The sequence below is a fragment of the Antechinus flavipes genome, chromosome 3 (assembly GCF_016432865.1).
Source record: "Antechinus flavipes isolate AdamAnt ecotype Samford, QLD, Australia chromosome 3, AdamAnt_v2, whole genome shotgun sequence".
NCBI classification, from domain to species: Eukaryota; Metazoa; Chordata; class Mammalia; order Dasyuromorphia; family Dasyuridae; genus Antechinus; species Antechinus flavipes.
Window position 1 is genome coordinate 611169432 of NC_067400.1, and position 69791 is coordinate 611239222.

Below are 69791 nucleotides of genomic sequence, written 5' to 3' on the forward strand. Positions count from 1 at the left end.
CCAGCCTAAAACTATGTTATGAAGCGTTGGTCATCAAAACCATCTGATACCGGTTAAGAAAGTAGTTGATCAGTCATTAGGTTATCACTTGATAACCTAAGTGATAGGTTAGGTTCACAGGGCAAAATAGTCAATGATTACATAATCTAGTGTTTGACAAGAATTCACTGTTTGACAAAAACTCCTGGGAAAATTGGAAACTAGTATAGCAGAAATTAGGCATTGACCCACACCTAACACCGTATACCAAGATAAGGTCAAAATGGGTCCATGACCTAGGCATAAAGAACGAGATTATAAATAAATTGAAAGAGCAGAGGATCGTTTACCTCTCAGACCTGTGGGGGAGGAAGGAATTTGTGGCCAAGGAACTAAAGATCCTTGTTGATCACAAAATAGATCATTTTGATTATATCAAGTTTAAAAGTTTTTGCACAAACAAAACTAATGCAGACAAGATGAGAAGGGAAGCAATAAATTGGGGAAACATTTTTGCATTCAAGGGTTCTGATAAAGGCTTCATTTCTAAAATATATAGGGTTTATCCAAATTTATAAGAAATGAAGCCATTCTCCCATTGATAAATGGTCAAAGAATATGAAGAGACAATTTTCAGATGGAGAAATTGAAACCATCTCTAATCCTATGAAAAGATGCTCCAAATCATTATTGATCAGAGAAATGCAAATTAAGACAACTCTGAGATACCACTACACATCTCTCAGATTGGCTAAAATGACAGGGAAAGATAATGGCAAATGTTGGAGGGAATGTGGGAAAACAGGGACACTGATGTATTGTTGGTGGAACTGAATGAATCCAACTGTTCTGGAGAGCAATCGAACTGTGCTCAAAGAGCTATGAAAATGTGCATCCCTTCTAGAAGATCCAGCAGTGTTAGTACTGGGCTTATATCCCGAAGAGATCTTAAAGGAGGGAAAGGAACCTGGATGTGCAAGAATGTTTGTGGCAGCCCTATTTGTAGTGGCCAGAAGCTGGAAAATGAAAGGATGCCCATCTGTGGGGGAATGGCTGGGTAAATTGTAGTATATGAATGTTATGGAATATTATTGTTCTATAAGGAATGACCAGCAGGGTGAATATAGAGAGACTTGGAGAGACCTACATGAACTGATGCTGAGGGATGTGAGCAGAACCAGGAGATCATTGTACACAACAGCAAGATTATATGATGACCAATTCTCTGATGGACGTGGCCATCTTCAGCAATGAGATGATTCAGACCATTTCCAATGGTCTTGTCATCAAAAGTCATCTAAAGGAGCAGCTAGGGGGCGCAGTGGAGCACCAGCCCTAAAGTCAGGAGAACCTGAGTTCAAATGTGACCTCAGACACTGAACAAATCCTAGCTGTGTGACCCTGGGCAAGTCACTTAACCCCAATTGCCTCAGCAAAAAAAAAAAAAAAAAAGGAGCCACCTACACCCAGAGAGAGGACGGTAGAAACTGAGTGTGATTCACAACATAGCATTCTCTTATTATTTGCTTGCATTTTCTTTTCATCATTTTCTTTTCTAGTTTGATTTTCTTGTACAAGATAATTGTATAAATGTCTGCATATATTGGATTTAACGTATATTTCTACAATGTTTAACATATATTGGAGTACTTGCCATCTAGGGGAGGGGGGTGGGAGAAAGGGGGGGAGACTGGAACACAAGGTTTTGCAAGGGCTAAGATTGCAGAATTACCTATGCATGTTTTGAAAAATAAAAAGCTTTCATTAAAAAAAAAAAAAAGAGGGATTCAATACCCACATAATCTCTCTGAGTGTGACAGGAACCAACCCCACAGTGGCTGGTTACAGACTCATGAGGACGCATATGTGTTTTATAGCTGGGCCCTCAGTGTCTAGCCTGACTTAGCTGGAGCTGGAAGAGGGAGGAGGAAGACTTCTGGCCCTGCCCTTTCCCCCATAATCTCATGAGACACAAAAAACTCATTTTCAAGTTTTCCAACTTTATTTCATGGCGACTGACAAGACACACATAAAGTTAGTAATGGTTACATCATGCTGAGTGGGGGTGGGGAGGCCTGGTGGCCATTGCCCAATCAGACGAGAGCAGGGGCTAGGCCCACCTTGGTGTGGCATGGAGGGGTGCGGTGTGGCGTGGCGTGGTCCCGGCCCCTCTCCCTAACCCCCAACAACAGGCCTCCTGGTTTCTCTTACAAAGTGTCCACTAGTCCCAGTCTCGAGTCCTGGCTCCCAGGGGGACTGTGCCCGAGCTGGGGTGGCGATGGGAACGGGGAGAGGGCACAGGGAAACAAGGACACAAATGTTGCGTTTTAAGGCGTTTCCAATCCCACCACCCTTCTCCCCCCCAATCTCTGGGAAAGTTTCCTGGAGTCCAGTGTTTTTCCCAACATGTGGGATACCAAGACACTCTCGGGAAGAGAGCCGGAGAAAGCCATGGTCATTTCTTCTTACTTATAAGGTGCAGCCCCATTCCACCCTCCCCCATTCCAAAGCCTTTCTCCATCTTTCTCATGGAAGACTGCCCCACCCCACCCCACCCCACCCCTTCTGTTCCCCTCGGGACAGCAGTGCTAGGGAGGCCAAAATGTAGGGACACCAACTTTAAGATCGGGTGCCCAGGGACGAGGAATGGATTTGAGAACTGTTCCCCTCCCCCTGCCCCTCGCTCGACCACCCCAGTGGATAAATCATCCTCTCTGAAAGACAGCTTTAAGAGCCACTTACCCTCCCTCGGAAACTTCCACGCCCTCCCCAGCTCCCACCCTACCTCACCCCCACCCCAACTCCAGTACTGAAAACTGAGGGTGGGAAGGGGATGAAAATCCAGCTCCCTGATGTCCTTTCTTCCCAAAGTCACCGGAATTATTTCTGTAAAAGCCGCAGGCTACACCCATTTTCTTCAAGTTCAAAAAATGGGCCCCGGGGACCACTGCCTGAGGTGATAATGATGTGAGAGAAAGACCATGTCTGGAAGCCCAAGTGCAGAGAAACGATCAGGAAGCGCAGGCAGCTGGTGTGTGAAGAGCTGGGGACTTCACAAAGAGCTTCCCTTGGCTGGGAGCGAGGCCCACCCGACAGCTCCTGGTCCCTGGTCCCTCCGCCCATATTTGAATGCATTCAGGAGGGGTGTGGCTTAGTCCCCATCCCCGGGGAGCGTGGGGGATCCAGGCCAAGCTAGAAGTATGGGAAAAAAGCCTCAAAGGCTCCTGGAGTCCAACAAATAAGGTCGATTCTAAGTCACAGTATTGGCACTGAGCAGGCCTGAGGGGTCTGGGGCCCGAACCATGGCTGTCCCCGAAGGGAAGGGAGATGGGAGGCCTGGAAGAAGATGTAACAGAGAGGGCAAAGACCATCCTCCTCTGCCCCCACCCCACCCCGTCTCCCCCAAATAAAGCCTGAAATGAGACCTCCGAGCTCATTCGTGCCGGCTGGCTTGTGATGAGCAAAATCAGGCAAGGAGGGAATGGCAGCCTTGGGGAAGCGCGGTGCCCTGGGCACTGAGCTTCAGGCCTTTGGAGCAGAGGCAGCCTTCTCCCTAGGGAGTGCTAGCCTGCGTGTGTGTGTGTGTGTGTGTGTGTGTGTGTGTGTGTGTGTGTGTACACAAGAGACTGTCGGTAGAGGGGATAAGGTAGGGATGGCAAGAAGGATGACAGTGCATTAAAAAATAACAGATAAAGTCAGACTCTTACACACATAAATTACAAACACAAAAGACTGATGAAAGGGGCAGGAGGGTGGGGGGTATGGAGGCCAAGAACCCAGTTTAGCTCATGTCCTTCTGGCCTGGCCTCTCAGCCAGGGCTGGTCCATCTTCGTCCTCCTTGGGGGCAAAACCAGGAGGGAAAGAGGCAACTGAGGTCTGGCCGAAGCCCCCGGGAAAGAGCCTGCAGTCTTGTCCAGTCGGGCTCTTGTGCGGCTGCCCTTGGGGTGGGGTCCGCCAGCTGTCCAAAAAGAGGGCCGGGACCCTCCTCAAATCAGAGGCCAGTGGAAGGTAGATCTCAGTGGAGCAGGGCCGGGGCTAGAGGAAGGTCTGCATTTCCTCCATCCCCTGACAGGCGGGCAGGGGGAAATTATATATTAAAAAAAAGCCATGAGTTTACAAAAATAGAAAATAATTACAACAACTGGCAGGAGGCAGGGCTGAAGGTGGACAGGGGCATCACGGGGCCGAGCAATGCCGAAGGGCAGGCTTATGTAAGGCGTCCTCAACCAGGTGCAGCTCCTTCTGGCCGACCACCACTCCACGCAAACAGCCCACAAAGCCCGTGCTGTACGCCTTGGGCAGGCTGTGTGCCACGTTCAGCTTCTCCAGGCCCCCTGGGTGAGACAACGGGGTGAGAGGTGCAGGTCAGTCAAACTAGACAGGCGCTGTCTGCCTGTCAGGGGAACTCCTCCGTGCCCTGCCCCCTCCCCCACAACCTGTTCCCATTGCTCAGCCCATACACCCTCCCATTGTCAGGGGCTATAGGAGTGGCCAGAGCCTAGGGAAAGGGTGAGCGAAGCTAATCTGTATCAACATTAAAGAGAGAATCCTTCCTCCCTCTGAGAAAGTGAGGGAGGGAGCTAAGGGTGTGGACCACAGCATACACTGCCAGACTCAGCTGATGCATCAGTTGGTTTGCCGAACATTTCCCCCCTTTTGTTTTCCTTTTTGTTACAAGAGATGGCTGTATAGGAACGGGAGTGGAAAAGGGAAAGATAAATACAGATAGAGGTTTTTTCCTTTAGAAATGAAAGTGATCGATAAAAACTGTGAAATCTGAAGAAAACAAGGCTGTATACAGCCTGAGAGTGACTTCTGAGTATTTCAAGTCACGTGTGATTGATGGTGGAACAGTCCCATGATGCATTCCCAGGCCACAAATAATAACCCGTGTCTTGATGGGGCTTGAATATTAATAATTAAAAGTACTCGACAAAAAATTAGTCTTGAGACATGTTAAGGAATACATGTCCAACTCACAGATGAGGAAACTGAGGCTTAGACAGTAAATGTGGAACCCAGGGTTTCAGAATTCCCTAATCCAACAGAAAGGATTCTGGGATTTCTGTCCACTCTTGCTTTGTTCACTTGGTATACAGAGCAGAGAGCTGGACGTGAAATGCTATAGATATCACATGTCCCTGGAGAGACTGACCCCTGCCCCATCCAAAGTGGTGCTAAATCTTTCCAATGGTAGATGACCCATTACCCCATTACTCCCAAACTCCCTGGATAGGGAAGAAATGTCTGTTGATTGATTGAAGGAAACTCTAAAGTGCTATAATCATTATTATCTTTAGGGCAGAAGGACCTTTTAAAAAAATGACTTTCCCTTTTCTCTTAACCCACCTTCCACCCCCACCCCAACCCCACCCCTGTAGCAGCTCACCCAGCCATAGGGCTCCATCTGTGTCCAACTGCGTAGCTCCCAGTGGGGAGGATCCTGTCACCGGGGCTTCATTGCCAACCTGAAGGGAGCCTTCCCTTTGTACTCTGGAGAGTGAGAGAGAGAGCAGGAAGGCTGAATTATCTACTCGCACACTCTCACACACACACACACACACACAGACACAAGCCCTTCTTCCCACTTCACCTCCTCCAGGTAGCCCAGTGGGATTGCCACTGGCCTTGCCCTCTGGGCCCTGTCTGGCTTGAAGTAAAAATCTGCTTTCATGGATTCAATCCATCTCCTAAATGTTTCTGTGTGATTATATGTGTGTTGTACCACACGTGTCCAACAAATTTAACTGAGGGTGGATTACATGGTGGTCCTGACTCCCTCCTCGGGTGGTCTCCTCTCTCATCCCAGAGAAAGCTCATTCAGTGCCAGTGAGTGCCTCAGTCCCATCCATCAGGGTCCTGGGGGCCCATTCCCCCATTCCTCCTCAGTCTTTCACTCATCAGTAGCCTACGCCCTTTCCAGCGCTCCATCAGCCCCTGTCTGAACCTAACAGGGCACCCAAGGCCAGGATTCCTCCTTCTGCTGGGGGCCAGGCTGCTGTCTGGGCCTGCCCACCCTCCCACCTGCCTGCCCGCCTGCCCACTGGCTGAAGCATCTCAGCCACCCCCAACAGCTGTCCCCGGGCCTGGCCCACCCTGTGCCGTAAATAACCAAGCTGTGTCCCCGGGGCAGGCCTGGGCATTAAGCACTCCCAAGCCATCCCCACCCCCATCCTTGGGCCATTCCTAGAATCTGGGACAGGCAAGTCTGGGCACAGCCGGTACCCCCTGCCCCAGCTCTCACCTCTATTATTAGCTCCAGGGCCAGCGGGCCAAGCTGGGCCAAAGCCCGAGACAGCCAACCTTTGGCCTGAGCAGCTGTCCTCCTCCCCAGCCCCTCCTCCCCAGCTCCCGCTGACCTGGAGGCCTTGACGCGTAGCCAGCGGTTGGTGTTAACAGGCACCGTGGAGTACAGCACGACGGGCTGGGAGCCCAGGTCATAGGTCATCTGCAGACGGCCATTCACGATGGCCAGAGCGATGTAATCAGCTCGCTCGGTGCCCTTGCCGCTCCACAGCACCAATCCCTGCATGGCCTCCGTCCGCAGGCTCAGCTCGAAGTGGTTCTCCTGTAGGGCCTTCTCGCTGTGGGAGAGAGGAGGGGACAGGGGCCATCAGGGGCCATCGCGGACCTGCCGGGGAGGGGATGGACCGAGGGAGGAACAAGTCTAGACATGCACACACAGAATTGGACGGGAGGCAGAGACAAACTGGGAGGGGAAAGGGAGAGCCGAGACACTGATGGAGACTGACAAAGGAGCTCAGAGACCGAGAGATACAGACACTGAGGCTGGGAGAGGCAGGTGGGCGGGGAGGCCATGGGAGGGCAGGGCAGTGGGGCACACGCTCACCTGGAAAGGACCCCGGAGTCCAGAGCATCAGGACTTAGAAGCAAGAAGAGAGGGAGGGAAGCAGTAAGCAGGGAGTGAGGCAGCCTGAGGGGGGCAGAGGGTCCAGGGGAGGAGGAGGCTGGGGGAGCCCTAAGACTGAGAAAGCTGGGGAAATGATGGGGAAAGTGGGAAGCTGCTGACCAGCTGAACCCTGAGCTTCCCCCCATTCCTGCAGGTTTTAAGGGGCACCTTGGGTCCTTCCCTTTCAGGGGATTAGAAGGCTCTCGTTGAAGGGCTGGGTCCTCCAAAGGTTGCTCAGCCTTCTTTCTACCTTGGGGTAGACTACCCCATAAGAGGTGATTATTCCGGGAGTACCTGGGGGGCACTGGCATAGTTGGATTGGTTTTGGGTTCAAGGAAAGTATTGCAAGGCCTTCCCTTCCCCCTCTCCAGGATCTTGGGAGAAACCCCATAGAAGAAGACCTGCCAACTCTCCCCAAATTAGAAAACAGGGAGAATCTCAATAATGGGGATAGACAGAACACAGCACGGAGAGGATTACAGAGCCTCCTGTGGTGAAGAGCACGTAGTCATGCAGCCAGCGGCCCCAAAACCAGCCCAGGGCCCGATAGAACCCACTTCTTAGCTCTCAAGGGAAAAGGAGGGATGGGATGAAGCAGGACGGGAGGTCCAGGGAAGGCCATGTAAGGGAAACACAGCATACCAAGTATGCTAACACACATGTGCACTACAGAAACAAACATGTACCCAGTCACGGATGTACACATACAACGTCATTGGGAGTCCCTCGGCCCTGAAACAATAGTGGCAATATCTCTCTGAAAGGAAAACTAACCTGGCCCTGCCTGACTCACTCGGGTCTGAGGACTGGAACCAGTCTCCTAGCCTCACACATGAGAAAGACAAGGAACCCGAAGCTCCAGAGAGACACTTTCCTAATAGGCGGGGAAGTTTTTCCTGAGATCTAACCCAATTCTATGGCTCTAGCCCCCAGCTCTGAACCTCAGGCTCTGCCATCTCCGTGACTCTCTTCCCGATAAGAGGCCTGGGGAGAAGTAGTCTTTTGGGGTAGGGGATGGATGGAAGGATGGATGGATTGATGGCATATGAAGGAGGAGGGGTCTAGAGTATTATTCATGGTCAGCACATGAGGTTTAATGGGTGATCTGCAACTAGGGAAAGAGGCTTGGAGGTTGGCCAGTGGGCACATAAAGATGGGGAGCCCTGAAAGGTAAATGGTCTGGGAAGAGTGAGGGCAGGGCTTTGACCTATGGGATCCCTGGGGATAAGGAGTCTGAGAATCAATGTTCAGTCCCTAAAGCTGGCTGACCTATGATGTCAGGAGCCAGAGGGTGGCTGCATGATGATCAATGAGGATGGCAGGTGTCCAATGAGGAGGATAGGGCTACTGTGCTACTTACGCTGGGATCTCATTGGTCAGTTCGCTTGGAAACAGAGAAACACGGACAGTGAGAAGGCAGGCCACAGACAGGCAATTGGGGATAGAAGGCAGACAGATAACAAAGACACACAGCGAGTGCAGAGGACCAGGACAGTATGGAGGGAGATGGGCACACGGGCAAATAGGAGGACCGACAGGAGAGAAAAAGACACTGCTCTCCACCCCAAGCTAGGAGGACCAGGACAGTACGGAAGGAGATGGGCACACAGGCAAATAGGAGGAACGACAGGAGAGAAAATCCACTGCTCTCCACCCCAAGCTAGGAGGACAGGACAGTACGGAGGGAGATGGGGCACATGGGCAAACAGGAGGAGTGACAGGAGAGAAAATCCACTGCTCTCCACCCCAAGCTAGGAGGACCAGGACAGTACGGAGGGAGATGGGCACATGGGCAAACAGGAGGAGCGACAGGAGAGAAAAAGACACTGCTCTCCACCCCAAGCTAGGAGTGGGGGAGGCATCTGTTCAAGGATATTGACAGTGGATCTCCGCTGGCATTTCCCTCCCAATCTTCTTAGGAGCTGCTGGAAGTCCTGGAGGCAGCTGGTGAGGGGCCCGGTAGGTAGCTAGGGGAGATTGGGAAACAGGTAGCCAGGGAAGCATTACCTGGTGGTCACTGCATTGTGATACTCAATGAATGTGCGTCCATCAAAGGCAATGGCGTCCAGGTCAGCAGCCGACTTCTCAATCAGCCCTGGGGATGGTGGGATGAGGGAGGAGTTAGAGTTGGCACTTTAGAGATGGGAGGGACTTTAGGAGCCCCCTGTCTTAACTCCCTCCTTTTTCCTAGGAGAAATTGTCCCCAGAAACATGAAATTCTTGCTCAAGGCCTCATGGGGCGGAAGCAGCTGGTTTGCTTCCTCTCCTACTAATCCTCAGTTCCCATGGGTAGCAGCTTTTTTCTGAGTCTAACCTGAATCTTTCTAACTATGGTGGAAGCAAGTCAATGTGGTACAGTTCTGTCCTGCCAGACTTCTCTCCCCAACCACCCCCTAACGGAGGCCCGGCCTCACCCTTCTCGCAGTGGGCCCCTGAGAAGCCTCCTGGGCACAGGCACTCATAGGTGTCCTGCTGGGGAGAGCAGGAGCCCCCATTGAGGCAGGGCTGGCCCGAGGCCCGGGTACAGGGATGGTCAGGGAAAGAGGAGATCTCCACAGCATCCAAAACATTCTCTCTTGTCAGCAGCTGGCGGCCCTTCAGGGAGACCTAGAAGCAGGGGAAAGAAGGGAGTGTGTGGGTTCTATCTGGGAGCCATGCCCCACCCCTGGCTCCCCTGCCCAGAGCTCTGGGAGGGAAGAGGCCCTGGTACTTAGGGTTCTATTTTTTAATTAAAGCTTTTTAATTTTCAAAACATATGCAAGGCAAGATAACTATATAAATATGTATACATATATTGGATTTAGCATATATTTTAACATATTTAACATGCATTGGATTACCTGCCCTCTAGGGAGAGGGTTAGAGGAAGGGAGGGAAATTTGCAACACAAAGTTTTGCAAGGGTAATGTTGAAAAATATGTTTTGAAAATAAAAAGCTTTAATTTTTAAAAAAAAAGGAAATATTTCCATAATACTTAAAACTATTTGAAAATGGAAAAAAATGCAAGGATAATTTTTCAACATTCACCCTTGCAAAATCTTGTGCTCCAATGTTTCTCTCCCTTCCCCCTATCACCTCCCCTAGATAGCAAGCAATCCAAAATATGTTAAACATGGCGAATAGATATGTTAAATCCAATATATGCATACATATTTATAAAATTACCTTTTTGCACAAGAAAAATCAAATCAAAAAATAAAAAAAAAGAGAAAGAAAATAAAATGCAAGCAAACAACAACAAAAAGAGTGAAAACGTAATGTCATCCAGTCAGTTCCCACAGTCTTCTCTCTGGGTGCAAACGGCTCTCTTCATCACAAGAGCATTGGAACTGATCTGAATCATCCTATTACTGAAAAGAGTCACGTCCATCAGAAGAGATCATCATATAATCTTGTTGTTGCCGTGTACAATGATCTCCTGGTTCAATTCACTTCATTTAGCATCAGTTCATGTAAGTCTCTAAAAATCATCCTATTGCTCTTTTCTTACAAAACAATAATATTCCACAACTGTGCTACTTACGCTGGGATCTCATCGGTCAGTTCACTTGGAAACAGAGAAACATCATAGACCATAACTGGTTCAGCCATTCCCAACTGACGGGCATCCACTCAGTTTCCAGTTTCTTGCCACTACAAAAAGGGCCGCTACAAACACTTGTGCACATGTGGGTCTTAGGGTAGCTCTTACCATTTGAATGGCCCCATCAAAGCCTCCAGAGACGGCAGCTGCACGGGCGAGTTTGCTGAAATCAGGAGCACCCCCAACATAGAGTGGTTCCTTCAAGTTGAGGACAGTGTGTGGCATCTGAGGAGGGTAGGGGGAGGGGAGGGAACCATGAGAATCAGAAAGGGGATCTTACATTGCACCTCATGTGCCTTCTCTTGAGTCTGAGAGACTAGGAGGCAAAACTTAAAATACCCCCCAACCACAGCATCGCCATCCCTAACCCCGAAGACAATGGCTCTACCCAGGATTCATTAGAACACACAGAAGTGGTTGATGATGGGATATCACTAGATGAAGGGCAGGAAGTCAAAAACGGGAGAGGAAGGACATGGAGACAGCTACTCTACACGCTGGATCTGAGTGAAGATGCAGGTGAGTAAAGGGAAACAACAAGGGACAGGAGGAAGGTCACTAAATGAACAGTTCAATTCACAGAGTACAGATTTAGAGCTGGAAGGGACCTCAGAGGTCAAACAATCTAATCCCCTCATTTTACAAAGGAGAGAATTGAGGCCCAGAAGTCAAACCACCAAGTAGTGACAAAGCACCTACTATGTGCCAGCCACTATTCTAGGCAAGAGGAACCCAAAAAACAAAAGGAAAAGAATTCTAGCTCTCAAGGAGCTTGCAAATAATAAAGAAGGAACAAAATGATTTGAATCTGGGCTCTGTCCCCAAATCCATCATATAATTCAGTTTTATCAGGCAACCAGGATCCAGTCTAAATGGCACCTGTGCTCACAACCCCAAGTTAGAACGGGGAGGTTTTCTTGCTTTGATTTCATCGGTTTGGGAAATCTCCTCACTGATGGAGATCGCAATCCCTCCAACCACTTGGTAGATGGTCTTCTCAAGTTGCTGAGGCCAAAAAATTCACCAGCCACGACCAAACTTAGCCCAGCTGGGCCTCAGACCGGACTAGCCTCACCAATTTGGGTCTGCTGGCATAGCCTTAAGGCCACAGTCGTTTTCATGCCAAGATGAAGCACCCAAGGGTGACTTCAGCAGAAGCAATGATCTATCCCTGCCCTCCAGGAGCTTACAGGGTAGTGAAGGTTTGGCGGGGAGAAGGGTTGAGGAAGGGACATGTCCACAGATAACTAACTACAGGTCAGGTTAGAATGATGTCAGTTTACAGGAGAGGGCAAACAGAAGCAATACTTATCTGTACCTTTCGGGATTTCTGAAATCCGGAGGGGGGCAGTGCAGAGAGAGAGAGAGAAAAGGGGAAGCAAGCAGGGAAAAGAACAAAGACAAAGACAGACAGACAGAGACGGGGATAGACAGACAGGGAGAGAGAGAAAACAGATCAGTAGGATAATGCCAGGGCGTCCCAAGGGGCAAGGGTGGCCAGCAGTGGGGAGGGAGGAGAGGGATCCCACAGGCCCTCCCCTACAGTTAGAGATCTAAGCAGAAGAGGGACACAGCATTGGAGGGGGGGGGCAGGAGAAGTATAAGAACTTTTCAGGATTACTATGGGGGGTCGGCATCAGGACTGCAGGAGAAGGGGGGATCCCCTCCCTCCCAGGTACTCCTGGGCTTGGGGCTCCAGGGTCCCAATATCCCTTTCCTCAAACCATTCTTCTACATGTCCTCCACCTCCACCCCTTAGCTAGAGTCTAGGGGAGGGGGTCTGGTCCATCTACCTGTTATAGTCAGGGCCCCCATTTGAAGCTTCCCACAGCACACTCCAGGACTCCCACCAGCTCACTCACCGGCGACTCCCCTAGCACTCGTTCACCATCGTTGATCCACATGGCCCCCTTCCTTCCATTCCGCTCCAGAGAGACCCGGATCCATTTGTTCAGGGTGATGGGCTCCTTGCTCCTGGAAGATGAGAGATAAGGCAGCATAAGGACAGACAGCCCTGGCCCAGACTTCAGTCTCCTCCCCTGCCTGGCCCAGGTGCAATCCCCACCCTCTCCAGTCACCTGATGACTGCAGCTCCTTTGCCCAGGTCATAGCGATATTCCAGATGCCCACCATGCAGAGCCAGTGACACAAAGTCCCCTTTGCCATCCGTCTTCTGCCCATTGTAGAAAAGTACGCCGCTGGGGCTCCGGGCCAGGAACACTACTTCCATGGCCATCTTCTCCCTGTGGTGATCGGGGTGTCATCCCGGCCATCCCCCAGTCTTGGGGCCCTCACCACACTGGCCTGCGGGGAAAGCCCAAGCCAGAGCCGAAAGGGCCTCCCCATTCCCCACGTGGGCTTCAGATCCGCCGGCGCCAGGCCTGACTCCCCATCCCAGCCCCTCTCACCCGCGGACATCCCCAAAGGTGTGCAGGCCTTTCAGCTCCAGGTAGGAAAAGCCGCTGAAGGTGGGAAGGAAGGGTCTGGATGGGTCTTGCTCTGTGACTGGGGAATGAGGAGAGGGAAGTCAGGAGGCTTAGAGTGGACGGGCAGAGTGCCATGCTTGTCTGACACAGGACCTGGCTTCCCTCTCCCTTCATCAGGAAGTGAGGAGCCCGGCCTCAGAGAGCCTCCTGGCTCCAGATCCAAGAACCCCAGAGGATCTGTGGCTTTGCCACAAACATGGGCCTCAATTCCCTTATTTGTAAAAATGAGATGCTTGGAGAAGACAACTTTAATGCAAGGATCGTCTTCCAAGCCTCCATCCTGGGCCATAACTAGGGTGGGACACCTATGCCTTTGCCCCAGGATACTGACACAGAATCAGTACTCATTAAGCGCCTACTATGTGCTGACACCATGCCGGGTCTACGAATGCGAATGCGAATAATCCTTCCTCACAAGGAAGCCTGTTGGTGCCATAGTCAGCAAGCGTCCCAGACAAGCCTCCATATCTGCTTCCTTCTCCTTCCTCTCATGCTGGCCACAGGACTCGCACCCCTCACCTGACTCCGCCCTGTCTGACTCCACCTCTGCTCCCCCAGACCCCGCAGCCCAGCCTTACCCGTCTGGCAGAACTGGCCCCCTCGGCCCATGGGGCATTCACATTTGGCACCTCCCTCGGGCAGCACTCGGCAGGTAGCTGCCCCTTGGCAAGGATTGGGCTGGCAGGGATTCCTCTCATCAGCACAGGTGGGGCCTGGGGGGGGGGGGAGAAGGGGACTCAGGGACCTCAAACAACACTCCCAGAGCCTCATCCGCCCCATGCCCTCATCATCCCCTCTGCGGTCTCACCTTCCCGGCCCTTTGGACACTGACAGTGGAACATATCGGCCTCTCGAGCCTGGCAGGTGGCACCGTGGTGGCAGGGGTTGGGCAGACAGGGGTTGTTCCCACACTCGCCCACCCCGGAGCCATAGAGAACATCCGGGCCTTTCTCCCGAAGCCCGATCCTTTGGTTGTTCACGTCCAAGAGGCGGATGCAGCCCCTCAGACCCGCCCGGGCCGACGTGCGCTCAGACACTCTGCCAGGGGAAAGAGCCAGGGCGGGATCAGGCCTGGAGCCTGGCCAGCCCTGCCTCCGCACCCCCTCCCCTCTCCTGCCTCTGCCCCCACCCCCCAGCCCTGCCTCCGCACCCCTGCCCCCCCACCTCATTCCCCACCCTGCCCCTGACCTCACTCACACTGTGGCCTGGTCCTCAGGGACGCCGCCCACAAACAGGTCTGTGTCCAGGTTGAGCCCGTCAGTGCCACTGGGACTCTCGCCAGTCACATGGGGCTCCCCATCCACAGAGAGCACCCCTTGACGCCGGTTCCTCGTCACCACCAGGTGGTGCCACCGGCCACGCTCCACAGGCACCTTGCTGGTGACGATGCCCATGCCCGAGCCCGTGTCAAACCTGGTGGGGGCATGAGGCGTTGTGGGGTCCATAGGCCCCCCCTTCCCCTGCCACACCCAGGGGACAACATCCCACGGCTCAGAGACCCAGGGGAGGCCTGGAGCCATTCCACAGATTCAGAAACTGAGGCCTGGAAATGAACCCAGGGAATTAGGAGACACCCAGGAAGAACCGGGCTAAGGAGGGATCGGAACTGGGACTTAAGCCATGAAACCTTTCCCCATCTCACCAAGACAAGCCCAGAGCCCAACTACGAGATACAAGCCCCCCGAGGAGAGCCGGTGTCTCGCACACTCACCCCGTCTCCTGTACATGGCGGCTCTCAGAGCCCCGTGACCCACGTCACCCGGACGCAGCGTCTCCCCCACAAGCTCCGACCCCTTGCCTGCACTCTCCATCCTTCCCTCCATCCACAAGCCCCCGGGCCGTCCGAGGGTCCAGCGCCGCGACCTCCTGCCCATACCTGAGTTCCACGAAGCCGTTGACCAGCGTGAGTGCGATGAAGTCCTTTCCGGAGCTCTGACCATTGTACAGCAGAAGCCCGTGGGGCTCGGACACGCGGAACTCCATGGCCACCCGCAGGGTGTGGTAGGCTCGGAGTGTGGGGAAGGCCAGGTAGGACCTGCCCCCAAAGGCGGGCACGAAGTACTGCACAGCTAGGGGGGGCACAGAGGGTGTGCTGGGGGGGGGGGCTTCCCCGGCCTCCATGCCCACCCTGGCCTCCATGCCCACCCCCCCGAAGGGCCCAGGTGGCCCAAAGGAAGAGGAGTGGCTGGAGGAACCTGGGCCTGGACCCTTCTGCCCCGCCGTGCTCCTGCCGGCCCCCCTGCCCGCCGGCCCCCTCACCTTTCTCACAGACGGCCCCGCCTCTGCCAGCTGGGCAGCTGCAGCTGAATTCCTTCCCGTTATCCTCGCAGGTGCCCCCGTGGAGGCAGGGGTGGGAGTCGCAGGGCCGAGGGGGCCGGTGGGTGACGGGGGGCATGGCGGGGGGCAGGGCCACAGTGGTGGGTGGTCTGTGAGTCGCCGGTGGGGCCGGCCTGCTGTGGGGCCGGCCCAGGTGACCGGGGTACAGAGTGTGGGGGGTCACGGCAGAGGTGTGGCGGCTGCCCGGGGTCACGGCCTCCGCCGTGGCTGCAGTGGTGGTGGTGGTGGCTGTGGTGAACAGCATAGGGAGCCAGTCTGCAGGGGGAGAAGAGAGCTCATCGGTTCCCCAGGCATAGCAGAGGGAACAGTCAGGAGGAGGGGTCCGCCCTCGCCTCTGGACTCTAGGCAGAGTGGGCCACGCCAGAAGAGGTGGCTGTTAACCGAGGGCACTGGCCCAGCGGGGCACAAGGGCCCCCTCCCCCCTGGCTCCCATGCCCCCCCCCAGCAGGGGCAGCCAGCCAGCCTGGCGCCTCCTCCCCCATCTGGTCAGAAGGCCAGGCTGGCACTCACCAAAGTCCATGAACTTCACGTGGTCGGCCAGGGGCTGCTTGACCACGAGGACCCTCTTCTTGGACGCTCGGATCTGCTTCAGCAGGGCCCGGCCCACATCAGGCGCTGTGAAGGATGTGGCTGGGGGGAGGAAAGGGACATGGGGGCGGCTGCTCAAAAGCCCTGACCCCGACCGCCCCCGCCGCCTCCCGAACGGGATCCCAAACAAGGGGGCCGTTGTCAGCTGCTCCCACACAGGCCCTTTTGTCCCTGAGGCCCCTCCCCCGCCGCCCCCACCCCCCGCCTGGGGGACCTCACTCACAGGGGTCGAAGTGGGCATCCACAATGGCGCGCACAGAGCCGCCCGGTCCCAGGTCCCGCATCCGGACACTCCGGAAGTCCTTCTTGACGTCTGAATTCCGGAACAGGCCCTCCAGCTGTGGGGAGGCGGGGTCAGGGAGGCAGGGAGACCCTCCCCCATCTCTAGGGTTGCCCTAACACAGACTAGCCTGGTGTATGACCTTGGAGGGGGAGGGAGGCCCCGGGAGATCCTGGAGGCCTCTGAATTACATTCTGTGTCCTCTGCGGGCAAAGGGGGGTGGGGGGGAGAACTGGCAAAATGAGAGAAACTAGAGAGCGGCGAAGGTCGTTCAATCCATCCCCCTGCCTCGGGACTAGCCGTACTGAAGTCATGTGGTAGTTCACGTCCTTGGAGAGGGCAGGGGAAGGAGGTCTGTGGCTTCCCCTTTCTGGGGTCCCCCAACTCCTGCTACTAGGGAACAGCAGGCCTGAAGTCCAGGAGTTCAAATCCAGCCTCAATCTACATGACTGGGCAAATCACTTTACTTATGCTTCAGTTTCCTCATCTGCAAAATGGGGAACCTCCCAGAGTGCTTGTGAGGATAAAGTGAGGTCCTAGTCGTAAGCCTGGCATTCAGCAGGCGCTTAATAAATGCCGACAGCTTAGGCCCCGGTGCTCCGCCGGTGAGCGCCCTGCGTGGGTGCCTGTGGAGGGGGAGACCCCAGGGCAAGGGCAGGGGGCGTACCACGCTCTCGATGCTTCGGGCCGTCTCGCCGAAGAGCTCCGACTTGGGATCGGCCATCTCTGGGGTGTAGAAGAGCTCCTGACCCTCGACCTCTTCCAGCACCAGCACCCCCTGGAACACCTTGGTGGCTGTGGGGGGGGGGGTGGAGAGGAGACAGTGAGCCCCCGTGCCCAGCACAGCTGGCGAGGGGTCCGGGCCCCGGGATAGCAGCGAGCAGGGCGGGGGGCGGTTAGTGAGATGGGGCTATGAGGTTAATGGGAGCTGGCGGGGGCGGCCAGAGTTACCACGAGGCCTCGTCTGGGCGGCGGCCCCAGCGGCAGGTGCCCCCAGGGCTGCCTAGGCAACAAGAGAGAGACATTAGCCAGAGGGTGGCGGGCTCGCGCGCCCCCACGCGAACACCGAGTCAGGAAGGAAATCCTCCCGCAGACCCTCCCCCAGGCTGCCCGTGTGGGCGGGGCCCCGGAGGCCCTTTCACGGGGTAGTGACCTCCTGCCCCCAGACTCGCTGCCCATTTTGAGGTGCCAGGCACCGAGGATACAAAGGGAGGCAAACCCGTGTCTGCCCCCAGGGAGCGTCCGTTCCCTGGCCGGTCCGTACGTACGGGGGGAGGTTCACTCCCGGGGGCTGGGGGCACAGAGTCAGGGGAGGAGGGGAACAGCCTGCTCGGACGCAGCCCCACCCTCCAGCCCCCGCCCCAGGGCCCTCGGGAGGCCACAGACCTGGGCAGTTGGTGCCCTCGGCGTCCAGGGCGGGCGTCTCTCCGTCCGAGCAGCAGCCCAGGGGCAAGTTGTAGCAGGAAGCCCTCTCAATGGCGGGCGTGGGGACCGACACACCTCCCTCTTCCAAGAGCTCCATCCCTGCAGGCAGAAGGGATGTGGGTGGGCAAGAAGCCTGGGGGGCTCGAGCCAGGCTCAGGCTGGCAGCGGCTCCGAGGGCAGTCCCGAGTCACCCGGGCTCCCCAGGGGGCCGAGGTCTGGGGTTCCTTGGCATCGGTCTATTAATTCCTTCCTCCCTTCACCCACTCACTCACTGAACCGGCACACTTAGGGGCTGACCTCAGACACAGAGCGAGACCCCTCTGCCCAAGGGAGAGCCATCCCTCGCCCCGGTGCAAAGACCCTCCCCGGGAGGAAGCGACAAAGGCGTGAGAGCGGACTGCCGGGCCGAGGCTCACCTGCGGATCCCGCCCCGCTGGCCTCCAGGTCGCCGCTGAGCTCCTCGTCGCCGCTGGCGCTGCCGGACTCGAGGTAGGTCAGGGTGGGAATGGCCGCGGGGGCTATCGGGGCGGTCAGGATGGGCCGCGCCGTGCTCCGGTGCACGCCTGCCGTGGTCCAGCTAGGGGGGGACGGCCGGACCGTCGCCCTGTGGATGCCAGGCGTGGTCCGGGCGGGAGCAGCAAGCCGCGGCGTGGTCCGGCGGACGCCTGCCGTGGTCCAGGCCTGCACGGGCGGTCGGGTGGTGGAGCGGCTGCGGGGGGTGAGCTGGGGGCCCCGACCCAGCCAGGTTGTCGTCACGGTGGTCTCCGGGGCCGGGCTGGTGAACCTCAGGAGGGAGGGCAGGAAGGTTTCCGAGGTCACCACAGATGGGGCGGTGGGAGGCTGGGCAGGGGGCGTCCCGTGAGTGACGGACTCTGAAAGGAAAAGCAGGGGAGGGCTCCATAACGGGGCTGCCAGAGGGCCCAGGGCCGGGGTCTCCCCGCCGGGGAGCTGGGGCCGAAGAGGAACCAGAGACTAGCTTGGGTTGGGCCTGTGGACAAGCTCTGGACACGAGCAAGGAAGGCGTCTGGGGTCTCTGCTTTGGGGGCTGCTCCCCCGGCCTAGGAGGGCCTCCGCCTGAGGCAGAGGATGGACAACGCGTCCCCAGGCTCCTCACCGTGGCACTGCCCAAAATGCCGCACAGTAATCGTCCGGCCCTGGCGGCAGGCGATGGTCCTCAGCTGACAGGGGTCTCCGTAGGTCACCCCATCCGAGCCACAGACCTGGGGAGGGGGCGGGAGAAAAGACTCAGCCGTGCTGGAGGACACAGGGAAGAAAGGGGGAGAGGGGAGGGGGTGGGAATGAAGCAGGTATGGGGGGGGGAAGGGCCCAGCAACACCCTCACCCACCTTGACCATGTTGTCCTCTGGACACACGGGGGCCGGGCACTCACAGTGGGCAGAGTCACCCGTCTCCACGCAGGACGCCCCAAACTCGCAGCTCAGCTCAGCGCACGACTTGGGAGCCGAGGGGTCTGGGGGTGAAGACATTGTGAGCTTCCAGCTCTCTGCCCATCCTCGGGCGGCAGGAGGAGCAACATTAGGGAATCCCAGAGCTTGAGAGTGGGCGGGCCTTGGAGGCCGTCCCCACAACTGGCCCCAGCCTGCCCGCAGCAGGCATTTAATAAGGGCGTGTTCGGTGCAATGAACGGGACAGTGGGCAAGTAACCTCACTTTAGACCTCAGTTTACTCCTCTGTAAAACAGGAATAATGATGCCCACAAGAGCTGTCTCACAGGGTGACCCAAGGAGATGTTCAAAGGGTGCTTTGGGAATCTCACCTACATGGCCCTGGGACACACTGAGAGAAGTCTCACAGTACCTTGTCACAGAGGAGATTCTCATTTAGAAAATGGGTACAAGAGTGTGCTGGAGACAGTCAACCCAGCTCTCGAGAGCTGGTTGTTAAATGTGCGGTGTGATCATTTATAACCTGGGCAGCTGGTTGTTAAACATTTACCCTGGCCAGACAGAGGTGGGAGGGAAAGGTCATTGCCCTTTCCCTCGTCATCCCGCCTCCAGCAGACTGTCTCGTCCATCCCACCGACCCCCTCACCCCCCAGAGCATTAAAGCCTGCCTTGGGGGGCTTGGGACTCACCGTTCTCACAGCCTGAGGGGCCCAGGATGCTGCCGGGGGGACACTGGCTGCATTTCATCCCTGTGATGCCTTCCTTGCAGGAGCACAGTCCAGTCATCTGCTCACAGTCATCTCTTACGGAGCCTCCAGGGTCACAGTTACAGGCTGGAAGGGCGGGAGGTGGAGCCATGGGCCTTAGCCGGCCTGGGGCTCCAGGACAGGGCCGCCGGGGACCTCTGGTGGCGGTCAGGGGATGGAGAGGGACCCAGACTGACCTAGGCCTTGGCTCTGGCCTCTGCCCTTAGCTTGACCCTCCTGGCTACTCGGCAGGGGCTGCAAAGTCATGTTTCACGGGCCTTCCACGAACCCCACGAAGGGAGGGGGTGCAGATACCCCCAAAGGGGATAATCCTTCAATTTCAACCTTTGCCACGTAGGTAGTTTTCTTTAGTAGAAATCCCAGCTGGCTCGAGCTGACAGTGGCGGCTGGCCGGGAGTTTGCCACGGGCCAAGGAGAATCCCCAAGTGGCTAACTGACCCCAGAAGGAACGTGGAGTCAAACGTTTTATGGTGCGTGTGTGCGTGAGTGTGTGCGTGAGTGTGTGTGTGTGCGTGAGTGTATGTGTGTGTGCGTGTGAGTGTGTGTGTGCGCGTGAGTGCGTGTGTGTGCATGTGTGCGTGTGTGCATGTGTATGCATGTGTGCGTGTGTATGTGTGTGTACATGTGTATGTGTGTGAGTGTGTGTATGCATGTGTATGTGTGTGCGTGTGAGTGTGTGTGCGCACGTGCGTGTGTATGTGTGTGTGAGTGTGTGCGTGTGTGTGTGCATGTGTGTGTGCGTGTGTGAGTGTGTGCATCAGTGTATGTGTGTGTGCGCATGAGTGCGTGTGTGTGCATGTGAGTGTGTGTGCATGAGTGCATGTGTGTGAGCACGTGTGCGTGAGTGCATGTGTGTGTGCATGTGAGTGTGTGCGTGCATGTGTGTGTGCACGTGTGTGAGTGTGTGCATCAGTGTATGTGTGCGCATGTGAGTGTGTGCATGAGTGCATGTGTGTGAGCACGTGTGTGCGTGAGTGCATGTGTGTATGCACAAACACACATGACTGTGAGGTGTTGAGGCTAGAAAAACTACTCTGTCATGCCCGTGCCCCTGGGGACCCATCACCTCCTCTCACCCCAGCTCGGGGACTGGAGCCATCATGGCGTCTCCCATCCAGTCCGACCCCGGACCCCCTTTATCTGCCCTCACTGACAGCCAGGAAGCGTGAGGGACTAGCCTAGTCCCACGGACAGGGATGGGGGGGGGCCCCATGCTGCCACATGGGGAGAGAAGGAGTTTAGGGACCGCCAACAGCACCCCCCGCCCCCGCTCAGGCACTCACGGGTGCAGCCGCTCCGGCCGTCAGTCACGATGCCACGGAAGTTCCAGAAGCCCGGCTCACATCGATCGCACTTGAGGCCCCCCACGCCCGGGCGGCAGGAGCACTGGCCGGAGATGGGGTCACAGCCGCCCCCATAGGAGCCATATGGGTTACACTGACAGGTGCCTGCGATCCACAGCCAGAAGTCACCCTGGGGCCCCCCTACAGGCAGAGGAGCCCCCAAATCTGGGGCTCTGGGCTCCCAAAATCACCCTTTTCCCCTTGACCCCTATTCAGCTCTGCCTGGGAATTTCAGGGGAAAGTCAGTGACCAGCACCTCGAGGTGGGGATGGGCCTGTCTGGGCTCGTCCGTGTCCTCAAAGCCCTTGTCCCCTCCGCGTTACAGGTCCCTATCTCTAAACAGAGGACACTATATCCCCCCTCAAAAAAATCCTGCCCCTGGGCTAGGGAAACCACACACACACTCACTTGGACAGCCAGCCAAGCCAACACCCTGGGCCCTGGTGACATTGTCCAGACAGCAGCCGTAGGGGGTCTGAGAGCAGTGTAAGACAGGCGGGGGCGGGACCATCGTCGGCGTGGCTAAGAGAGTGAGACAGGTACATGGCACAGGCTTGAGCCCGACGAGCGCAGGCAGCCCCGGATCACCCAGCCCCCCATCTGGACAGCCCCGCCCCCCCAGCCCCCTACCTCGGCAGGCACCCTGGGCTGTGACATACAGCTCCTGGCGACTCTCACACCTTGCTTTTTTCAACTCACACTCGTTACCATAGGTGACCCCATCAGAACCACACACCTGGCAGAGGGTGCAGAAAGAAAGGAGGGAAGGTGGGTCTTGGTGAGGCGAGGGGCTGGGAAACAGCCCTTCCCTCCCCAGGCAGGCCAGGCTGGGGACGCCGGGGTCCATGCAGGGAGGGGGGAGGTCAGGGCAAGGGCGCATCCTCACCGGGCTGCGTAACACCGTCTGGCAGCTGAAGTCACAGATGCACCGATCATCCTCCGCGTCCTCGTCCCACACGCCTCCCCGGCGCCGGCACCGCTCCTGCTCACACTCCCCGTCCTCACCCGAGCCGGAGCCCCCAGAGCCACATTCTGCAGGGAGGGCGGCACGGTGAGCAGCCGAATCCCAGCGCTTGCTTCCCCAAGGCTGCCCCTCCCGTCCCCGGGAGGAGTTCCAGAGACAGGAGATGAAAGTGGTCCTAACGGAGCTGGCGGAGGCTCAGTTAACTGGGCCAGCCATCACGCCACCTCAGGAGAGCCCACCCACGAGGCTAGAGGACAATGCCAAGCTGGGGTGGAAAGACAGACCGCACTCTCCCTTCCTACCCTATCCCCGCCAACCCCACTCAGAGCCCACCACGTTAGAACACCCCATGGGCAGTCTCTAGGCAAAGCTGTGATCCATCAGGCCCAGAAGCGCCATCAGCTCCTGGGAGAGGACAATAAATCTGGAGTTATGGAAACCTAGAAATCTTGGTGCCTGGGCCAGCAGCATAAGACACAGAATGGCCCTCAAATCCATCTAATGGTCCAGGAGGACTCACCAACCTCTCTAAAGGACTTGGGTTGGGTGTGTGTGTTTGTTTTTTATCAGGGAGAGTGTGAGAGAGAAACAATAAATGACTCTCAATGGAAAAACAAATAGCTAAGAAGATGTTTGTCCTTCATTCTCAAGGATGAGCTGGACATCAGGGAGCTGATGCCATGACTTGCAAGTCAAATGAACTTAAGTGAGGGAGGGCTGTGCAAAGTCACCAACCTCACTTTCTCCTCCAGAGCCACCTAAGAACAATGACAAGATGTGGATCAGGCTAATTGGAGACGGCCTTGGACACAGGGGGAGACCTAGGCCTTTTTAACGAAGGTCTTTCCCCAATCTCAGTCTGACTGAGGCAGTGATTAAGGCTAGATAAGAAATCAGGCAAAGAATGGCCTTTTTTATACGGTCAAAAAATATATACACTCCTGTATTATATATGTGTTATATACACACACATATTCTATGTTACATATGCATATTACCAATGTATACATGCATGCCTGCATACGTATAAATCTGGGAAGGGAAGATTTCTGGCCAAAACAAAATAATTGCAAAATGAACCAATCATGGCCCGAACAATGACCAAGTGGAGCTCGGCCTGGGACCATCAGTGAGAGACAGAGTGATGTGGATTTAAGACATGGTGCTTAAGAAAGAAATCTAGCCTCTAAACCCCAAGGTATCTTGTGAGGTTTCAATGATCAAGATTTACGTTCCTTTGGACATAACATCCGCAGGAAAGGGTTTGGATGATATTCTCTGCGGACTGAGGGAAGGGAAAGAAGAAAACAAAACAAAAGAAAGAATATGAAGAATTCGGAGTATCATAAGAAGATTTCTATGAGCTGAGGAAAGCTGAAGCAAGCAGAATATAGAATGATGATGATAAATATAAATACTTTATTAAATATTATTAATTAAGCATTCCATTATTAGTACTAATTAATTGTATTACTTTTTTATTTTGTGCAATAGAGCATTTATAAATAAGAAATTAATTGATGTCAAAAAAGAAATATCAAAAATAAATATAATAAAAATTAAAGATATTATGATAATAAAAATGAATAAATATAAAAATAAAATATCATAAATATAATAATCTGAATGCCATCTAATCCTAAAAATCAAATTTGTCCCTCACAAGGAAATGAGAAAATACCTTTCCATCTCTTCTTTTCAGAAGTAGGGACTTATAGGTAGAAAGCATCCCATCTGCTGCCTCACCTACTTGATGGTTTACCCTGTTTTGCTGAATCTTTTTAAAATTCTCTTCTTCAACATGCTTCCTTAGAAGGAAATGCTCCCTGTCTAGGGGAGGCAGGGAGAATAGACTAATAATAATAATAATAACAATAATTAGTTTTTCAAGTGATTTAGTTTTTGGAAACCACTTGATGTTATTTAAAAATATAAATTATGTGTAAACTAATAAGAGCAATAAAAAATTTTATAACTAAAATGGCCATACCTACTGACCCAGAGATTCAACTTCCTGGTACATAGCCCATAAAAAGAAAAGGTCCTATCTTTACCGAAATATTTATAGCAGAATTTTTAATTTTTTTTTTTTGCTAACAAAGAACTGAAAACAAAACTATCCACTGATCTGAGGAAGGGCTAAACAGCTTGGTGTCCATGAGTATGTTGGAATAATGCTGTGATTGGAGAAATGATGACTACAGAGAATTATGGGAAGACTTACATGAACAGATACAGAGGGAAGCTAAATGCAGCCAAGAAAACAACATGCACAATGGCTGTCCCAGGCAGGACAGTAATGGAAATGAAAGGAATGACCATCACAAGCCAATCAAATGAAGATTGAAAAATTATTTAAAAGAAAAAAAGTTTGATCCCCAAAGAAGAGATAAGACAACGAGGCTCTCTCAGTCCTTAACAGAGTGGGGCTCCAAGGACGTGGAACATTAGATTTTCTGATTAGTTTTGTTGAATTTTTAGAGATTCTTTATGATAAGGGATAAAGGATGATTTGCTAAAAAGAAAGGGAAAGGAATTTGGCAACAAATCTAAATGATATCAAAATAAAAGGTGTCAATTAATATAAATATTTTAAAATAATTACAAATGTTAATTGTGAAAAGAAGCAGTAGCTTCTCTTCTATTAAAGATGTGCTTTTCAAGTCAATGAGCATTTATTAAGCACCTATTTAATAAAGCCAGTAATTAAAACTATTAAATTAATGTCTAGTCAATTACTTACCAAATTTAATAATGTCAGTAATTAAAATTAGTCCTGAAAATTAATTTGGTTTAGGGCTGCGGAAAGTAATGGCATCTTTTCTATTAAAGAAATATGTATTAGGTCAACAAGCATTTATTAAGCACCTATTAGATGCCAGGCACTGTACTATAAAGAGAAGGAATTAAGCATTTATTTAATAAAGCCAGTAATTAAAACTATTAAATTAATGCCTAGTCAATTACTTACTAAACTTAATAATGCCAGTAATTAAAATTAGTCATGAAAATTAATTCGGTTTGGGGCTGGGAAAAGCAATGGCTTCTTTTCTATTGAAAAGTATGTAGCAGGTCAACAAGCATTTATTAAGCACCTACTAGATGCCAGGCACCATACTATAAGGAGAAAGAATACAAAGAAAGTACAAAGACAATCCTTTCCCATCGGTCCAGCAGGGGCTAAGCGGGATGAGGTCCTGGGCTCTGGGGTCCACCTACCGTCCTCGCAGGGCCCAGCCCGGACCTCCTCAATCTTCTTCTGCTGCTGGCAGGAAGCCTCTCGGAGCTCACAGCTGCTGCCATAGGTGATCCCATCACTGCCACAGACCGGGCTGGGGGGTGGCCGCTCACACCGGGGGCACACGCACTGCCCGTTGGAGCACACGGCCCCAAAGGTACATACTGTGTCTCCACATGTCTCTGTAGAGAGAGGGAGAGAGCAGGACAGGTCACCCCCCCCCCACATCTGCCAGGCTGGCCCTGGGCCGCAAGAGAGAATGTATAACGAGGGGCATGGGGGAAGGGGGCCAGTGGCAAGTTGGGACCAGTGGCTTTGAGCAACCTCGACTTCCGGGACTCACTTTCCTTGTGTTAAGTGAGCCTGGGGGAGAATGGTGATGATATCGGGGGGGGGGGGGGGGGGACAAGGTTATAAGTGGGGAAGCACAGAGTTTCTATAATCAGAAGGGTAGGGGGTCAAGTCCCAGCTAGACCTAAACAAGAATCCCTCCACAAGAGGCCATCCAGTCTTGGTTTGAAGACCCTTCTGACCAAGGCCAGGGACAGGGACAGCCCCCGACTCCTGGAAGCCCAAGTCGGACTTATTGAAACCTCCCAGAGCCCTGTTGGAAACGCCTGCCCCCTAATTCTGACGGCCTCAGGGGGGACCAGGAAGGGGCCCAGACACTCACTGCAATGTCCTGGGGAGGCCACGCTGAGGTTAATCTGGCGAGTGCAAGCGTGGACATGCAGCTCACACTCACTGCCGTACGTGTTCCCGTCCGAGCCGCACACGGGCTGGGCCGAAGCCACGCACTCGGTGGGACACACGCAGCGGCCGGTCTCCGCCTCACACAGGGCCCCAAACTGGCACTTTCCACAGAGGCCTGGGGGAAGGGGAGAAAGGCAGAGCTCCCGTCACCATCCGGCTCCAGACACCCCAACAATCGCGTCCCTGGCGGTCACGCCGGCCCCTCCCTTGTCACCATCCCTTCAGGGCCCCGCGATCACTGGCCACAGGCCCCATAGTTCTTGTCTCTAACCACCCAGATGCTGCCCTTTAGTCTCTCAGGTTTACTGACTACAGACCTACCCCAGCCATTCCCCCAGAGCCCCTGGAATCTCTTATCAAGTCCCCCCAGTCACCCCCCGGCACCCCTAGAATCACTGACCATAGGGTCCCCAATCACCCCCCGGCACCCCAGAATCACTGACCACAGGCCCCCAGTCACCCCCCGCACCCCAGAATCACTGACCACAGGGCCCCCAATCACCCCCGGCACCCCAGAATCACTGACCATAGGGTCCCCAATCACCCCTAGAATCACTGACCACAGGGCCCCCAATCACCCCCAGCACCCCAGAATCACTGACCACAGGGTCCCTTGCGAGTGACCAGGATCTCCTTCCTGAGGACGCAGGCTGTGGCTTCCAGCTCACAGGGGCTTCCATAGGTGACCCCGTCATTGCCACACACGGGGTCGTAGAGGCCCGCACAGACCTGCTGACATTCACACACGGCCTCCCAGTTCCTCACCACACACGTGGCCCCAAAAGGACATTGGACCCCCAGGCAGGGGCTGGGGGTCGCCTGGTCTGAGGGAAGAGGAAGGAGGAGAGCCAATATTGGAATCATCCAGGGGCATCCCAGAGGCAGGGCTGGGGGGGAGGGGGGTTAGTGTGTGGCAGGGGCCAGTTTGGGGGAGAATAAGGGAAATAGGTCCCAGAAGCCGAAAGCTCACTCACACACACTCACTCACACACACACACACACTCACTCACACATGCACACACGCACACATGTGTGCACAGACACACACTCACACACACTCCTTCACTCACACGCGTGCACACTCACTCTCGCACGCACACTTACACACTCACACACGTGTACACACTCACTCACACATGTGTACACGCACACACTCACGTGTGCACACTCATTCTCACACGCACACTTACACACTCACACACGTGCGCGCACACACTCACACATGCACACACTCATGCACGCACACACTTACACACACTCCTTCACTCACACGTGCGCATACACATTCACACGCACACACACTCACGCGTGCACACATTCACAACACTCACACATGTGCACACACGCACACTCCTTCATTCATACACACTCACATGTGCGCACACACACACAAACACATTCACATGCACATGCACACACACTCACACACTCCTTCACTCACACACACTCACACTCTCTCTCTCTCTCACTTCCCATGGCTCTCCACACTAGGCAGGGGCCTCCAGCCCAAAACCTTCTGCCTTCTGAGACCATCCTGGGCCCTTCCCGAGCCTTCTGGCCTGACTCCTCCTGCCCATGCCCCGCATGCAGCTTGCAGCACTGACCCTCCAGGGGTCCCGGGGCCTGAGGAGCCCCCGTTCCTAGGGTGCCAGAAGGGCTTTGCTCAGGACCCCACTGGTGACCGCCCTCTGAAGGCGGCACTCCACTACCGTGTCACGTTGCTCCCCACCCTCCGTGAGCGGCCCCTCAGCCCCCCGGCCCTTAGTTGGGGAGGGGGTGGGATCAGAGAAGGAAAAGGGAAAGCGGAGGCAGCGACAACCAGAACACACAGGCATCCGCCGACAGACACCGGACACGGGACAAACACGAGAACACAGAACGTGAGGGGCCTTCACTGCCCTGGAGACCCCAAAGCCCATCTACAAGCCTGCCCCCGGCCGAGCTCAAGGGCAGGCCTCAGGCAAGCAGCAGAGGCGCCCGCTGGAGCCTGGTCCAGCCCTGGATCTCCGGGAGGGCCCCGCTGTCCCCAGGCCCTAAGGGAGAGCCCCTCACTCCGCCTCGCTCCTCATCCCAAAGCCTGGACGATGGGCCAGCCGAGGCTAGGACCCCACGAGCAAAGGGGGAGGGGCGGGGAGAGCAGGCCCCGAACCATACAACTGTGGGAGCTGGAAGGAGCCTCAGGTGACTCCTCAGACCCAGGTCCCCGACTGCAAGACCAGGGCCTTTGGGCCGTCACAGCCAGAGCCAGGAGAAGATGCAAGAGCCTGGGAAAGTGGGAAGGGGGCTGTCAGCATCCTTTGGGGGGCAGAGAGCTAAGGAAGCGGGGCACAGGGAGAGCGTCCCTTCCCACCCGGTGCCCCAGGGAAGCCGACCTCTGGTTGCCGGTGCTCCCGGTGGGGTGGGGGGGGATCCCCGGGGCGGCTCAGGGGCCTCCGTCCTCCCAACACGCAGGGCTGGAAGACACAAGACACAGCAGAGAGGAAAGGACCAGAGAAGAAAAGCGCCAGAGACAAGACAAGAGCATCCCAGACGGACGGAGGACGGACAGACGGACGGACGCACACGGAGGGAGCCCTCAGGCGGGCCTGCGGGAAGGAAGCTCGCGGTGTCCCCCAAGGACAGACGGACAGGCGGGCATCAGAGAGAGCCCTCAGGCGGGCCTGCAGGAAGGAAGCTCCCCGCGCCTCCCCCAGGACCCCAGTGACCCCCCTCCAGCCGGGAAGCCCCCAGTCTCCATCCTGGGCTCGGCTCCTGCACAGGGGGAGGCTCTGGGGAAGGGGGGGTGAGTGTGTGAGTGAATGTATAAGTGTGTGAGTGTGAATGTGTGATTGTGTGCATGTCCGCGTGCTGAGTGTGTACGTGTGAGTTAGTGTTTAAGCGTGTGTGACTGTGCGCGCATGCCCACTGGGGACCGGTCTGGGGGGAGGGAGGGGGCTGGAGGCTCACCATCTCCCCGGCGCAGGCCACGCCTCCCTGCCCCGCCCCAGCGCCCCCCCCCAGATTATTCTCTCTCCCTCTCTGCCCAGAGCCCTCAGGAGGAGAAAGAGCTGGGGGTGGGAGGGGCCAGGGCTCCGGGCCCCCCCTCCCTGTGGGACCCTGCGCTTTAGAAAAGCCCCCCGAGGTGCCCAGAGACTCCCAGAAGGCGCCCGGGAGCTTGCCGGTGTGGCCAGCCAGCCGGGGTGGGGGGGCTTCGAGCACACCCCCTGGCCAACTCTGCTCCCCTGGAAACAGACCCCGGCCCCGCCCCCTGGCGCCAGCCGGCTGGAAGGTCGCCTGCTACTTACGGAGCAGTCAGGAACACCCGCGGTCTCCCGGCAGCTTGTGGGGGTGGGGGGAGAAGGAGAAAGAAGAGGAGGGAAGAGCGGAGGCGGCCGGCAAAGGCCTGGACTCTGTGCCTCCAAAGCGTGACGGGTGGCTATGGATGGTGTGTGATGGGAGGGCTGAGGCAAGCTGGGCCCCGGGCCCCGCGGCAGACACGGAACCGAGAGCGGCGGGCGCGAGAGCAGGCGGGAGGGCCGCAGGCGGGGGCTGCCTTACCACAGGGGCCCTGGTGCTTGACGGGCAGCGCCCGCTGCTGGTTGCACTCGGCGCGCTGGCGCTCGCAGTCGCTGGCGTACGTGTGGCCCCCGTGCGCGCACACGGGCCGGTAGGCGCCGTCGCAGGTCACGCGGTCGCAGGAGCAGCGCGCCCGGCCGCGGCGGATCAGACACACGGCGTTGAACTTGCAGGGGGCCGGGCACTGGTCTGAGGAACAGAAGCGGGGAGGAGATACTCAGAGGACCAGAGTGGGGGGCGCCCCGGGGAAGAGGGACTTGGCTGGGGGGAGGCGACCCTCCATCCTTCCCGGCTGTCCTCCGGGCGGGGGGGTCGTAGGGGACGCTGTCCGGGGCGCAGTGAGGGGCTCACCCAGTCTCGGTGCCCCTGCGGGCACGACTGCCCCCTGGAGGAGGCAGGCCCCTGGAGGAGGCAGGCCCCTGGAGGGCGGGAGGAGTTTTAATTTTGCCGCCTGAGGTTGAATGTCCTCACAATGGGTGGGGGAGGGAGAATTCGGGACTCTACATTTTATAAAGCAAATGTTAAACAAACAAATGAGTAAATAAATAATTCCCAGGCCCAGGCTCGAGGAAGCCCCTCCTCCACCAGAAGCCCCTCCTCCACTGGGACACCCGGCCTCCGCCCCCTAGCGCACCTTGCGGCTGGCACTGCCCGGAGCGCAGCTTCTGGACGTCCAGGCCCCGGGTGGCGCTGGTGCGGCCCATGACGCAGTCGTTGGCGTAGGTGACGCCGTCGTCGCCGCACACGGGCTCCTGGCGGGGCGGGCAGCTCTCGGGGCGGAGCAGCATGTCAGGCTGGCGGGTGCGGGGGTTCACCCAGCACACGCGACTCAGGTCGCTGAGAACGCCTTTGCAGGGATCTGGACAGAGAGGAGCAAGTCAGACTCCTCCTATGACCCCAGGAGTCCCTCCCACACCCCCAGGAGTTTCTCCCACACCCCCTGGAGCCCCTCCCACATCCCCAGGAACCCCTCCCACACCCCAGGAGTTTCGCCCACATCCCCAGGAACCCCTACCACACCCCCAAGAGTTTCTCCCATACCCCCTGGAGCCCCTCCCACATCCCCAGGAGTCCCTCCCACAACTCCAGGAGTTTCTCCCACATCCCCAGGAACCCCTCCCACACCCCCAGGAGTCCCTCCCACACCCCCAGGAGTTTCTCCCATACCCCCCGGAGCCCCTCCCACATCCCCAGGAGCCCCTCCCACACCCCAGGAGTTTCGCCCACATCCCCAGGAACCCCTACCACACCCCCAGGAGTCCCTCCCATACCCCCTGGAGCCCCTCCCACATCCCCAGGAGCCCCTCCCACATCCCCAGGAGCCCCTCCCACACCCCAGGAGTTTCTCCCACACCCCCTGGAGCCCCTCCCACATCCCCAGGAGCCCCTCCCATACCCCAGGAATTTCGCCCACATCCCCAGGAACCCCTCCCACACCCCCAGGAGTCCCTCCCATACCCCAGGAGTTTCTCCCATATCCCCAGGAACCCCTCCCACACCCCCAGGAGTCCCTCCCACACCCCCAGGAGTTTCTCCCATACCCCCGGAGCCCCTCCCACATCCCCAGGAGCCCCTCCCACATCCCCAGGAGTCCCTCCCACATCCCCAGGAGACCCTCCCAAGTGGGGCCAGGAGGGGGCGCCCTCTCTCTTCCCCTGTGGCCTCCCAGGGGCCCAGTCCTGGGGACTTAGAGATAAGAGATAGAAATAGAGAGTTCCGGGCCAGGGACCGAAGCTGAAGGGCAGACTCGCACAAGGTCGGATTTGAATCCAGATCTTTAGTCCTCTGTCCATAATGCTTTCCACTCTCCCTCCTCAGTCCCCCTGCTGCCAGCACCCCCCTCCCCCTACAGAGCCTTCACATTCAACCCCGTTCCCTGGGGGCGGTCCTTCCCAGAATTCACAAGACCCGTATTTAAAGCTGGAAGAGACTTCGAAATTGAGAGCTGAACTCCCTCCCTCTGGGGGCCGTTCACTCATTGCTTATCCCGTCTGACCCTCGTCCTGACCCCACTGGGGCTTTTCTGGATACCTGAAGAGGTTTGCCATTGCCTGCTCCATCATTTTACCGATGGGGAAACTGAGGCAGACAGGGCAAGTGCCCAGGGTCACTAAGAGGCCGGATCCCTCTTACAGATGAGACCCAAAGGAGTCACCTTCCTGGGCTCGGCTCAAACCCTGTAGCCCGTAGATGTGCACAATGCTCGTGGATGCAGCGTGTGCACATACGTGTTGCGTGTTGTGTGCATTCATGTGTATTTCTGCATGTGTGCACTGTGTACAGAAATGCCTGCACTGCTTACAAACACGGATGCGTGCGCGTGTATGTGTGACCACATGTATTTTGCACACGGGTGGCTTGTGTTTATTGCGCGTGTGTTGTGTGCATACAGACCTGTGTGCAGTGTATCGTGTTGTGCACACGTGTTATACAGCTGTGCACACACTGCACATGTACATGTGTGTTGCTGTCTGTGTTGCACATGTGTGTTGTGTTGCTGTGCACATGGGGGCAGCCTGTGCACACTGGGGTGTCGCTGGCGTACGTGTGGCTGGAGGGACATTGTGTAGTACGTACACGCGTGTGTCTGTGTGCACCCCGGTGTGCATGTATGTGCACACGCACTATGTGTGCACAGCTGTGATACAGCACCACAAACACCATCAGCTCCCTTCGAGCAGGGACATTTTGCCTTTCTTTGGGTCCCCAGTTTCCCAGAGCCTGGTATACACTAGGCGCTCACTAAGTGCAAGGCCACACAGGGAGCAGGTCCTCTCCAAAGCTCCCCACCCCCACCCCCCACCCTCTGGCCCTTTTAACCCAATCTCCCCATGGATAGAGCTCCAAGACTGTGGCTCTCCGCGTGGCCAGGAGGGGGCGCCCTCTCTCTTCCCCTGTGGCCTCCCGGGGGCCCAGATGTCTCTGTGACTTAGAGATAACCCCTTGCACAGGAGGAAGCTGAAGGCCAGGCTCCCACAAGTGGGATTTGAACCCAGATCCTTAGCCCACCCCCCTCCTCAGTGCCCCTGCTGCCAGAGGAAGCCGGGATGGGGGCGAGGAAGGGCGAGGCCAGTCCCGTGCCCACCCTCGCCATCCGGCACCCGCCCCCGCCTCTCACCACAGGGGCCATCGAACTTCTTGACAATGTTCTCCTGCCGGGCACAGGCAAGGCGGTTCAGCTGGCACTCGCTGGGGTAGTCACGCCCGTCGCTGCCGCACACGATGCCCTCGGGGACGCCGCTGCACGAGGACGGGCAGATGCATTTGGCCGACTGCCCGTCTGCCGAGCGGGCGCAGGTGCTGCCAAAACTGCAGGTCACCCCCGAGCAGGGGTCCCGGGAGCCTGAGGAGAGGGGGAGGAGGCACTGAGGAGCGCTGGAAGTGGGGTGGGTGAGGTGGGCACTGGGGGCGGGGGGTCCCAGGGGGCGGGGGGCAGCCCAGGGGGTGGGGGGTCCCAGGGGGCGGGGGGGGGGTCCCAGGGGGCAGGGGGGTCCCAGGGGGCAGGGGGCAGCCCAGGGGGTGGGGGGTTCCAGGGGCCCCAGAAGCCCAGGGTGAGAAGGGCCACGGAGGGAGCACTCGGGAGCCGGGGGACAGTGGGCAGCGAGGGGAAGAGGGCTCACTCACCACAGGGCCCCCGGCTGACCACGCGGATGCGGCGTTGCTGGCTGCACTGGGCCCTCTGCAGCTCACACTCGTTGCTGTAGGTGGAGGCGTCGGACCCACACACGGGCGCCACCACGGTGGGACACGGGCCCTTCTTGCACACGCACGTGGCGCGGCCGGCGCTCTGCTCGCACACGGCCCCAAAGCCGCAGAGCATGCCCCGGCAGGCTGCGGGGGAGGAGGGAGAGAGTCACTCGGGCCCCTGCCCACTTCGTGCCACCAGAGGACCAAGGACCGAGCATCCCTGAGCCCTCCTGCCAACAGGGCAACCCCTGGTCCTCTGCTCCCGTCTAATGGAGCAATCGTGGGGACTGCTGGGGCGGCCCCCTCCGTCTCCCTCCCTCCCGGGACGGACAGGCTTGGAGCCGACGGCCCAGATCTCCCGAGGTCTATGGTGCCAGCCCGAGCCCGGGCCGTGCCAGCTGGTGGGAGCCGCAGGCCCGGAACCGCTCGGCTTGGTCAGTGACAGTGACCCCCAGCACTGGCAATGGCTGATTCCAAGACAGAGCCCGGGGGGGCAGCCCCGGAGAAGCTGCCCACGGAGACAAACACACACGAACCCGCGGGCACAGACACACACGGGGGCACACGCACTCTGGAGCTGCTCTGTCCTTCAGTGCCTTCCCCATCCTTCCCAGGCCTTTCCAGGCATGAGTGGGGAGTCCCCCAGCTGACAGGCAGCCAGTCCGGCCAGGGGGCTCTGGGAGGAGAAAGAATCCACAAAGGGAAGGGCTAGATGGAGAGTGCTCCCTAACACTCCACCCCAAGGGCCGGGAGAGGGAGTGCTCCCTGATGCTCTGCCCCGAGGGCCAGGAAGGGGGGTGCTCCCTGACGCTCCGCCCCGAGGACCGCATGGGGAGTGCTCCCTGACGCTCCACCCCGAGGACCAGCACGGGGAGTGCTCCCTAACGCTCTGCCCTTGGGAGACAGAGAACCCAGCTCCTAATTCTGCTCCTACCTGTATCACACTGGGCAAGCCACTTGGCCGCTTCCTCATCTATAAAATGATAGCTGACCGGAGTATTAGGGTCAAACTCAGAAACAGATACTTACACGGACGCAGAAAACCACAAATTCCCATTATCTGCATTGTACTGCGTTTGTCTTTATTCCATTAATTTCCCAATGACATTTCCACTTGATTCTGGCCACACTGGGGAGTCTTGCCAACCTCTGGACCGGAAGGTCCCTTTCCAGGTCCGGATCCACCATCCTCCCTGCACTACGGTCCAACCAGACAGAACTCCCGGCTCCCCTTTTACCTCTCAGCATCCCTGGCTTCCTCCAAGACTCGCTCCAAGCAGTCGCTTTTACAGGCGACCTTTCGGATCCCCCCGGGTACCAGGCTACCCCTCTGTACAGTTATGTTTACACGGTAAGTCTTTCCCCAGTAGAATGAAGATAAGGGCCTTCTTTGGTTATGTCTTTGAACCTCTGGCAATTGGTAAGAATGTAATAGTCACAAAGCATTTATTAAGTGCTTCCTGTATGCTGGGCCGTTGGGATACAAGAAATATAAAAGCCAGTCTCTGTTCTCAGGGGAAACACCATGCAAGGAAGGCTATCCTGGCTGAGTGGAGATGATCAGCAGAGGGAAGGCGTTAGGAGGAGGGGGGATTGGGAAGGGGACCCCAGGATTATGCGACGCCAGGCTCTGGTTGTGCCAGGCTTTAAGGGTCTGAAGAAAAAGCTAAGCCAGTGCCTGCCCCCCCCAAAGCTAACATTCTGCTGGGGAAGGGGATATGTACATAAGGAGATACAACAGGATATGTGACATTCACAGGAGATGGAGCTTTGATGGTTCAAAGGTTTGCTCAATTGAAATGATTGTTGATTTGGGGAGAGCAGATAGTTACCAGGGGGAGGAGGGGAGATCAAATGCAAATCTGCAGACAAGGCCTCATTCCCTACCTACCCACCCCCACCGGGAAGCAAAACCTAATTCCAGCCCCCCCACTAGTCCTTAAATCCCAGTCCAGCCCAGTTCCCAGCCTCAGACCAGCAGCCCCGAGGCACCAGGTAAAGGCTTGTCTGGGGCTTCCAGAAGGGAAAGGGGAGGCCCCGTTACGCAGTCCAGAGACCCCCGTCTCGCTGTAGGATGGCATGCAGGGCTCCTCCCACTTGAGAAAGAGGGAGAAAAACTCTGTGTCTAAAGGCCTGGCACAGTTGGCCACGAGCAGACTCCAGATGAGCCATCTGCTTCCCTCTCCCCTCATCCCCCAATGTGCCCCAGGGTCAGAGCTGATTGGGAAAACTAAAGGAAGAAGCATAAAAGTGTAAGAAGTGGCCCAGTAGGTGCTGTGGGTAGATTGAGAGGATACCGGCTACAGGGACTGAGAGGGTCTGTCCTTTGGACAGGGAAGCTTGGGTTTCTAGCAGCCCCTAGGACATCTTGCCGTCTTGCCCCTTGCCCCTCCCCCATGGTCTCTCTCCATCTGCCAAGATCTGCTTCATCCCTCAATAACCTAAATTATTTGCTGTCCAAAGGGCCATACAGGGAGACTGGGCTCTGCCCTTGCTGCCACTACCACCCTAAGCCTAAAGTGAGGGGACACAGAGAAAAGGGCTTGATCAATGTTCAAATGGATTAAAAAGAACAACTAACCTTTATGTCTCCTCCCACCCCTTCTCCTTAAAGTTCTATGGCTCCCTATTGCCTCCAGGAATAAGAATAAAATCCTGTTTGGTTTTCACTGTCTTTCCATGATCCATGATCCAGCCTCCTGGCCATTCTTCACACACAACATGCCCCTCATGTCTGGAGGGCCTGCACTCCCTCCTCACTTCCACCTCCTGGCATCCCTGAATTCCTTCAAGACTCGGCCCCAAACTCACTTGGTTAGGAAAACCCCCTTCATGCTGTGCCTTCTGGGAGAACTGTGGGGGTTTTTTGCCTTTCTTTATTCCCACAAAGCTTAGCACATGGCAAGCGTTACATAGTGCCTGGCATACAGTAGGCACTTAATAAATGCCTGCTGCCTGACTGAATATAATGCTTTATTCACAATAACCCTGTTAGGTGCTAGAGCTATCACCCCTACGTTATAGAGGTCGGAAGTAAATAAAGAGCCGTTCAAGGACTCGCCCAGGCTGATGCAACAAAAATCTGAGGTAAAGTTTGACTCCACATCTTCCTGTCTGAAAGTACAGCCCTTCCCCACACTACCCATGAGCCCCAGGGCCTTATACAGAGCCAGAGATTGAGAAGGTGCTTAAATTAATGCTTGTTGATCTGCTGATACTGTGCTGCACTGGATTGGGACTATGCAGGGAGATATATATAGAGACATAGACGTATATAAATATAGATATAGATATACACATATAGAGACTTAGAGGAGAGAAGCAACAATGTTAGAGACCGAGGGGAGTGGCTCATTTCCCACTAATCCCTCCCTTATCCCACCCCCCCACCTCAAGTTCAAGCCCGGAGGTTCTTCCATGGGACAAAGAGACAATGTTAAGAGGCTTGGAAGTCAGGACCATGGAGAGCTCAGCTATCTGCTCCCAGGTTGGGCCGGCACCTCACACACTCCCAGCCCCGCCAGCAGCACCAGGCTGTCAGAACCAGTTCCCTGGGTGGGGATGGGGGTGGGGGTGGGGGGCAACACGCAGGCAGGTCGTGAGAAGCGTGTGAAAAGCGTGTGAGGAGAAGGGAAGGAACAGCGAGAAACTGGGGCAGGAGCAGACGATGCTGGGTTCCAGCCGCAGCCCCAAAAAATGGGAGGAAAAAAATAGCAGCAGCCAAAGTGAGACCGAGCTGCTGCGTCTTTCTCGTCTCCTCCTCCGCCCTCATTCAATGCCCCATGTCCACTGAAGCAAGCAAAGGGAGGAGGCTGGCTGTGTCACCCCTGGAGTCCTAGCCCAGTGACTCTTAATCAGGAAAGAAGAAAGACAGCACGGCTCAGAGAAGGAGGGAGGGAGAGGAAGCTGGGAAGGAAGAAAGGGAGGGAGGGAGGGAAGAAGAAAGGAAAAGACAGAGGCAAAAAGCAATGGAGTATCTGCATCAATAACTCCTTTTCAGACACAGCATAAAGAAAGACGCTCCGCAGTCTTCCAATCGTTTGAGAGAGACAGAGACAGACAAAGATAGAGAGACCAGAGAGATAGGGAGGGGGGGGGGGGTAGGGGAGGAGAAAAGATAAGGAGGAAGGGAAAGAAAAGGGAGGGGAGAAGGGATTAAGATTTATCTCTATCAATGACTCCTTTTGTGTGGGTGGAGAGAGGGTCTCCCGATGTATAATCATTTTATAGAGGTAGAGAGAGAAGAAAGGAGGGTCCCTTAGTGCATAATCATTTTACAGAGGAAACGAGGGAAGGAAAAGGATTCGTTTCTACCCATGATTCCTTTTCAGGGGTAAACAGAGGATCCCCCAACCCATAATCACTTGAGAGAGGAAGCGAGGGAGGGAACAGGATTCATTTCTATCAATGACTTCTTTTGAGGGGATAGAAAGAGGGTCCCCCAATCCATAATCATTTTGCAAAGGAAGAAGGGGAGGGAGGGAGGGAAAGAGAGAAAAAAGGAAGCGTCACATTCATTTCTATCAATGATTCCTTTCCAGGGGGTAGACAGAGGGCCCCCCAATCCACAATCACTTGAGAGAGGGAGCGAGGGAGGGAACAGGATTCATGTCTAGCAATGACTCCTTGGGGTGTGGGGTACAGAGAGGGCTCCCTCCATCCAAGGTCAGGGGATAGAGAGAAGAGGCTGAGCTGGTAAGTCAAAGGAGAAGTCTGGCCTCCTGTGTCTGTCATAAGGATGAATGGTGGTGGAGGGGGGCAAGAGCTGTCAAGAGCCCTTCATTAAAATGTCATTAAGGCCTAGCAATGGGGCAATGCCTAGCTTCCTTCAGGGCTGAGCTCCCGTACCGGCTCCCAGCAGGAAGCTTTGTCTGATCCCCTTAGTTGTCACGCTCTCTTTCCCTCTTCTTCCTAATATAATTTATTACTATTATGACTCGGGGAGGTGGGAGCCAAACGGGTAATTTCAATGATGTGGAGAAATCCCCCTGGAGAAACTCTGTCTCTCCACAGGTCAGCCCTTGCTCTGCAATTTTAGCCTCCGAGAGACTTGTCGGGGGGCATTTACGTGATTGACTCATTGGCTACCCAACTGGTTTGTCAGAGGAAGCCCTTTCCTTGAAACCCGCTCTTCCTGAGCCCGAGGCCGGCTCTCGAGCACCGCCTCCCAAGCGATCACTGAAGAGGCTGCACCGTATGACAGAACGACACTCAAGATCGGGACACACGGGGCCGTATCCCACCACTAACAGGCGGCGTGACCCTGAGCAAGTCACTTACCCCAGCTTCGACTATAACTTGGAAAGAGAGAATGGTTAATAACAAATCCCATTAAAAAAAAAATTCCCATCTTTATAGCGTTCTAAGGTTTCCAGAGCATTTTACAAACAGAACTCCTCAGGGTAGGTGCTATTATCAACCCCAATTTACAGAAGAAATCAAGACTCAGAGATTAAGCCCCAGGTCAACACAGCTGATAAGTCCCCGTGTTAACTTATCTACTTCCAAATAAAATCTCAGCGGGAAGGAGAGGGAGAAGGCTCTGCGTTTGCCTCTGTCGTCCCTGCACACCGTAAGCGCTCGGTGACTGTTTCCTGACCTGGTTTGGCCGGACCACCGGCGGTGACGGGTCCCCGCCGAGGCTTCGGTCTGTCAGTCACGGTGCGGACCAGTGGGGCCCCCGGCTCCAGGCCCTTCCGAGTCACCCAGACAGGCGGAAGGACAGAAGGGAACGGAGAGAACCTCGACCAGTCAGCGGGGGAGCTGAGAGCTGTTCCCTCATTCCAGGGGACGGGGGGTTCGGTCCCAAGGAGGCCACTGGGACCCCGTCATCACGTCATTGGTCCTTCCCCTCGGAACGGGGAGCACAGGACAAGAAATCAGGGGTTGCATCCAGAGAGGGAAACTCTTACCCAAAGTCACAAAGGGCCAAGTATTAGTCACGAGTCATCATTGATCCTGTCAAGATCTTCCTGAGCTCCTACGTGTCCCTTACATTAACTATCTGCCCCCTTTTCAAACTGGGTGGCCTTCATGGCTGATAAACATGTCGTCCATCTTTTTATCAGGGTTACAGATAAAAACAGTAGCCACCCAGGAGCTAAGAACAGACTCCCAGAACCCTCCTCTCTAATCCTCCAAGTTGAATTCAGGCTATTAATGATTCTCCCTGGGTCCAGGCCATTCAGTAGTAGTAAATGCTTCTTTTACATCTGATAAAAACTCTAAACAATAGCTACCCACTGTTTCCACAAGGGAGAGGGAGACGCAGTAATGGGACATTTTCAGTGGAGGAGTGGAAAGAATGTGAGATTTAGAACCAGAGATCTGGGTTCAAATGCTGCCTCCACCTTTACAACCTTACTGAAGTAAGTTACTTCATCAACTTGGGCCTCAGTCTGCACATCTATAAAATGGGAGGTTTGGAGGAGATTCCCTTCAAGGTCCCTTATGGTCCTAGATAAATTGAGGAAATTGGACCAGATGCTTCGTGTTTCCACAACTCTTTGATTCTGTAGTAGGACTCGGACTCTGAGCCCCGTAATCTGGGTCATAAAGGTCAAAAGGGTCCTGGAAGTCACTGAGTCCAACTCCCTCATCTGACAGACAAACCGTGCCCAGGTTACACACCTGGGGAGTGTCTGAGCCGGCCTTTGAATTCAGGTCTTCCGCTTCCAGGCCGCCCGACGCTCTGTCCACTGCGCCACCGGCTGGGACGGCAGAACAAAGCGGGGGAGTGTCCAGGCTAATGGATAATTGGCAGACAGAGGCGGAGGGAGGCGGCCTCCTAACTGGGAGTCTCCCGAGCCCAGGTCCAAGCTGCTTCCTCCCAGGGGAGGCTCTGGAGACATCATCACTTAGAGCGGGAAGGAGGGGCCGGCCGGGACCACTCTCCCACCTGCTGCTCGGGTTCCCAGGCGGCCAAGGCCGGGGGAGGGGGCGCTCCATTAGGGGCCGCAGCTGTTTGGGGCCTTAATAAATGTTTCATTTTCGACAGCGATCATGAATAAGTAACGAACGGCGGCCACAACGGCCGTGAGAACTCCAGCCGCCGCGGCCGTGACGGCTCCCGGGCCCCCCCGGGTGATTGGGAGAATGCCTCCAGAAAGGCAGCAGGGAAACTGCGCTGCCCTCCCGCCCCCGGCCCTTTCGGGCTCTTAATGGGGAGAGGGGGAGAGAAAGGAGGGGGAAGCCTCTCAGAATGCAGACATGAGCCACTGAGGTTGCCATGGCAACTGGCCAGGTCCTGGATGCAGCTCAGAATCCTCAGGGCCCCCCAACACACACACACACACACACACACACACACACCACACACACACACACACACACAACACACACACACACACACTCTCAAAACACACACACACATACACACATTCACACACACACACACTCGCTCACACACTCTTGCTCACACTTACACACACACTCTCTGTCTCATACACACACACATACACACATTCACACACACACACACACTCACACTCTTGCTCACACTTACACACACACTCTCTGTCTCATACACACACACATACACACATTCACACACACTCACTCTCTCATACACACACACATACACACATTCACACACTCTCACACACACACTCTCTCTCATACACACACATACACATATTCACACACTCTCACACACACACTCTCTCTCATACACACACATACACACATTCACATACTCTCACACACACTCACACACTCATACACACATTCACTCACACTCACACTCTTGCTCACACTCACACACACACTCTCACACACACTCTTGCTCACACTCACACACACTCTCACACACACTCTTGCTCACACTTACACACACTCTCTCATACACACACATACACACATTCACACACTCTCTCACACACACTCACACACTCATACACACATTCACTCACACTCACACTCTTGCTCACACTCACACACACACTCTTGCTCACACTCACACACACTCTCACACACACTCTTGCTCACACTTACACACACTCTCTCATACACACACATACACACATTCACACACTCTCTCACACACACTCACACACTCATACACACATTCACTCACACTCACACTCTTGCTCACACACACTCTTGCTCACACTTACACACACTCTCTCTCATACACACACATACACACATTCACACACACTCTCTCACACACACTCACTCATACACACTCGCTCACACTCACACTCTTGCTCACACTCACACACTCTCACACACACTCGCTCACACACACACACTTATACACACATTCACTCACACTCACACTCTTGCTCACACACACTCTTGCTCACACTTACACACACTCTCTCACACACACATACACACATTCACACACACTCTCTCACACACACTCACTCATACACACTCGCTCACACTCACACTCTTGCTCACACTCACACACTCTCACACACACTCGCTCACACACTCTTGCTCACACTTACACACACACACGCTCTCATACACACACACACATACACATACACACACACACACACACACACACACACACTCACACGTCTGCATCCCAGTCTCAAACCATGTCCCAGCCCTGACCCAGAGACATGCAGCCACAATCCCTAAGTCTCCCAACTTCAGGGAAGAGTGAGGGAGCCAGGGCCCTGGTCTCTGAAGTCCTCCCCCCCTGAGGTTTTGGGGGCTTGGACAGCGGTCACTCCCACATCCTGATGTGACTCGGGGCTCAAGGAACAGTAAGCATGAATGACTACATTCCCAGGCAAGTCCCTGAGCCTCAGTTCCCTCATTTATAAAATAAGGGGATGAAGTCAGACCAGATGATCCCTAAGGTCCGTTCCAGTTCTTTGTCTAAGTTCCCTTGACTCAGGAACAGCGGGTGCCGTGTGACCTTGGGTGAGACCCTTTATGCCTCCAGGACTCAGTTTCTCCAACTACAAAATGGGATTTAATCACCTCTGGTGTGAGGAGAGCCACTGGCAAGCCTCAGACTGCTTGAACAACCCAAGTTGTATCATCCTCATCTCCAGCAGCAGCATCACCATAGGGCTGGGGGGAGGGGGGGAGGAAATGACCATCAGGTGCCCCGTGTCCTTATTTGGGGGTCACCACTTTTGTGAGGCTGGGGTCACTCTCAGGGACTTGGGTCCTCGCTGAGGAACATTCCACTCTTTTCTGACTCTCCATCTCACTATGTGGGGTTTTCTTGGCAGAGATACTAGAATAATTTGCCATTTCCTTCTCTGGTTCATTTTACAGATGAGGAAACTGAGGCACAGAGGGTTATGAGACTCCTGGGATGGCAGAGCTGGTAAATAGCTGAGGCCGGACTCGAAGTCACCGAGTTGAGTGTTCCGGACTCCGGGCTGGGCCGTCTACTCCCGCCACCCAGTTGCCCCGTCCTGGCCCAGATGGTCACTACCTAAGTGACCTTAGGTGAGTGGTCCTCATCCTCTGGACCTCGGTTTCCCCAGAAAGAAACGAGCAGGTTGAGCTGGATCTCCTCTGCGGCCCCTTCCAGCCCTCTGAGCTGCGATTCTCTGGCCTGTCCCCCGGAGCGACTCCGCGGCCCCCTCGCGCCCCCCCTCGCCCGCTTCCCACTCGCTTCTAATCTTCCTCAGCGCGCGCTCCCTCCCTCCATCATTCCCGGCGTCTGAAGCCTCCTTCGAGGTGCTGGAGGCGGTGTGGGCTGCTTTTTATAGCCTGGCCCTGAGAGTGTGATATTCCACTCCCCACCTTTTCTCATTATTTTCCTAAAGGAAAGGGTGGGGGAGGGAGCCACTCCGGGACTCAGTCACTGTCCAGCACGGGGAGGGGAGGGCAGGGGGAGAGGGGAGGGGAAGGGAAGGGGAAAGGGGATGAGGAGCTCAAGCCCCGCAGACAAAGCAGCAGCGAGTGTGTGTGAGAGAGAGCGTGTGTGAGTGTGTGTGAGTGTGTGTGAGTGTGTGAGTGTGTGTGAGAGAGCGTGTGAGAGAGAGAATGTGTGTGTGTGAGTGTGTGTGTGAGAGAGCGTGTGTGAGTGTGTGAGTGTGTGTGTGTGAGAGAGTGTGTGAGTGTGAGAGTGTGTGTGTGTGAGTGTGTGAGTGTGTGTGAGTGTGAGAGTGTGTGTGAGTGTGAGGATGTGAGAGAGAGCGTGTGTGTGTGTGAGTGAGAGTGTGTGTGAGAGCGTGTGTGAGTGTGTGTGAGAGTGTGAGTGTGAGTGTGTGAGTGTGTGTGTGAGTGTGTGTGAGAGAGAGCATGTGTGTGTGAGAGTGTGAGTGTGTGTGAGAGAGTGTGTGTGAGTGTGTGTGAGTGTGTGAGTGTGTGAGTGTGAGGGTGAGAGTGTGTGTGAGTGTGAGTGTGAGTGTGTGTGAGTGTGAGTGTGAGTGTGTGAGGGTGAGAGTGTGTGTGTGAGTGTGAGTGTGTGTGTGTGTGTGTGTGTGTGTGTGAGTGTGTGTGAGTGTGTGAGTGTGAGGGTGTGTGCGAGCACTGGGACGGTGGCTTGTGTGTCCGTGGACGGCCGGGTGCACCATCTGTGTGAGGAAGTGTGACACTCTGGAGCCTGCGGGTGGTGGGCGTGGGCGTCCGTGTGGCTGCATGGGCGTCCGCCTGAGTCGTGGCTGTGAGATCCTCCCCACGGGCGTCAGCGTGTCTAAGCGACGCCGCATTTGACCTCGTCCCTGTTTCCCTGGGTCTCTGTGTACCAGAATATCCTGTGGATATTTTTGGGCCAGTCCTCGTGTGGCGATCTGTCCTTTTGTGTGATTCGGACTGGGGGGTGGGGGGTGGAAGGACAGAGATTAGGGCCCTCAGTCAGGCTGTCCCCCGCCTTGGCCTCTGCCCCCAGCTGGAGGGGGAGCACGCTGTCAACTGTGGATCACAGCCTTTCCTTCCAGAAGGGGGGCACTAGGATCAGGGTCCCAGCCCTCCAGAAGGGGGGCACTGGGATCAGGGTCCCAGCCCTCCAGAAGGGGGGCACTGGGATCAGGGTCCCAGCCCTCCAGAAGGGGGGCACTGGGATCGAGGTCACAGCCTTTCCTTCCAGAGGGGGAGCACAAGGATCGGGGTCCCAGCCCTCCAGAAGGGGGGCACTGGGATCAGGGTCCCAGCCCTCCAGAAGGGGGGCACTGGGATCAGGGTCACAGCCTTTCCTTCCAGAAGGGGGGGCACTGGGATTGGGGTCACAGACTTTCCTTCCAGATGGGGGGCACTGGGATCGGGGTCACAGCCCTCCAGAAGGGGAGCACTGGGATCGGGGTCACAGACTTTCCTTCCAGAAGGGGGGCACTGGGATCGGGCATTCACATTAAGCTCAAATGTATGTCTGGCCTAGGTACGGCATGTGCTGTGTGCTCGTGTGTACGTCTGCGTGGCGCAGTCTGTGTGCATGTGTTTGTGCGTGTTACGCTGTGTGTGCATGTATACACATGCATGTGTGTGTCCAGTGCGTTGCGTGTGTGGGTGTACATGTGTGCGTGCCGTGTGTGTGTGTGTCACGCTTTGAGGACACAGATCTCTGCTCTCCTCTAACTGGCAGGTAGGTGCTATTTCCCTCCAAACAGAGAAGAAACCTGGGGTACGGAACCCGGCCCATAACCCCAGCCCAGAGCTTATCTCCAGGCCCAGCCTAGCTGGTCCCGCCCAGAAGGCAGCATTCCTCACTACTCCTCTTAGAAACCAGAAGGGGGGGGGGGGGCAGTCAGGGGCCTTTTCCAGAGAAGCTTCCTGGCCCTCCCTCCCGGGCCCTTCCCACCATACGCAAGCCCAACCGGGCCGATGGATGCTCCCAGAAGCACCTCCCTGGCCTCCCCTACAAGGGAGCCAGGAGAGACGGGGAATGGGGAGGGGCACGGCTGAGCTCACGAGTCGGAGATCTAGGGCTGGGGAAGGGCCCGCTGCCCGCCCCCCACCTTATACTGACGCCTAAGACTCCCTTGGACACAGAGGAAGGCGGCCGCTGGTTGGGACTGAGCCGAGGCGGGGCTTTTTCTCTCCCTGCCATCTATATGTGGGATAGCATCATGGATTAGGGATAAAAAGACCCAGATTCAAATGGAAATGGGACACATGACAATGGCCTGCTCACAGCCTCTCCCCAAAGCTCTCCCCTCCTCCCCCAGCCCAGGGTTGCCATGGGGACAACCCAGCGGTCAAAGGGGATGTAAGGAGGAATGGCATAAAGGGAGAATGCCTCCCCAGCTCAAGAAGCACCACTGGCTCCCTATTACTTAGCTTACCCCTGAAAACCCTTCACAGCCTACGGGACTCCAGCCTCCCTTTCCAGGCCGGCTTCGCATTATCCACCCGCCGCCCATATCCCCTCCATCTCAGCCAAACCAGCTCCCGCTGCCGTTCCCCACACTGCTCGGGTTCAGCCCCTCGGAGCCCGGCCGTCCTTCAGGGCTCAGCTGAAGCTTTTCTGAGGCTCCAGTTTTAAGGGCTCTTTCCCTCCTCAGATTGTCTCCCATATATTTAGCCATTTACATATTCCAGTAAAACTCAACGAACATTACGAAGCCGCAGCTGCGTGTCAGGCCCTGTGCTGGGGAAGGAAAGGCAGAAATGAGACAGCCTCCGGCCTCCCCTCCGAGAGCTTACGCTTTCCTGGCAGGGAGGACATCTAGGCAGAAAACGAAAGGAAAACATGTCTGAAGGAGAGGTTCCGGCAACCTGCCAGGTTGGAGGGTGAAATCAGGACGGGCTGCCCGGAGGAGGGAGCGTGTGAGCCGAGCTCAGAAGGAAGCTGACCCTGAGGTAAGAAAGCCCTCCCTGAAAGGCCTTACAGACCGGAGGTTCATGCGGAACACGAGGGTCATGAAATTACGATTTATCCTGAGTCGATGTTTGATTGGCTACGTGTTGTACATACCTGTAGGCGCAGGGTCACCTAGAAACTTTCTCAGGTGAAAAGGAATCATGGGTGGAAAGAGTTTAAGACGCCCAGACGATCAATGCTAAGGGACAGAGGGCAGGGACCAAAAGTCGTGTCCGCGGCCGGCCGGAGAGCCAGCTGGGAAGGAACATGAGGGAGAAGGGGGCCAGGCCACAAGGGGATTTAACTCTAAACAGCAAACTTTGTATTGGATCCAAGGGTCATCTACCAAGGAAGGGGTGACACGGTCACAAGTGTGCATCAGGAATAACATTGGAGGGCAGCTTGGTGGCGCAGTGGTTAGAGCACCAGCCCTGAAGTCAGGAGGACCAGAGTTCAAATCTGACCTCAGACACTTAACACCTCCTAGCTGTGTGACCCTGGGCAAGTCACTTAACTCTAATTGCCTCAGGAAGGGGAAAGGAATAACAATGGATTGATAAAGAGATACTTGAGGCCAGATTTTGCCATAATTCCTGTAGGAACAGGGCTTAAGAGGAAAGATGATAATGAGCTCTGTGAAAAGAGGAAAGGAGGTCCATGGGAAATACAAAGAATCGCCAAGCCTTGGCAAGGGACAGGGCCTGACAATGAGCATGAGGAAGAGGGGGAGAGCTTGTTAACTTGGGTGATGATGGCAGGACCCATAATAGAGATAGGAAGAAGAGGGCTTAAGAGGAAAGATGATAATTAACTCTGTTTGGGACCCGTGTTTGAGATGGGCTTTAGAGGAAGCTCTCTGCTTCTGACCCAACAGCAAGACCCCTGGCTTCCTCCCCCCGTCCCGGGGCAGAGAGAAAGAAGGGGAGGATGCCCGTCTATCATTTAGAAAGGCAACTGAGGCTGGAGAGAGAATGATCTGGGGGTCACAGGTGTAGCAGGGAGAAATCCCACGTGGCAGCCAACCAGATCACCCACACAAAATGAACAGAGATCAGTGGGCCTGATCCCCAGCTCACGCCCAAGGTCGGGTAGTGGAACAAGAATGAGAGTGATCTGGAAAAGGAGCCACCAGACAGACAGGAAGAGAACCAAGAGAAAGCAGGCCGCCGAAAGTTCAGGGAGAAGAAACCTGAAAGGGAACTTCCTTCCCCTGCTTCCACGGGCAAGCAGAGCAGCTGCTCTGCGGAAGTCAAGGATGACGAGCCCACCGGAAGGTCATGGGATCTGGTGATCAAGAGCTCACCGGGCTCTCCAGAAAGGTCGGTTCTCAGTGATAGGTGAAGTAAACGATCGGGGCTGAGAAGAGACAGGAAGGGGACACGGGGAGTGCAGAGCGCTTTTCCCAGGTGTCCGGCTGGGAAAAGGAGGAGAAATAGAGGGGCAGAAGAAGAGGGAAAGATGGCAGGCTCATGGGAAAGTTCGTAAGGGGGAAGAATAGAGGGAAGGAGCGAGAGCACAGAAAACTTAAAATCAGGGAGAGGAGAGGCTCAAAGGAGCAACTCCCAGCAGGCTCAGAAGGAGATCAAGAATTCACGCACCTGGAGGTAGGCAGGAGAGTTGGGGAACTTCCATGTCCAACATAAGTCCCAACAGCCCGTCTCTACTCCCCAGGGCCAAAGCCAGCCCTTCATACCCAGGCGGCACTTAATAAGTGCTTGTTGGATTGGATTGGATTGGGCAGAGTCACTTAGTTCAATCAAGACTCCATGCCCGAGGGCAAAGCTGGTACTAGTGATGGGCCTTTGGGGAATAATCAGAGAAACTCGGTTTCCTGATCCTGCCAGAGCGAGCCACCCACACAAGCCCCGTGGGACCCAGGAAGCCGAGGGAGTGCGGGGAGCGGGCCGAGCAGGACCGCAAGGAATCCTGGTATCGCTGGATCCTAGGTCTAGAGCCAAAAGGGACCTCAGAGCTAGTTGGACCTCGGCCACCTGGACCAAGCCCGTCATTCACAGGCAGGAAGCTGAGGCCGGGAAGTTAAGCGACGTGCCCATGGTCACACAGGCCCCGGATTTCAGTGCAGGCTCCCTGACTTCAAATCCAGAGCTGCCGAGTCTCAGACAAAGTCACTCCCAAATCTCCAAATCAGTCCCAGAAGCCTCTGAGAACACGGAGCCCCTCCACCCCCCCTCCCCGAGCAGCTTCCCCTCTGGCGTAGGGCCAAACTCCACACTCATGTTTCAGCTACAATCCTGCATTTTACAGATCAGCCACAGGGTCAAAGTCATAAAAACCAAGGTCGGAATCGGAACTCGGGCCCTCTGACCTCCAAGGCTCTTTCTCACTGTGTCACACAACCTCTCCCAAACCATCCTGAACTCTTCTTGGTGGCAACTCCCCAAGAGCAGGGTCTGTGCCCCACTTCTACCCTGGCCTTCTCCACAGAGTAGCAAAGCCCAGGCCCAGGTGGGGAGACTCTCCCCCCATGGGCCAGACAGCAATAGAAAGTGCTTCATCGGGTACCCACCCGGAGGCAACGGAGCTTTGTTGCTCGGCTGCCTTGGGTTATATCCCCCTCCTCGTGAGCCCAGCTGGGGTTTTCTTAGCTAGAGTGGGCCGCCATTTCCTTCTCCGGCTCATCTGACAGATCAGGAAACTGAGGCAAACCAGGTGAAGTGACTTGCCCAGAGTAAACAACTAGGGAGTCTCTGAGGCCAGATTTGAACTCAAGAAGTTCCTGAATCCCGCCCAGAACTCTGAGCTGTCCCGGAGGAAAGAAAGAATGACCGTGGGAAGCCAGAGAAGCGCAGGAAGATGTGTGTGAACAGATGCAAACTAAAGCAAGAAGGAAACAATTTCCATACAGCCTGCAACAATGTTGCGGGAGGAGGAGAACCGCAACAAAATGGAAACAGGAGCTAGAAACCACAAGCAGAGGCCTGTCTGACCACAGGGCCGCCCTGTTCTTTGCAGATGGGGAGCCCAGAGACGACGGCGGGCAGGGGTTCGGGGAGGAGAGGAGGGGATGGTTCCTCCCTCCCCCTTCCTTCTTCGTTGTCACATGGGATGACTGCCTGAGAGGAGGCGGGAAGAATATATTGGGAAATGAAGGTGATGTCGGGACAAAGGAGATATCAATAATCTTTTAGAAGACTGACAGGTTTAAAAGGAGAGAGGGAGGGAGGCAGTTCGAGGAGGGGGGAAGAAGAAAGAAAAAGAGGTTGGGGGAGGGAGCCCCCACCCACACCCCTGTCTGTCAAGGTTCCTCTCCAGGAACCCAGTCCCTGTTCTGGGGAGGGGAGGGGAGGAGAAGGGGAAACAGGTTGGGAAGCTCCAAGGGCGGCTCTTGGCTCAGCCCCCTCCGCCCTCTGTCCCACGATCCCGAAGACACACGTTGAAGCCGAGGCAGAGACTGCAGCGGTGACTCGGGCTACCTGGACCGGGCCGACCCTCGCTGCCTCAGAGCATCTCCCGTGACCCCCACTGGGTCCCAGAGGAGGATTTTTCCTCTCCCAATAGCATCTGCCAAGCCCTGGGTCCCTCTGACCCATTAAGACAGTGATTGAGAAGGGAGGGGGGGTGCCACAGGAGTGACATTAAGAACCTGAAAAATCAGCATGAAGGTCTTTGTGTCCGCGGGGGTGGGGAAGAGGAGAGAGGGGGGCTGGCAGAGGAAGATGAGGGCCTCCAAAAGGGGCCTTCCTTAAACAGAGCTACCGAGTGAAGGAAGGGCAGACTCACTCGGGGAGATGGGGATGTCACAGGGAAGCAGAGAGGAGCTCAGAAAAGAAAAAAGGGGCTCAGAAGGAGAAGCGGGGGCTTCTAAGGGAGGGACGAGGGCTGATCGGGGACAAATGAGGGCTCAATGAACGAGGCTCGGGGGTTAGAGAGGAGGGAACTAATTCATTCATTGGACAAGCATCTAGGTGCTTTCTCAGGCCAGTGATGTATCCATGGGAACTCTCCGTACAGTAGCGAGGAGGGGGACTGCCAGCAGTCATGCATCTGGGGGAGGCAGGATTACAGTCCAGTGCCCCAGCGAGGAGCCTCCCACCTGCCAGCCTCCCACACGAGCTCCCCGGCCTCGGGAATGATCAAATCAGAGCCCTGAGCTAACCCTCCCCGCTCCTTCCCCCCTCCCGATGTTCCTATCTATAGGTCACTTGGTCTGTGGAAACTACCCGGGCTAATTAAGTTAAGATCATTAATTAAGCAGTCAGTGGAGTCCCAGCTCTGTCCTCCAGAGCTGAGGAAGGGTGGGAGGAAAGATCAAGAAAGGGTCATGGGGGAAGACCTGAAACCGGCTTCAAAGGTAGCCCCAGAGGCCAGAGCCGGGGGGGGGGGGGGCAGACAGCAGCCGGGGGGCCCGGGGTGGCTCCGCCACAGGGAGCCCCCCCGGGATCACATACAGCACGGCTGCACTCACATGTGACAAACCAAGAAGAGCTACAACAGACAATGAGTCAGCCACATGGCCCACTGAGAGAATTTGGGTGGGGGGCCTGAGTTCAGACTCCCAGACCTCTAAAGGTCTTTGCTATCTCTGTGGGTCTTGCAGAGTCCCCGGCCCCCAAGGCAGGAAAAGGGGAGACTCCCACAGAGCCCAGCGTTTACGGCTCAGAGCCCCTTCCTCCAGGAAGCCAGGACAAGCCTTCTGGGAGATAGCCAGCTTTCCCGGGCAACTCCAGCACTTGCGCTCATGGCCGCCCTTAATGATATACTGTCTTCTCGCCTGTCACTCCCATGCTCCCTGTGGACGCATCCTGTCTCCCCAGACAGGCTTCCCATTCCCCTTGGGTAGGGCCTCTGTCTTCTTCTCCTTCTCTCCCTGAAGTCAGGGCTGGCCCCCCTTTCATTCAGGCCTGCTGAAGCAGTGGGGGGCAGTGGTTAGGGCACCGAATTTAGAGTCAGGGGAGCCTTGGTGTGAATAGTGCTAAATAGCAATGGCTCACATTTATAGAACACACAACAATCATGGGAAAGATGTGCTACTATTATCCCCACTTTACAGATGGGTAAACTGAGGCAGAAAGGACTTACTAGTAAATACTGGAGTCTGGATTTGAATTCAGGACTCCCTGATTCTGAGTCCAGGATAACCTAGCTCTGGCCAGCTTCTGACCCCCAAGCAAATCACTTAACTGCTCTTGGGCCTATTTCTTTAATCAATCAAAAAGCATTTATTAAGATCCCACTAAGGGCCACTGAACAGGTAGACAAAGAGCCTGGCTCTCATTTTTCTGAGTTTGAATCTGGTTTTAGACACTTCCCAGCTGTGTGATCCAAGGCATTGCTTGCCTCAGTTTCTCCACCTGCCGAACAACCTGGAGAAGGAAAGGCAAACCACTCCAGTGTCTCTGCCAAGAAAACCCCAAATGGGTCATGACTGAAGTGACTCAGCAATAACTATGGGTCACACATCTCATTAGGCCTGAGGGTCTAAATACAGACAACGAAAACAGTCCCTACTTGCTTATTATTGGAGGAGACGAACAACATATAATGTTTCTTCACCTATCTCCAAGAGAGCTTCCAACTCCCTATCTATGACCTCATGCTCCCTAGGTCACTTTACCTTTATGAGCCTCAGTTTCTCCATCTGTAAAATGGAAAGGTTGGACTAGAACTCTAGGGTCAGAGGCCAAGCTAAAGAGGAGCTGAGAAATCAGCTGGTACCAAACTCTCTCCCACCATTTTACCAGTGAAAGAACCAGAATGTCAACTCACCCAAGACAAGTGAGTGAGAGGGGATTTGAACCCAAAACCTCTAAGTCCTGTTCCCTCCCCATTAAGCTAATCCTATAATCTTCCTCCTCCAATTTTACTAAACTTGGCAGAAAAGCCCCATTCCATTATGGGAAAGGTCTCCCCGATTCCCCTGTGGGCAGGGCAGAGAACTGGGAGCAGAGGTCAGGGCCTGGGCGGGGCTGAAGACGGGAACAAGGGCCTCGGGGCTGCAGAGACCTGAACATCTGTCTCCTCAACAGCTGGGAGCCTCCCTCCCCATCAGCCTAAAAGGTCTCCATTCTTCCCTGACTCACATTAGCTCAATTACAGTCGGGAAAGCTGAAGGGACAATGGCCCCACTCACTCAGATGGATTTTGGGGAGGGGAGAGAGGAAGAGACGGAGCAGAGGAGTCTGGGATACTCCCTCAGGCCCATGGGGTTCCTCCCTCAAAGGGGACAGGATTGGGGTCCCAGAGCTGGCCTGGGCAGGGCAGAATGGCAGATGACGGGCAGGGAGGCAAGCACCCCATCCCTCGGTCCCCACAGAGTTTCTGCTCTAGAAGTTTGCAGTAAGAGGAAGCGACTCTTGGGTTAGCTTCTAGACCCGCAGCAGCAGGAATGCTAATTAACGAGGTTAGTGCTAATTAATGAGGCTCAGGAACATGGGGAGGGAGGGGCAGGCAGCCTCCAGAATCCCGGCACCCAGAAGGCCCGGCTGAGGCCTTCGCCAGCAGGATCCCTATACCAGGACTTGACAAGAGGGGACCCCCGAGCTTCTGTCCCCCCAAAATGGGTTCAAGCCCTCGGTCACAATTGCTACCGACCAGGCCTCCCTACTCATATGGGATAAGTCCATCGGACTATTCCTGGAAGGACCTCCTGGCTAGCCAGCCCCCGCCACAGACACACACCCCAGAGGGAATTCAGACATTCACGTCTGCCAGGTACTGCCCCAGCATCCCCTCCCCTCTGGCTTCTGTCACTCAATCAACAAGCATTTATTAAACACCTACTCCATCCCAGGCCAATGCTGAGCTGGCTTGTCCTCCCTGGACCCCCGAGGGCCGCCTGGGAAGACCTCAGCAGGTGCCCCCCCAGAGCCCTCCACTCTAGGTCGTAAGCCAAGACTAGGGCTCTGACCCCACACCATGGAACAGCCCATCCCTAAAGCTTCTCTTCCCTGCCCAGCAAAGAGAAGCTTCTCTCCTGAACAAGACTTCAAAGGCGCCCCAAAGGCGGGCAAGACTCTAGTCACCATAAAGAAGTGGGCTTCGTACACACACACACACACACACACACACACACACACACACACACACACAGTGGTTACTGACTGGGTCGGAACCAGTCCCCTGGCGGAAGGGGGGCGCTACGTGGCTGACCTCGGAGCACAGTCCCCCAGCCCGATCACGATAACTGGGGCCTGACCCCTCGGCGCAAACATCCCGCCCCACCCCGGAAGACACTGACCTCCACCTGTGACCCTCCTGCCACCGCCTCCCAAACAAACAAAACTCTCCAAGCAGTTGACTCCCCACCTTGGGCTACCCACAAAGCCAATCGTCCGGAGGCTGACCCCTGGACACGGCTGCCCGTGAATGACCCTGGAGGCTCCGGCCTCACACGAATGACCCCAGAGGGCTCTGGCCCCACACTCACCATCTGGAGGCGTCGGGGGCGGCTGCGTGAAATGATTCCCAGGTTTGTCTGAAAGGAGAGAAAGGATACAGGTGTTAGAGGAAGAGTCCACTGTCTCCTGACCCCAGCGGCCATTATTCTGGGCTCTTCACGACCAGCTCAACCCTCTCCCTCCCTCCCCCTCCTGGACGCTTGCACATCAGATTCTATCCCAAACCCCCCCAGGAAGCTGCCCATCCACAGACAGTGAGACTGGGGGGCACCCCACCACGGCAGACAGCTCCCGACTCTCAATTCTCCCAAGTCTTGGGCCTTAGGAAAACAGCCGGCCCTCCCCCCACAGAGAAGGCCGGAGGAGAGCCCAGAAAGAGAGAGTGGGGAAGGGGAGGGAAGGTAGAACCCAGGAGAGCCCGTTCCTGCCCTCCGGCCAGTGACCACAGAACTGAGGCTTGATATGAATAAGCTGGAAAAGTGGACGGGGCTGTCAGCCTGGAGCTCAAGGAAAAGCTCCCCATCCCAGGGACTTGGGGGAGGAGGGCTTTAGAGGAAGCTCTCTGCTTCTGGCCCAACAGCAAGACCCCTGGCTTCCTCCCCCCCTCCCGGGGCAGAGAGAAAGAAGGGGAGGGAAGCTGGGGACCCTCACCGCGCCACCATGTGCATGATGGCACATCCCCCTCTCCCTCCCCCTCCCAAGTGTCCAGGGCCAGCCCTTTCACCCCAAAGGCTGGAGAGCAGCCCACCGAGGACGTCTGGGAGTCCATCCTGCGCGAGGGCAAGGGGCACGGCCTACGAAGGACGACCCCCTCGCTAACATAAGCCTGCTGCAAGGACCTGGGGTCCACAGCCCGGGGGACAGATCAGGGTTGCCCTGCGTTGAGGGCTGGCTGCCTGGGACGCCCACATCCAAAGCTAAGCCGGCCCACTCTGATCCCCTGCCAATTTCTTGTGCCTTCTCCCCTCCCTGTGGAAGCGGGGAGCAGGTCAGAGGGCGCAGGCCGGGAGACGCTGGGAAGGGGGGGCCGAGACACCTACAGTTGTTGAGGAAGAGGAGAACGGCGAAGCCCAGCGTGGAGGTGGCCAGGAGGATGAGGCAGATGTTACAGGGGATCATGAAGTAGCGGACGACCAGGGAGACCTTGTGCTGATACAGCTGGTCCCGATCCAGGGCCGAGGACATCGCGGGGTACTGGCAGGCGGTCATGGCCCTGGCCCTGGGCCCCGCCACGGCAGCCACGCCCCCTCGGGGGCCCCCGGGAGGGGTCACGCCCAAAGCCCGAGCTGCCCCGCGCCGGAGAAGGGGGACGCAGCTCCCCCCATCGTGAAATTCCCAAGAAGTTGCTTGCAGTCCGGAACGGGAGAGGAGAACGGGAAGGAGCAGGGCCGGTGGAGGGGCGGGGATCAAAAATCCCCCATCACCTCCCGAGGACAGTCAGAGGAGCTGGAGGTGGGGGCGGCACAGAAGGGTCGGCTCCTGGCAGCGGTTCCTCTCGCTCTCCTCCGAAAGGGAAGAGCCCCGACCGCCTCTGCTGCGCCCAACTTGGAGCCCCCCAGGCCCCCTCCCTGGGCTTAATTATAATCCCAACGCTGGGGGGAGGGGGAATCCTTCCCAAAGCCAAAGCCTCCCCCAGCGCTCCGAGGGAGACCGGGCCGGAGGTGGGAGGGTCACCCCTGCCCTCTAGAGCCGCAGCGGCAGCGGCCGGACATCCCCGATGCTCCGCGGGCACTCTCGGGGCCCCCTGCCGGCCCTCACAGCAGCTCCCCGAGGCTCCGGCTCAGCAGCAAGCCCACCTGGGGCCTTTCCACGCCCCATCGCCTGCCCCGCCCAGGCTGGGGCCACCGGCTGCTCCTCCCCTGGGGGCCGGCCCCCCTCCTCATGCTGCTGGGACCCCGGCTCCCAGATGGAGTCCTCCCGCCGGGGTCCCGCCCAGCCTTCACTGTCTCCGAGAGCGGCCCCCCTTTCCTCCTCGCTGGGGGCTCCGGGAGCCCCCAAGGGCTCTCTTCGGCTCAGCCGCTGCCAGCCCCTCTCCGGTGGCAGGTCCCCGCTCCCTCCCCGCGGACGGGCGGCTCTGGAAGCTGGCGGCCGCCGGGGACGACGGAGACGGTGCTGCAAGAGGCCGGCCCGCAGCCGGAGCGGACAGGCAGGAAGACGCGGGGATGGAGCGCGCAGAGGAGGAAGGTCGGCGGGCTTCGGCAGAGACGGCGGCACAGCCCGCGCTCGCCTGCCTCCTGCCCGGAGCTCCCAGCCTCCTCCTGGCCGGAGCTCCCAGCCTCCTCCTGGCCAGCCTCAGTGCTGGGGGCGGCGGCGGCGGGAGGGAGCCGAGCGCGGCGGAGGAAGCTCGAGGAGGGAGCGCGAGGGCCCCCAGCGAGGCCGGCCGGCAGCGGGGAGGGGGAGCGCAGAAACAAAGGAAGGTGTCTCGGGGGAGCCCTCCCGCCGTCCTGGGGGAGCCCTCAGCCCGCGAGAGCAGGCGAGCAACAAGGAGCGAGCGGCGAGGGAGGGCAGGGCGGGAGTGACACGGAGCGGGCGGGTGGGCGGGAGCACACAAAAGGAGCAGGAGGCTGGGGGGGTGGGGACAAGCCTGGGATTGGGCTGGGGGGGCCAGGTGGGAGCAGGGACGGGGCAGGGAGGGGCCCAGCGCAGAGGCGGCGGTGGGGGGGGGGCGGGGGGAGGCGCCGCATCTACATGTGGGGGCGGGGCGGGGAGCCCGATTCTCCCGGCACAAAAATGTTGGGGGACGACCCCTGGCTCTGTGTGTCCGTGTGGCTGACTGTCAGGGCGTGTCTGTGACAAGATCCGCGCTATCGGTGTGTTGGGTACGTATGTCTGGGGGTGTGAGTGTGAGCCTACATGTGTCCACACGCATGTGAGCCAGTCTCAGAGCGGGCTGGGCTCTCGGTGTGCACGGACGGGTCACCCGCTTTGGGCGAAGGCCGAGTGCGCCCCCAGTGTGCCCGGGCCAGAGGCACCGGCCGTCCCACTAACCGTCCCCCCGGCCGACCCCGTGCTCCGCTGGGTCACTGGGGGGTTCTGCACGTCAGTGCCCCCGTGTGTCAGGGAGCTCCCGAGTGTGAGCGCTGAGGGAGGAGAGGCGGGCGCCTGTCAAAGGGATGCAGCTGTGGCTCACCCCAGTGTCAGCAGGGTCACCGGCCTCCCCGCCCGCGGGGTGAGCGTAGGAGCAGGGGGCGCGGGGGTGGAGCAGCGTCAGGAGCACCAGCCCCCCATAACTGCCTCGGTGCGCCCCCCACGGGCTACGTCCGGCTGCAGCGCAGGGCTGAGGACTTCTGGGAGTGTCGGTGGGCTCCAAAGTTTGTGTGTGAGAGAATCAGGGGGCCTGGCGTGTCGGGGGCTGAGTGTGTCTGGGGCCGAGAGTGTTGGGGGCCGAGTGTGTCAGGCTGAATGTCTATTGGTGAGTATGTCACACTGAGGGCTTGGGTGTGAGTTTACCAATGGAGGTAATCATGTCCCATTGAGTATATTGTGAGTCAGTGGGGCTGAGTGTGTAAAGCTGAAAGTCTATGTATTAGTGTCAGGGGGACTGAGTGTATCAGGCTGAGGATTTATGTGGGCATTTACCAGCGGGGCTGATTATGTCCCATTGAGTATTTATTGTGAGTCAGTGGGGCTGAGTGTGTCAGGTTAGGGTCCGTGGGAGTGTGTGTCTGTCTGTGTCTGTGTTAGTGGGGCTGATTGTGTCAGGTTAGGGTCCGTGGGGAGGGGGGGGCCGAGCCTCTCGCTGAGACCCCGTCAGTGGGCGCAGGTCAGGGCACACGAGTGTAACGTCAGCCCCGGTCTGCCCGTCGCCACCCACGGGGACTGTTGCCTTTGTGGCGAGTGTGTGGCCGCAGTCGGGAGCACAGTTGGGGGCTCCGTGTGTCCTGGCACTAAGCTGTCCCCCGTCTGTGTCGACATGCATGTATCTGTCCAGGTGTCAAGGTCTGTGGGACCTTGGGAGTGGGAGAGGAGAGCCCGGGACTCCTGGAGTCCAGGGTGGATGGGGGGGAAGGGCCCGGCAAGTCCAGGGCATGACTCTTGGGAGCCTTTCCAGAACCCTGAGTCACTGCCCCTCCAGATCCAACAGGACCCCCAAATCAAAGAGGGTCTCTCCCAAAGCTTCACTTGGACAACATGTAAATAAGCAGTATGCAAATGAACAATATGCAAATGAGTGCGCCAGCTCCCAGAGGCTGTGGAGGGAAAGCCCCAGGGTCTGCCTCAAGACCACCCTTCCCCTCTTGGCCACCTCTGGAAAGGGAAAGGAGAAGGGCTGTCCCTAGAGGGGTAGCCCCCCACCCCCACCAGGCTGATGACGTTATACTGTGTCTTCCCCCACTGTATCTGGCACATAGTGGGGGGGGGGGGGGGGGGGAGTGAGGAAGGGTCTCAGTCAGCCTCTGCTGGGGGCTCCTCCTGAAGGCTATTTTGGTAGGTTTGGGGGGAGTGAGTCACTGTAGCCCTTGGAGAGAGGGCCCAGCAGTCGAGTTGGGGGGGGGTCTGCTGCAGGCAAGCCCCTTCCTCTCTGAGACTCAGTTTACCCCTCTGAAATACAAAGAGGGAAGGTGGATGAGATGTCCACAGGGCTCCTCCAGCCTCTGATTCTATAAAGACTGAAAAGTCTTGAGGGGCGCCCCTGGCCAGGGGAGGGGGCAAAGCCAGCCTCCCTCCATCCAGGGCACAGCCCGTGCCATCCACGCCCTTCTCCCCGTTTCCCGGGGTTCCCGCCTTCACTCAGCTTTTTTTGTAGGGGAGCAGCGCCGCCTAGTGGCTGCCGGGAGAGCCGCGTGATGTAGGAGGCCTGAGAGCCCTCCAGCTTCAGATGCCCCGCCCCCCCCAAGCCGGGGGCGCATGGCCTGGACGGGCAGAGTGGCCCCGGGGTGACCACGGGGCGGGGCTGCTCCAATCTCTCCTTGCAACCTCCCTCTCTCCCAGACACAGAACTCCAGAAAGCCTCTAAAGGCCCGAACCCCGAGTCCTCGGGGCGCGGGGGGCTCTGGGAACCGGCTCCCGTCTCAGATGCTGCCCCTGAGTCACAGGGAGGGGCCCTCCCCCCATGGGAGGGAGCCTTGGGCTGCAGAAGGCCCTCAGGACTGGTGGGGATCCGGCCGGGGGAGGGGCGCTCCCGGATCCGCCCCCCAGCCCCCACCCCCAGAAGCAATCCGAGCCAGCCCCAGGACGGCCAGTCCCCGGGTTTGCCCAGAACTCTGTGCCCCGGCAGAATTCCCCGGGGGAGGGAGAGGCAGAGCTCTGGGGAGCTCAGGTTACGGCCGCCCCGGCCTCCCGTGCCCAGCTCCACCTGTTGGGCTCCTTGTGCCCTGTCCGGTCCTTGAGCCGGCGGAGGCAGCGTGGCGGGACGCCTGAGTCCGCAGGCGGGAGGCTTGGGTTCGAATCCTGCCCGGGGAACGTCAAGCATCCTTTCCTCATCTACACAAGGAATTAATTCGATCTAAAAATGGGCGACTAACTCCCATCCTGTCTCCCAGAGATATTGTTCCAAGGACTTAGTTTAATTTTTTTGTTTTTATTTTTTTATTTTTCAAGGCGTTGATTTATTCCGAACTGAACCCAGTGGCCCAGGGAAATGAGCTACTCCCTAACATGGCCTCCATCTACCTCACAGGGTCATAACCGGAGAGCTGGACAGGGGCCTTAGAGGTCACGGAGAGGTCACCTAGGACCCCAGGCCAGGAAAGGCCAGGGAATCACCTAAGGTTTCATGGATTTAGTAAGAAAAAGCTCAGATTTGAACCCAGAGCTTTGGCTCAAAATCCAGCAATCTTTCCACCGCTTCTCCCCAAATCTGGATTAAATGGGGAAGGGGAATGCCCAGAAGGCAGCAGGGTCTTCTGGGAGAACAACAAGTCTCGCATTTGGCCCATCAAGGCTACATTTACTGAGTATCCCCTGCGGGCCGGCCCAGGTTCTTCAATCCCCTAAAGAGCCACATGATAAGGGGGAAAGGTGTCTAGATTCGGAATGGAAATCTCAAATTCTCACTGACAGCTTCCAACTGTAACTCTGGGCTAATTATTTGACTTCTCTCTAAGCCTCAGTTTCCCCATCTGTAAAATGGGAATAAAGACAGCATCATGGAAAAGGGGAATTCTGTGGGGGAGCTAATCCCTGTCCTGAAGCGAGGGAAGGATCTTTGGAGAATGAAAGCTGGGAATGGTAAGAAAGGATAACAGAAAGCAGAGGCGGCTTCTACTACTATTACTACTAATAAGAATATCTAGTGCCTACTGGGGGAAGGACTGTGCTAAGCACTTTACAAATATTGTCACATTTGGTCCTCGCAATAACTGAGCTAGATTGTCCCCATTTAACAGATGTTAAGTGACTGGCCGAGGATCGCACAGTTATTAAGTGTTTGAGGCTGGATTTGAACTCGGCTTTTCTGGACTCCAAGCTCTACTGACTGTAGCTCAGCTGCCATTGGTGTATTCCATCTGGAGGAGCGTCAGGAGATAAAAATGGAGAGATTGGTTGGGGCACATTGACATGGCCTTGAATGCCAGGCCAAGGAGTTTGGGCAGATGGCAGAGAGGTCAAGGGAGCTATTGTAGGTACTGGGGAGAACACTATGGTAGGATGGGTTGATCCAGGCTGAGAAGGGAGGGAGGAAGAAAAGGAAATAATTCTAATCCAGAAGCTCCGCAGCTTTAACAGACACAGCCTGTGAGATTGAATCCAATTCCTTCATTTTACAAATGAGGAAACTGAGGGTCACAATGCAAGGAAGTGGATGAGAGATTCAAACTCAGACCTCCGTAGTGACGAGGGCCACAGGGACCGTCATAGTGCACAGAGTGCTGGCCTGGAGTCGGGAACACTCGTCTTCCCAAGCTTCAGAGACTTGCTGACGCTGAGCAAGTCACTTCACCCCATCTGCCTCAGTTTCCCCTTCTGTAAAATGAGCTGGAGAAGGAAATGACCAACCACCCCAGGATCTCTGCCAAGAAAATCCCCCAAAGGCTCATGGAGAGCAAGACCCGACTGAATGATCAAACACTTGCCGGGCTGTCTGCTAAAGGCCTCTCCCGGAGGAGGGGGCTTCCCTCCCCAAATCCAAGGGCAAGATGAAGAGATGGTCCCGAACAAGCAGGCCAGAGGGAACCTCAAATAGAGGACATCCTGGCTGGGAGGGACAAGAGGACACAGAATGCTGGGAGGACCCCAGACCCCGGGAAAGAGACTCAGAGCGGGAGAAGCTGAATCGTAGAAGGCAGAATGTCAGGGCTGGAAGGAGAAGGAGAAAGGGGCGAGAGAAGGAAAAAAATCATTTATTAAGCACCTATTATGTGCCAGGAAGTGTAGAATTATAAATATCTTCTCGGTTCCTTCTCACAACAACCTCGGGGAGGGGGAGCGCCTATTCTCTTCATTTTACAATTGAGGAAACTGAGGCAGATAGCGATTAAGCGAATTGCCCAGGTTCACACATATGGGAAATGTCGCAGAACGTCAGGGGCAAGAAAGCCTCTTTAAACTCAGAACAAGGAGAAATTTTAGAACAGAAAAGGGATAATGGAGAATGTTAGAGCTGGAAAGGCCCCAAGGACATAAAACACCAGAGTAGGATATGGGAAGTCAGTACTTGGAGGATACTTAGAACACAGAATGTGAGAGCTAAGAGGAACCTAGAACGTAAAATATAGAATGTGAAAGCTGGAAAGGCCCTTAGAACATGGAATGGAAGAGCTGGGAGGGATCTTATAAAATCAAGAATTTGAGAGCTAGGAAGGGCCTAGAATATGGAATGTGAGCAATCTAGAACATGAAATGGAAAATGTAAGAGCTAGGAAGAGACTTAAGTGTTGGGGTTCAAAGGAGACCCCCAAAATGTTGGGGTTCCAGAATGGTGTCACGAAGTATTTCCAATGAATTTCAGGCTCGGACCCATCTCCAAGTCAAGGGGCAAAGTTTATTATAATTTTAATGCTGATTAAAGCAGGCTAAGTTCCAAAAAAAATTTAGCGAAGAACCAAGAGCGAGAAGATAAGTTTGTAAGAAAAAGTTAAGAGACCAAGTGCTTCATGACAGATATGCTCCTTTTGTGGCCCAGAGGTGTTACAGAGAAGTGGTCTGGTATGCTCCTCTTTATTGTCTCAGAGACTCTTATCACTGACCTAGAGATTGGTATCTGACAGCCCGCAAGGTTTGTGGGAACCACAGCACTTCCAAGGCCAGGGGGCCACTGGGTTATTGTGACATCTCCCCGAGAAGCTAGAAGAAAGGCATGTTTAACTATATAACTCCCAAGGCCTGGGGACCTTTGGGTTATTGCGACATCTCCATCATCATTAAAACATGGACTATGACAGCCACAAGCAACCTAGACATAAAATAGAGGCCATAAGAGTTGGGAATAGGAAAGCTGGGAAGAGCTTAGAACATAAAACAGAGACTGTAAGAGCTAGGAAGGGCCTTGGAACATGGAATATGAGAACTAAGAAGGAAGAGCTTAAAATGCAAAATAGAGGCTGTAAGAGCTAGGGAGGACCTTGGAACATAGAATAGGAGAGCTAGAAGAGCTTAGAGTGTAAAATAGAGACTAAGAGCTAGGAAGGGCCTTGGAACATAGAATAGGAGAGCTAGGAAAAGGTTGGAACATGGAATAGGAGAGCTAGGAAGAGCTTAAATGTAAAATAGAGAGTAAGAGCTAGGAAGGGCCGTGGAACATGGAATATGAGAGCTGGGAAGAGCTTAGAACATAAAATAGAGACTGTAAGAGCTAGGAAAGGCCTTAGAACATGGACTAGGAGAGCTGGGGAAAAGTTGGAACATGGAATAGGAGAGCTAGGAAAAGGTTGGAATATGGAATAGGAGAGCTAGGAAGAGCTTAAATGTAAAATAGAGAGTAAGAGCTAAGAAGGGCCGTGGAACATGGAATATGAGAGCTGGGAAGAGCTTAGAACATAAAATAGAGACTGTAAGAGCTAGGAAGGGCCTTGGAACATGGAATATGAGAACTAAGAAGGAAGAGCTTAAAATGCAAAATAGAGGCTGTAAGAGCTTGGGAGGACCTTGGAACATAGAATAGGAGAGCTAGAAGAGCTTAGAGTGTAAAATAGAGACTAAGAGCTAGGAAGGGCCTTGGAACATAGAATAGGAGAGCTAGGAAAAGGTTGGAACATGGAATAGGAGAGCTAGGAAGAGCTTAAATGTAAAATAGAGAGTAAGAGCTAGGAAGGGCCGTGGAACATGGAATATGAGAGCTGGGAAGAGCTTAGACATAAAATAGAGACTGTAAGAGCTAGGAAAGGCCTTAGAACATGGACTAGGAGAGCTGGGGAAAAGTTGGAACATGGAATAGGAGAGCTAGGAAAAGGTTGGAATATGGAATAGGAGAGCTAGGAAGAGCTTAAATGTAAAATAGAGAGTAAGAGCTAGGAAGGGCCATGGAACATGGAATATGAGAGCTGGGAAGAGCTTAGAACATAAAATAGAGACTGTAAGAGCTAGGAAAGGCCTTAGAACATGGACTAGGAGAGCTGGGGAAAAGTTGGAACATGGAATAGGAGAGCTAGGAAAAGGTTGAAACATGGAATATGAGAGCTAGGAAGAGCTTAGTGTAAAATAGAGACTAAGAGCTAGGAAGGGCCTTGGAACATGGAATAGGAGAGCTAGGAGGAGCTTAGAATGTAAAATAGAGACTAAAAGCTAGGAAGGGCCTTAGAACACAGAATAGGAGAGCTGGGAAAAGGTTGGAACATGGAATAGGAGAGCTGGGAAGAGCTTAGAGTGTAAAATAGAGACTAAGAGCTAGGAAGAGCCTTAGAATATAGAATAGGAAAGCTAGGAAAAGGTTGGAACATGGAATAAGAGAGCTAGGAAGAGCTTAGTGTAAAATAGAGACTAAGAGCTAGGAAGGGCCTTGGAACATGGAATAGGAGAGCTGGGAAAAGGTTGGAACATGGAATAGGAGAGCTAGGAGGAGCTTAGAATGTAAAATACAGACTAAGAGCTAGGAAGAGCCTTAGAATATAGAATAGGAGAGCTAGGAAAAGGTTGGAACAATGGAATAGGAGAGCTAGGAAGAGCTTAAATGTAAAATAGAGAGTAAGAGCTAGGAAGGGCCGTGGAACATGGAATATGAGAGCTGGGAAAAAGTTGGAACATGGAATAGGAGAGCTAGGAGGAGCTTAGAATGTAAAATAGAGACTAAGAGCTAGGAAGAGCCTTAGAATATAGAATAGGAGAGCTAGGAAAAGGTTGGAACATGGAATAGGAGAGCTAGGAAGAGCTTAGTGTAAAATAGAGACTAAGAGCTAGGAAGGGCCTTGGAACATGGAATAGGAGAGCTAGGAAAAGGTTGGAACATGGAATAGGAGAGCTAGGAAGAGCTTAGAATGTAAAATAGAGACTAAGAGCTAGGAAGGGCCTTGGAACATGGAATAGAAGAGCTGGGAGGGTCCTTAGAACACGGTGTGTCAGACCCTGGACAGAGCATATGAGCTATCCAAGCTGAGAGCTTGCGAAGGGCTCTGGAGAGCATTGAGCCCAAGCCCCTCATTTGCTGGTCACACAAATGGGAAACGGCTGGCTCAGAGTCTCAGCGCGGGGACAGGGTCCCCAGCAGTGTGAAGTCCGTGACAGCATCCTGGGCCAGACCGGCCACTTATGTGCTGCTCCAGTGGGGTCCCACATGGAGTCACCTGGTGGGGGGCCGGGGGGGCCGCCTGGACCCGCCCCTGGAAGCTGCCCAAGCCAACGGTTGCATGTTTGGAGAAGGGAGGGACCCAGAGAGCTCAGCCTTCCCACCCTTCCCACCCCAGGGCTGGAGTCCCAGCTGAGAATGAGAAACAAAGGGGGCATTGAGGCTGCAAAAACAGCAGCGCCCCTCCCTTCTCCCCCCAGCCCAGAAGGAAGCTGGGGGGAGCTCCAAAAGTCCCTGCTCTTTGGAGACTCAGAATGGACTTTTCTGTAGCCCCCCGCCCACAGCCCCCTCGGCCTCAGGTAGCAGCCCACCCTCAGGGCCTTCTGGGTCACAGGCCTCCCCACTCCATCACGCGGGACGGCTCCTCTGCTTGTGCGGGCACAAAACCGCACACATGTGCAAACATACAACCGTTACTCGGGGTGGGACGTGGGGGAGGGGAAGGAACAGGCGAACCTAGGGGAGGACCCCCCCTCTGCCCACAGGCAGTGCCCATGGCAACCAGCCCTGCCCTTTCTCATGCAGATAGCCCTCCCCCCTCGGGACAATAAGGGCTCAGCTCCCCCTGAAAGGGATGGGGGCCCCTCGGGGGAGGAGTCTGGCTTCCCTTCTGAACAGCCCAGTGGGGGGGGGCAGAAGGACCTCAAACGCTGTCACCCCTCCCCCTCCCTCCCCCTTCCCAGCCGGGTTCAGCTCCAGGCCTCTGCTGGACTACAGATGTCCCTAGAGAAGCAGACGGACCGGCCTAGGAGGCCCAGTGACCCTGGAGCAGTCCTCTGCCTCAGTTTCCTGATCTGTACCATGGGAGGAACGGATTGATTGCCTCCGAGGTCCCTTCCAGCTTCAGATGTATTATTCTGTTTGGCCAGGCCTAGGGAGGACAGCCAGCCAGCCCCGGCCCCAGGCTAAGGCCAAGGGTCAGTGGGTCCGTCTGGGGCCTTCTCCCATCAAGCAGGGCCCAGAGCGAGGCCGAAAGGCGCCCATTCCTCAGGAGAAACGAGCACCTGCCGAAGGGCAGGCGAGGAAGGACGCCCCTCACCCGGGGCGCCGGACCCCAACGTCAGACCACACTGTCCGTCTGGGGAACGGACGCCACGGTCCCGGGGGGAAGGGGGGCAGCCGCCGCCTTCTACCTCCATCTAACTCCAGTGACGGGCGTTCGGAGGAGTGGGAGAGGGGGGTTCTGGGTAATGGCCCTTGGGAGGGGAGAGGGGACATCCCGCCCTGGCTTTGGAGCCGGGATCATTTGTGATTCTGTCAGCACCGGGGGTGCTTTGATGGCACAGGGGATTGACAGGGCCCATTTGAAAGCTAGGGAAACTGAGGCCCAGTGGGGAGTGGGAAATGGCCCAACAATTCTCCTGCCAGACAGTCTAGTCACTGAAGTGAAAGACCCCCAGCTGGCAGGCGGGCCCCCCGCCGAAGCCCCCGAGCGGACGGCAGTGCCCCCTCCCACGGCCCGGCCCTGCCCGCCCCTCCCCGCGCCCGTCTCTGTCTCCCCCTCCCTGGGGCCCCTTGGGCTCAGCTCCCAGGAGCCTGGGGACAAGACAATGGATGGTTCATGGGGAGGACAGCTCCGCTGGGCCTGGGCCAGGTCTGGGCACCGAAAAGAAAGGGGACGTTTGTGACCGCGCGGCCCCCCCAGGATAATGTGTCTCAGGCTGGAGGCCCCCCCAATGGGGACTCGGTCAGACACCTCCAGTCGGAGGTGAGCGGTGCCGGGCACAGAGTGCGGGGCATCCGGAGGGGCTGGGGGCGCCCGAGGGGCTCGGCTCGGGGCGTATGGACCGGCTGCGGGCATCCGAGGGGCTCGGCGCAGGGCTTACAGACGGGCTGCGAGCACCCGAGGGGCTCGGCTCGGGGCGTATGGACTGGCTGAGGGCGCCCGAGGGGCTCGGCTCAGGGCTTACAGACGGGCTGCGGGCACCCGAGGGGCTCGGCTCGGGGCGTATGGACTGGCTGAGGGCGCCCGAGGGGCTCGGACTCGGGGCATATGGACCGGCTGCGGGCACCCGAGGGGCTCGGCGCAGGCTCGGGCGTGGGCCATCTCTCCTCTCGTTTTCTCTCTCTCCCCTTATTTCTCTCTCCTCTCCCTCTCTCCACACTCACACGCACTTTTGTCTGTGTCCCCGGACGGGCGATGTCCCCGTGCCCGACACGGATCCGGGTGTGGGACCGCTCGCCTGCGGTGTGCGCCCTTGTCCCACCCGAGCGTGTGTCTGTGTCAGCGTGTGCATGTACAGGCCCCGATCGCCCCGGAAGGTCTGCCCCCCTCGGCCACTGCCTCCCCTCCTTCCCGGGGCTCGGCTACAAGGGGATGAGATGGGCTGTAGAGCACCCAGCAGCTGGCCCGGGGCGGGGGGCGCGGGGCAGACCCTCCTCCTCTGCTTGGGGTCCCTCCCTCTCCCCAGCTGAGCCCGACAACACAGACACCCAGAAGTCCGTGACAGCATCCTGGGCCAGACCGGCCACTTATGTGCTGCTCCAGTGGGGTCCCACATGGAGTCACCTGGTGGGGGGCCGCGGGGGCCGCCTGGACCCGCCCCTGGAAGCTGCCCAAGCCAACGGTTGCATGTTTGGAGAAGGGAGGGACCCAGAGAGCTCAGCCTTCCCACCCTTCCCACCCCAGGGCTGGAGTCCCAGCTGAGAATGAGAAACAAAGGGGGCATTGAGGCTGCAAAAACAGCAGCGCCCCTCCCTTCTCCCCCCAGCCCAGAAGGAAGCTGGGGGGAGCTCCAAAAGTCCCTGCTCTTTGGAGACTCAGAATGGACTTCTCTGTAGCCCCCCGCCCACAGCCCCCTCGGCCTCAGGTAGCAGCCCGCCCTCAGGGCCTTCTGGGTCACAGGCCTCCCCACTCCATCGCGCGGGACGGCTCCTCTGCTTGTGCGGGCACAAAACCGCACACATGTGCAAACATACGACCGTTACTCGGGGTGGGACGTGGGGGAGGGGAAGGAACAGGCGAACCTAGGGGAGGACCCCCCCTCTGCCCACAGGCAGTGCCCATGGCAACCAGCCCTGCCCTTTCTCATGCAGATAGCCCTCCCCCCCTCGGGACAATAAGGGCTCAGCTCCCCCTGAAAGGGATGGGGGCCCCTCGGGGGAGGAGTCTGGCTTCCCTTCTGAACAGCCCAGTGGGGGGGGGGGGGCAGAAGGACCTCAAACGCTGTCACCCCTCCCCCTCCCTCCCCCTTCCCAGCCGGGTTCAGCTCCAGGCCTCTGCTGGACTACAGATGTCCCTAGAGAAGCAGATGGGCCGGCCTAGGAGGCCCAGTGACCCTGGAGCAGTCCTCTGCCTCAGTTTCCTGATCTGTACCATGGGAGGAACAGGTTGATTGCCTCCGAGGTCCCTTCCAGCTTCAGATGTATTATTCTGTTTGGCCAGGCCTAGGGAGGGCAGCCAGCCAGCCCCGGCCCCAGGCTAAGGCCAAGGGTCAGTGGGTCCGTCTGGGGCCTTCTCCCATCAAGCAGGGCCCAGAGCGAGGCCGAAAGGCGCCCACTCCTCAGGAGAAACGAGCACCTGCCGAAGGGCAGGCGGGGAAGGACGCCCCTCACCCGGGGCGCCGGACCCCAACGTCAGACCACACTGCCCGTCTGGGGAACGGACGCCACGGTCCCGGGGGGAAGGGGGGCAGCCGCCGCCTTCTACCTCCATCTAACTCCAGTGACGGGCGTTCGGAGGAGTGGGAGAGGGGGGTTCTGGGTAATGGCCCTTGGGAGGGGAGAGGGGACATCCCGCCCTGGCTTTGGAGCCGGGATCATTTGTGATTCTGTCAGCGCCGGGGGTGCTTTGATGGCACTGGGGATTGACAGGGCCCATTTGAAAGCTAGGGAAACTGAGGCCCAGTGGGGAGTGGGAAATGGCCCAACAATTCTCCTGCCAGACAGTCTAGTCACTGAAGTGAAAGACCCCCAGCTGGCAGGCGGGCCCCCCGCCGAAGCCCCCGAGCGGACGGCAGTGCCCCCTCCCACGGCCCGGCCCTGCCCGCCCCTCCCCACGCCCGTCTCTGTCTCCCCCTCCCTGGGGCCCCTTGGGCTCAGCTCCCAGGAGCCTGGGGACAAGACAATGGATGGTTCATGGGGAGGACAGCTCTGCTGGGCCTGGGCCAGGTCTGGGCACCGAAAAGAAAGGGGACGTTTGTGACCGCGCGGCCCCCCCAGGATAATGTGTCTCAGGCTGGAGGCCCCCCCAATGGGGACTCGGTCAGACACCTCCAGTCGGAGGTGAGCGGTGCCGGGCACAGAGTGCGGCGCATCCGGAGGGGCTGGGGGCGCCCGAGGGGCTCGGCTCGGGGCGTATGGACTGGCTGAGGGCGCCCGAGGGGCTCGGACTCGGGGCATATGGACCGGCTGCGGGCACCCGAGGGGCTCGGCGCAGGCTCGGGCGTGGGCCATATCTCCTCTCGTTTTCTCTCTCTCCCCTTATTTCTCTCTCCTCTCCCTCTCTCCACACTCACACGCACTTTTGTCTGTGTCCCCGGATGGGCGATGTCCCCGTGCCCGACACGGACCCGGGTGTGGGACCGCTCGCCTGCGGTGTGCGCCCTTGTCCCACCCGTGTGCCTGTGTCAGCGTGTGCATGTACAGGCCCCGATCGCCCCGGAAGGTCTGCCCCCCCCGGCCACTGCCTCCCCTCCTTCCCGGGGCTCGGCTACAAGGGGATGAGATGGGCTGTAGAGCACCCAGCAGCTGGCCCGGGGCGGGGGGCGCGGGGCAGACCCTCCTCCTCTGCTTGGGGTCCCTCCCTCTCCCCAGCTGAGCCCGACAACACGGACACCCAGAAGTCCGGGTCACTCTGGGGCCCAGAGCGGTCCCTGCCCGAGGCGCCCCAAGGACCAGTCCTGAGATGGGCTCCCGGGCTCCCCCTTCTCTGGGCAGCGGTGAGAGAGAGGGGGTCACAGCAGAGCCCCCTGCCCAGCCCTCAAACCCCCCGAGCCCCGGGGCAGCCGCCCTCCCCAGGCACCAGAGGAGCCGCCCCAGAGCCCCGGCACCACGGACAGCGCTGGTCTCGGGCCCTTGGGGGGCGGGGGCTTCCTCAGCAGTGGGTGGCGTGGGGGGTCTCAGCACCGAACCCGGGAACCAGGGAGCCCTCAGAGCCGGAGGCGAGCTCCTCCCCAGACCCCCCATCCAGACCCTGCTGAGCCTCGGTTTTCCCATTTGTGAAATGGGATTGTGGCGGCAGCCTAGCACCGGGGCAAAGGGCCCAGTGGGAGCCAAAGCACCGTGAGGACCCTCGAGGGCTGGGGAGAGAGCTCTCCATCATTGCCATTACTGCTACTGACGCCCGAGCACCTGACGCTCCTGCCCCTCCCCGGGGTCAGCCGCTGACGGGCCAGATGTTTCCGTTCAGGGCTCATTCCTTCCAGATGTGGCCCAGAAAGCCTCCGGCTGGCAGCAGGTGCTCCCAGAGGCCGCCCCCCCCCCCGGAAAGCACCTCCTCCCACTCCTCCCCGGGACCACTCCCCACTACGGGGGGGGGGGCTCCCACTCCTCCCCGGGGCTGCCCCCCCAGAGCACCTCCTCCCACTCCTCCCCGGGACCACTCCCCGCTGCGGGGGGGCTCCCACTCCTCCCTGAAGCTGCCCCCCCAGAGCACCTCCTCCCCGCTCCTCCCCGGGACCACTCCCCGCTGCGGGGGGGCTCCCACTCCTCCCAGGGCTGCTCCCTGCTGTGGACACAGCACAATGTGCATGTATTACACACACAGCACATACACCATGCATGTAAACACGCCTCCAGGTCCGTGCAC

General features: G+C 56.6%; 2 protein-coding genes across 4 annotated transcripts in view; both read right to left on the reverse strand.

The window, feature by feature from the left end:
- Positions 1–1959: 1959 nt before the first annotated feature.
- On the reverse strand, positions 1960–54893 carry AGRN (agrin). 3 transcript variants are annotated; one of them, XM_051988868.1, is made up of 36 exons: positions 54423–54884; positions 53412–53459; positions 33241–33447; positions 32735–32959; positions 30251–30475; positions 29599–29805; positions 26664–26885; positions 25982–26176; positions 25290–25490; positions 21993–22138; positions 21737–21842; positions 21515–21628; positions 21047–21211; positions 19686–19829; positions 18937–19061; positions 18705–18810; positions 18007–18462; positions 17552–17689; positions 16833–16960; positions 16109–16223; positions 15808–15927; positions 15220–15552; positions 14837–15029; positions 14158–14373; positions 13769–13998; positions 13539–13673; positions 12883–12979; positions 12553–12717; positions 12337–12448; positions 10583–10699; positions 9305–9497; positions 8898–8985; positions 6831–6863; positions 6340–6564; positions 5370–5473; positions 1960–4314 (listed from the first exon to the last, which is right to left on the reverse strand). In XM_051988868.1, the coding sequence occupies exons 1-36, from the start codon at positions 54589–54591 to the stop codon at positions 4157–4159; spliced, it is 5961 nt and encodes a 1986-aa protein (XP_051844828.1). In that variant the 5' UTR covers positions 54592–54884; the 3' UTR covers positions 1960–4156. The 3 variants fall into 3 exon arrangements, with proteins under 3 accessions (XP_051844828.1, XP_051844829.1, XP_051844830.1); XM_051988869.1 differs by lacking the exon at positions 6831–6863 and having other exon boundaries at positions 54423–54883; XM_051988870.1 differs by lacking the exons at positions 1960–4314; positions 5370–5473; positions 6340–6564; ... (2 more) ...; positions 9305–9497; positions 10583–10699 and adding an exon at positions 11703–11804 and having other exon boundaries at positions 54423–54893.
- A 10393-nt stretch (positions 54894–65286) lies between these two features.
- LOC127557549 (uncharacterized) overlaps positions 65287–69791 on the reverse strand; it is a 13600-nt gene continuing 9095 nt past the window's right edge. The window contains exon 3 of the mRNA XM_051990859.1: positions 65287–66122. Coding sequence (XP_051846819.1) covers positions 65731–66122 — 392 coding nt within the window. The 3' untranslated portion in view covers positions 65287–65730. The remainder of the gene's footprint in view (positions 66123–69791) is intronic.

Coding starts and splice junctions, on each gene's coding strand:
- AGRN (XM_051988868.1), bottom strand. CDS start 54,591: ATGACCGCCTGCCAGTACCCCGCGATGTCCTCGGCCCTGGATCGGGAC. Junction 21,843..21,992: donor AGACGGTGTTACGCAGCCCG/GTGAGGATGCGC, acceptor ACCCTCTGCCAG/GTGTGTGGTTCTGATGGGGT. Junction 17,690..18,006: donor CAGCGGGGCGGGATCCGCAG/GTGAGCCTCGGC, acceptor TTCTGCCTGCAG/GGATGGAGCTCTTGGAAGAG.